Source organism: Carassius auratus, unplaced genomic scaffold, assembly GCF_003368295.1.
Source record: "Carassius auratus strain Wakin unplaced genomic scaffold, ASM336829v1 scaf_tig00217166, whole genome shotgun sequence".
Lineage (NCBI taxonomy): Eukaryota > Metazoa > Chordata > Actinopteri > Cypriniformes > Cyprinidae > Carassius > Carassius auratus.
The window spans coordinates 102-72,190 of NW_020528925.1; the positions used below are offsets into that span (position 1 = coordinate 102).

The window sequence follows — 72,089 nt, forward strand, 5'->3', positions numbered from 1 at the left end:
CTCGATGTAACCGGATCTTCTTGAACCAGTTCACCAAATCGAACTGAATCGTTTGAAACGGTTCGCGTCTCCAATAACAATTAATCACGAGTCAGTCGAGTCAATCTTTCATTCATTATCTGGCTCGGCTCCGTGTTCATCTTCAGTTCTCTCTTCACAGCAGTTTAGTCAGTGTAATGTTTGAGTAAATGAATAACTCCGGGATATTGGTTTGTTTGAACTCAGAGGGAGTGTCAGACACATTAAAAAATGTAACAGCTTAAGTAATGTGTGGATTAATGCTTATTGGACATGGAAACCATTCCAAATGATTCAGTTCGATTTGGTGAACTGTTTCAAGAAGATTCGGTTACATCGAGTGATTCGTTTGAGAAACAGATCACTGCTCACAACAGACCCGGAAGAGAAGACAATGCTGAATAAAGTCATATTTTGCTTTATTTGGACCAAAATGCATTTTCGATGCTTCAACAAATTCTAACTGACCCTCTGATGTCACATGGACTACTTTGATGATGTTCATTTTCAATGGAGGGACAGAAAGCTCTCGGACTAAATCTAAAATATCTTAAACTGTGTTCCGAGGTCTTACAGGTTTTTTTTTTTTTTACCATTTAAAGTACGGTAGATAAATGATTTCTTGAAAAGATGAACATGCCATCTGTGTTTAATTTCACCCAATTTGACCCTAAATCTTAAAATAGAGGTTGACGTAGAAAATACAAATTCCTTAACAAATGCTCAGACATATAACAGCTTAATTATGACTCGGTCCAGACCCAGACAGACTTGCTCACCTTGGTATAATAGCCAGAGAAGACCTTGAGAGTGACAGGGGAGATGAATTCTCTGATAAAGTGCAGCCATTCCTTATCGAAATCGATCTGTTTCATATGAATGTCATCTGTCGGGACACTCTCATAGCCTCCAGTGATACGCTTGTCCTGCAAAGGACAACACAATGACTGGGCAAAGTCAATGGTAAAAACCTTAAATTATTATCAGCAATTGTGCTATTGTGTAATGTCTACTAAAAGGTAATTTTCACTGAGAAAAATAAGGATTACATATGTAATTGACAAAATATTTATACATTTTTGTCTATTAAGAATAAAAATCTGTTTCCTTTTTGTATTTACACATTTTTTAATTCATGGCTGATCCCTGTACAAAGTGTGCAGACTGTTTAAGGTCGGCGGGTTTATCTGACCTCGTGTCTTCCACCAGACCATGAACCAAGATTTTCCATCTCCTCCACCAGCCTCATCACAGGCTTTCTCCGAGAGCACAGGGAACCAGAAAACATCTGGGCAAGGCTGTAGAAACATAAACAGGTGCTTAGTATCAGGTCAAATTTCAGCCTTAACACCTAGCACAAATGTGGCTATTCCAGCATAACAAATTTTCACTCTAAAACATTCTAACTTATACAAACATCGATGGGAGTGTCATGCAAAGAACAAATGTTTTTCTTTTCAAAGGTGACATCTTGGAAAACTGTACATTTTATTACTTTTACATATTTCTCTGACAATCATAACAGAAGTAATTTACATATAGAAGTCTAAAGGCAAGCAAAAACAGCTAATATAGGGATCAGAGAGAAGATAAAGAATGCTCCACATTCCGATATAAAACTAAGTTGCAGTTCTTTTTGGTGCATGTGACTTGATTCAAATTCTAAGTGGACTTATACTTAATGATAGTTAATGATGTCCTAATTCAGTTGGACTAGTTTGCATTTTTGTCCATCCACATATCTTCCAATCACCCTCCTCAACAACTCAACATCTTGGAAACTACTGGTTTCAACCCTGCCTCCCATGTAGATTCTATAGGACAGGGATCTCCAACCCCTGTCCTCATCCAACCCCCATCTACTGCCTTGGTTGACTGAAGGATCGGCGGGTTTATAGTCTCAAAAGATGCAAACAAGACAAACAGAAGGGAATCTCCAACCCTGCTCTAGGGAGCTATAGCGCCCTGCAGATTTCAGTTCCAACCTTGTTCCAACATGCCTCTCTGTAATTATCAAGTAACCATGAACCTCTTGATTAGCTGGTTCTGGTGTCTTTAAGGAGCTTAAATCTGCAGGATGGTAGCTCTCCAGGAGCAGGGTTGGAGACCCCTGCTTATGGTATCATGGAAGGGAACTGTATCCAAGTTACAAGTTACAAGGAACTGCATTGGTGACTCAAGGATAAGCACTCATCTTTTTCTCAATGTTCACAACATTGCTTGGTCCCATCATAGACCCATGGATTTCTTGGCCTGGTTAAAGGCCTTAAGTCAACTCTTAACTAAACTTCTCAACTCAGCCTAGCAAAATCAGAGCTCCTTGTCTTCTAGCGAGCCCACATTCAGCAAGGCCTGTCAGAGAACACCACATCCAGATCAAACAAGAAGATGCAGGTAGTATTTGGTGACCAGTTCAGTTTCACAGACCATTGCAAAGGCTGCCCAGTCATGTAGATTTGCACGGTACTTTATCAAGAAGATCAGGTTTCCCTGGGCAATCTGCATAGTTCCTTGTTCAGTCAACTCTAGATTCTGGAATAATGCAGTGCCTTAAACTTCTGCCAATTTTTCAAATGTATTGTTGTTCTGTCTTCAATCAGACCAAGAGTAAATGTTTCCTTATACAACAAGTCTGGTTGGTAAGTGAGTGAAACTTTCTGGAATATTAATTTCCTTATCCGGAATATTAACTTTGCTAAACCTCCATGGTGGAATGATCTTTCCTACTCTATAAAAACATAACCTGCTAAATTAATAAACAAAAATGTTTGCTAACCTGCTCCAAGATGTTGTCAGTGAAAATTCGGGTATAGTTGGGATGGATGTATTTCTCTCTCCAGTCCTGTGAAAAAGAAAGAGGATTAGAACTTTAGCCCAATGAGTGACCTGCATTGCAAACAGTGATTATCTCCCCTATATTCATCCGGATGGCAGACTAAAACCTAGATGGAGGTCAACACAGACGTATGTTTACCCTGTCAGCACTCTGCTTCATTATTGATGACAAATGTAGCACTAAATTGACCACTTCTGGATCCCGATGTTTTTGAATTATTACAGACACTTTGTATACAGAAAACATTCACTCACCAGTGGGTTTTCAAATATTTGCCAAAGGTCATTGTTATGATGAGATGTGTTATAGTTGGCAGTCGAAATAAGCCTTCCAAACTCATGACGATTTGTAACATACATGAAAACTCCCTGTGGTGGGCAAAGAAAAGGTAGTTAGATACAAAAAATTCGTTCTGAAATCTAAAAAGTCCAATGTTAACAAAAAATAAACAATGTAAAATGAGTAATAAAAAAACACATCGTGCAAATAATTTCGAGTCGATGATCAAAACAAATCACAAATAAACAGCATGATAATGTGTAATAATGTGATAATCAATAACAATGGGAGGACAGATGTTGGGAAGGGCTGTTAGAGGGGTTGGAACGGGAACACAGGGAAGTGCTGGGGAAAGTGCAACTCCAGGAATCAACATTCCTGCTTATTTTACTAGAAGCAGGGACAAGGTTTCTTGTATCTAAGTCTAGGAGGGTCAAGACTTGCTCTCAGTCTAGGCTTTATTGAAACATGTCCTGCGCCAATCTCAAACATATTAGCCTAATTGCTCAAAGCAATGCAAACATACAAAGGTAGCAAATGCTACATACATACCTAGACTGAGATAAGTAATGGAGGTAGTGATGGTAAGTTTCATGTTACTGGTACTAGTGTGCTTGGAAGAGGGTTTCTCTTGGATTTTTATGTTACTGCAGGGAAAACTATAATGCAGTAAATCTATTAGATACTTAATTGGCCTTGGCACCACTGTGGAGAACAGTGTGGAGAATGCATGGTTCAGTGTATATACAGTATATAATATCTGGTGCTTTGTCCAGGTTTACCCCATCAGAAAAAAAGCAGATCAAACTCAATAGCATCACTTTTCCAAAGGGTTCCGCTTGTTAGCTAAACACATCTGTCTGTGCAAGATGCATTTTAAATGGATATGATTTTAAAACAAATGTGTGAATGCATATCAGCACATGCACATTCATTTATGGAATAGAAAAACCACAAAACAACCACATTGAGCTTGAAATGGAGGTTTATGGTTTTTCCACATGCATAGTAATTCATCTCAATGATTCGCCAAATCTTCTGGGATTATATGTTCTGACAGCACTGCTTGTGATTTTAAGTTTGTACATACTGTAATGATCCCAAAGCAAACAAATATTAAATGTTAGTAGACCTTTCTCTTGAAAAATGTGCATTTATTACTACATTTATTAATGCATGGTTGTAATATCACTTTATAACCATTTGAAAAAGTGATGCCTTGCTTTAAAAAAATCTGAATCTTAAATTATGCATGATAGAATAATCAAAACAAGAGGAACCTGTGGGGGTCTGAGCATATGGAATGATTCCGGAGAAGGAGATTCTCTTTCTCTCTGTACTGTCTAAAATGAAGGAAAAGCACCATGTAAATTATATAACAAGACATTACACAGAGTAGGATACAAAGAGAGAGAGAGAGGGAGATATTAAGAAATTAGAATATTAGAAAAGATAGGGACACAGCACATGTTCAATAATAAACTCTACCAGAATGGTTAGAGATGCCTTTGGACTTGTAACAAGGTTTTTTTTGTTGTTGATTTTCTGCTCAGAAAAGGGCTAGAGTATAAGCTGCCTTTAGGTGTCATAAGAAGTTAGCTGCAGACAGTTCGAAGAACCTCATAGTTAGTTATTAGTGGTGTTTATATTAAGGAGGAAGAAAAATCGCCCAGCCAGACATTCCCATTGGATCAAGGTCACATGATGGATGTGAAAGAGAGGTAAAGGATGATGGGCAGAGAACAATTTGAATGCATCACAGAGGCTGCCATAAATGAATGGAGATGCCATGCCTTCACGATAGCAGACTGATTAACTTTGAATACTTGCCAGTTACATCTTGTTCACAGAGATGCAGCGGATGTTTCAAACCATTGAGAAATCAGGCTAAATTGTCATATGCAAACTAATAAAGAACAGTTTCTGCTTTTAGAAGTGAATTGCTTGATGATCTACTTAGGGAAGCCCATTTCCTCAACTGAATAAAAAAAAGTTAACTATGACTTTATATCATATATATATATAGAGAGCTTTTTTTTTTTTTTTTTGCAATTTCCTTTTCTCTCATTGGCTGTGAATGGGTTGATCTCCTTCAGCCTGAGTGAGGAGGAAGTTGTCGCTGATGATGCTTAAGAAGCTGAAGAGAGGGCGTGCTCTGGCGAGGACCCCGCAACCCCGAAGCAACCAACAAATCCCAGCTTATACAGCGAGCTGATCTGTGTTCTCTTTAAGGCTGTAGAGGATCTCAACTTTAACTGTTCCCACCAACATGGCAACTTAGACGAGTGGTTCCTGCAATTGCCCGCCCTGGTCTTCACAGGGGTTCACGGCGAACTAACCAGGATGTGGCATACCCCCTACTCAGAATGTTCATTCCTCCTCTCACCACTGTTGACGGCGTTGAAGAAAAATGCCGCTCCACATCTCTGCCCTCAATCTGCCCAGCGTGCCCATCTAAGCCCGGCTGGACTACCTCCACTCTGGCAGGCAGGGCTTATTCTATGGCTGGCCAGGCTGGCTCAGCACTTCACATAAAGTCAGTGTTTTTCAGGCAAGTTTTTCCAAATTTCAGTCCAGCCAGACCTCCAATGCCTTCAAGGAGCTGTGCACAGTGACTGACCTGGCTCTGCACACTATAAAAGGCCACTGCACAGGCCACAGGCAACTGAAAAGTCCATGGCAGACCTGGTGGTGGAAGATCACCTTCTTCGACTTCCCTCTCAAGGGACTGTTCGGCCCTGCCGTGGATGGATTTGCTGAGTGGTTTATGGCAGCACACAAGTCATCGCAGGCCATGCGTCACTCTTTTCAGAAACACTCCAGTTTGGTGGCTGGTACAGGTCTTCAGAAGGCTTCATCCTGCCAGCAGTCTGCGAAGCCTGTGCCGCCTCCGGCCCAGCAAATCAAGCTTCAGTATTCAGAAAAAAATAGCAGTTTCCCCTATAGTATACATTGCATCTTTTGTTCACTTATGTCAGGGAACTGAGGTTGTTAGTTACCACAGCAATTAAAGTTTTGCCTCAGAATTGGACTTTATAACTCACAATTGCAAGTTTAAATCTCACAAAATTCAGAGAAAAAGAATTGCAAGTTTATATCATGCAATTCTGGGAAAATAAAAAGTCAGAATTGCGAGATGTAAACTCGTAAAAAAGTGTGTGTTTTTTTTCAGTGGCGGAAACAGGCTTCCATATCTACTGTACTCTCCTACATTCCTCCCTTATTACAAATTCAGCTTTATCATCAGAATCCATGACATTTTGTGACGATACATTTTAAACATTAAGTATATGCTGTATTTTAACAGTTTTCTGGTATCTCACATTGTAATAATTTTTAATTAATAAACAATTCAATTAAATAAATTACACATTTACATCAATTACACAACAACAAATTACATTCAATTACATTGTACACCTAACTAATTAAAACTCTAGACTATTATAAAAAAATGCTATGATCGTTGCTGATCTAGATTAAATATATAATTACTATAACTGTACAGCTTTGTGTTTCAGTGGTCATACCAAGTCTCTGGCATTCCTGCATATGGCCATGTCGGGGTCCAATCTCTCCAAGACAAAGACATTCTTATCTTTGAGCTCATTCCGCAGAGTCTGGCCCTTTATGAGGTAGATGTGGGCCATGAAGGGGATGTTCCACACACCACTATTTACACAAGGAAAGACAAAAGAATATGCAAAAACAGTAATGATGCTTGGCATTATAGAGTCATATTTGCATACAATGTTAAAATATACTTTGTTAGAGACATGTCCTGGTGAGCAATCGGCATGCTACAAAGTAATCTGAGTTTGAATAGAGAAGATTACTTTTTAGCAATTTACATTGAGTTTGAACAGAGTACTCTTTTTGATTCAGAGGAGGATAAATGCAATTCCGTAATGTTCCAGTAAGTTTATATACAGTGAAATATCAGATCTCAGTAACTTCTGGATCACATCCTCCAAGATACTCACACACGCTTTCCTTGCACAATGTCAATGTAGTCCTCAGATCTCGCATAATAACCATCCAAGCTCAGGGCTCCCCAAAAGTTGGACCACAGTTTTCCATGACGGGTGACAAGAGGGCCAATTATTTTTCTGTGGTCGAAAAAAAAAAAAAAAAAATCAGCACAGAAACCAGCAACAGTCAATAAATGTACTATGATAGGCCTACTATGCAAGATACAAAGCTACTTTTTTTTGCCACCACCACATTTGCTGTAGTACTGAATTAAGTTTTTAGGATGACACTATTGGGCAGCATAAATCAACCTCTCAGGAAAATGTTAAGGGGTTTCAAATCAAAATATGACTTTCTGTTATGAAACAGGATATCAGGACATACTGTATGAGGGCACAAGGACTGAAAGCATGTTTATTACGCATTTTGGGAGACATAACAAATGGACAGGGAAATAAATTATATTTCAATATTCTATGAAATATTAATATAATTATGAAAATCTTGTAAATTATTACTCCCATTATTGAAATGTTTACAAGTTGCCACAAAAACACATTAATATGCAAATTTGATTTCGTTTATAGGTGCGTTGTATATAATGAGAACCTGATTATAGCCATTTTACATACATTTTGCAGAAAGAAAGATGCTATACTGAATAATTATGTTATAACATAGCTGAGAATCATCTTTATACAAAGTTTTGTAAAAAAAAAAAATAATAATAATAATATTCAAAGCAAAAAATGTATTGGTGATTAAACGAATCAGTTGTTGCATGTTCATTCATTCTTTTTATATTTTTAAAGAAATAGAGTCACGATGTCTTCTACCGAGGACACAGCATAACTTATGAATTAAATATATATATATATATATATATATATATATATATATATATATATATATATATATTTTTTTTTTTATTATTATTTTTTTTACATAATTTTTAATGCTCTAAGCAATGTAAAGACATGAAAAAAAAAAAAAAAAAAAAAAAAAAAAAAACGTCCTAAATTCCTAAAACTTATTTTCTCGCGTCCTGAGAGGATAGAACAGAAAAATAATAGATAATGCTTGTGTTAGGAGGTTATTATTTCTAATAAATAAAAAGAAAATAAGTAGAAAGAAGTAGCAAGCAGTTAGAATATAAATAGAATAGACAGTGCTGGAGTTAGAGGGTCATATGAAGATGAAAGAGATGTATTTTCAGACGTTTCTTTAAAATGGTTAATACTCAGCATACTGAGAGCGGATCCCTGATTCGACAAATAACATTTTGGGCAATTAAGAAATCCCAAACCAACGCATTTTAGATTTTTTTTTTTTAAGTCCAAAAAGAGGACATGTCCGGGGAAAAGATGACATATGGTCACCCTAATATACTGTACTATATACATTTTCCTCAAATCGTCCAGGTGAACCAAACCAAGGGACGCGACCCAGGGTTTGAAAACCACTCTGGTTTCACGCACAATCCAAAAGACATACAGTAGAGGTGATTTAGACAAAATAAATTGCCTGAAGATGAGAATGTGTGTGTGTGTGTGTGTGTGTGTGTTAGCCTTTTGATACATTCAGGATGTACCCTGAATGCAGCCCGAGATGCTGGAAAAAGGCTCCAGCATCTCTGTGAAGCTAGAGAGGTAAGTGGCTTGGTAAAAAGTTGGGATGAATAGATTGGTTTAATGAAAGTTTATACCACATAAGTGGTTACCATGACCCATGTGAAAACTTATACTTGTCAGATTGTGAAGAAGGCATCTTTTTATCCGGGCACATGAGAGCAGCTTTATATGGTAGTGTTCCTATAATCGTAAGAGTGACCCTGGAGTAACATAGTCAAGTCTTTCACCTCTCTTGTGAACTTAAACTCAACAATCCATGAATATCACTAGGTAAACATGCCATTCAAAACACTTTAGTGGAAATTATAGTGTTGGTCAACAATGTGGAAACATGTAAAATTCCACATTTATACGGTTACTGGTTAGAATTTCACTCCACAAGCCAGAAGCCAGCAGAGAGAGTTCCCAAGCCTTCTTAAAATATCTGAAAAGGGCTTCCTCCATAGTCATGCGAAAGAGTGCTTAAGGTTCTCATATTAAATGTGACTGAGTTCAGACTTGTTTCTTATTTAAAGTCAAGTGGCATTATAAGAGTGCATGCAATGAAGAGCAGACTGTTTCTATGCACCATGGGAAAACAGGAAGCCACCCGTGCTTATTTTTAAACCTTGAGGGATTAGCATTCAGTCAGCTATAATGTTCCTGTGGTTTTAGCACATGAGAGATTCAAGTTCATTCCCTCAGACAAAATGGTTACTGTGGAAGATTCCAGATTTTTTTAAATGTTTGACTTTGATTAAAGGGAAACTACCTGTTTTGCTCGATGAGGAGTTTTAGGGTCTGGGGGTTGGTGAGCATCACATCTGCATCGATGCTGAAGTAATAATCACAAGAAGGATCCTTCCGGCACAAATCACTGTTAGAAAATAGTAAGGGTGTCATTATTAATTCTAGCAAAATCCAGGGCAATGTTAAATGTTCATGCTAATGCTAAACGTTTTGTTTTCTGAAAGGTGACAAACTGCACATAGCAAAGTGTGTAATCAAACGCCAGAGATCCAATTATTAACACAAACATTTCTTATCCTATTCGCCCGAGAACAAACATAACAGTGTCCTTGGCTATGAAAGAGTATATATATATATATATATATATATATATATATATATATATATATATATATATATATATATATATATATATATATATATATATATATATATATAATGTTCCTGTGATTCTGAGTGATTCTGAGCATCATTCTCCTAATATTTATTAAATATTCTTAGAATGCTCTGTTAAGAAGCAAAATGAAAACCGTCTGAAACCAACACCTTATAACGTCTGCTCTGACGTCTTATGCAAACCAGAATTTCTTGGACCTAGTAATTAAGATAAACAACTTGAGTGATATCACCATGGCAACAGCTACTGATGCCAAACACAGACATGCAGCAGGAAAACAGCACCAGGACCAGAGAACCAACATGTCTACTGCACATCCTGTATACGCCTAAATAAATGTGATCGTATAACTTCAGACATCCACTAAAAGCTTATGGATCCAACAAGTCACACACTGAAGTTTAGGGGTTTATTTAAATTACTAACCCTAAGTATAAAAGATAGTAATAGTGACACTTAAATAAGCAGCAATAATGACTATTTGAACCAGCTAGTTAAAAGTAATTGTAAAAATAGCTCAGAGAAATCAAGTGAGCATGTCTAGCAGCATTTGTTTGCAGATGCCACTTGGTTTGATATTGTGATAGCTTTTGTGGAAAATGTTTGAAAGCAGACATCGTTCTGAAGATGGAATGGGAATCTTGACGACAGCAGTGTTTTGATGAGTGCTAAACTAAGAGCAAATAAAAGCTTCTTCTGTTTTTATTTGGTACATTTCTAAAGGATAGGAAGATGTACCGCTTTGTGGCGAGTCGGCTGTTGTTTCTGGAGTTTTTTTTTTTTTTGTAAGGAGTTGAAAAGTTTGCTGACATGTGGCAAAGGTTTGCGTTTATCTTTGATAAGGAGTTTGAGCTTGCTCAGATTTGCATAGTAATTTACTTCATTATTTGCATATTTTCGAGAGTGACTCTGAAATTAAAGGGATGTTTACATTCCCATGTTCCTTGCTTCTCCTTGAGTTAAGTTCTCCTCGGGGCCAACGACTTTAAAACTGCGGAAAACATTCTTGTTCTCTTCCCAAAACTTCTGTATGTGCTTCTCATGGTAAACCACCTGGAGAACAAGACATGGAACAAGCACGGTCAAAGACAGACGCCAAAATCCAAATGGTCAAATGCTTCTCATTGCTTTGTCATTCAGACACTCACACTGTTATGGACAAAGACATTCAGTTTATCTTTGGGATAATCTAGACTCAGGAGCCTCCCCAGGAACTCTGGCAGGAATGGACTCGGCTGCTCGATGTATATACCAACTGTCACTTTTGGAAACTCCTGTTTAGATAAAGAAAAAAAGTCTGGTCAAACATTAATACTTTCTCACGCAGTTAAATTATTCACAATATTTTCACTTAGTGTAGGGGATATAACCCCACAAAATTATTACTGTAGGAGTCTTTTTATTGCACAGTAAGTGTGTATCACAATATGCATATATTGATGGGAGCCCAACTAAATATTATTTAGATGTTAGTGACCAGGTTCATCCATGCATTCTCAAAAGAGTTTGTTCTCTGTAGGGCCGTGGGGATGACAGATCCCATCCCAATGATTGGCTTGTATTTTCGCTAGTTTGCATATGGGATAATGAATATATCTAGCATGGTTAAAAATGGTATAGAAAACAACACATGCCATCCAGTCTTATTTTTTCACTGCTGGAGGTCTGAGAAAAAGTACAAGCTTCTTTCCCATGACATTGAGCTTAAGGTTACACAGTTCTGTCACCACTACTTTTGTGGTTCTTGACCAGTCTGCACAGCTCACTAGATGAAATGGGACCTGAGTGGCACCATCTAATTTCCTAGTTCCGACCTTGGCTCTGGGTTCCTGAAGGGAGTGTTCTAGAATTGAGCCAGAGGTCTTTAAATTGTTACCGACAGAAGAGCAGGGACTAAACAGGAGACACAGGGGATTCTGCGGAGTCTAAACCGGGACAGTTTCCTTTAACGGGGCCTTTTCATCCTCAGCACAAGCAGTGTGAGAATGTAAACGTGTGTTCCTTTTTCAAGAACAACCCAAAACCACTGAGCAGATGAGATTGGTACGACCTAGCCACTACATTGTCCTGACAAACAACAGACTCTGGGTTTTGTCTCATCATCCTTTCCAATGCTTCCTAGAAATGAATGGGTTAAAAAATAGGCTTTTTTGTTTCACATGACCAGTCATCTGAGGTTTTACAGTGACCAAAATGAAAGATTCTTCCATTTGTGCGTTAGTGTAAGATATAGCCCAAAAATACCTTTTTTTTTTTCAACTAGCAAATGCCACCAATCAGCCAGCCTGAACCATCCAGTTAATTTATTCTTGATATGAAAGAAATTGTCGCTTCTTTCGTTTCATCACAACTTTAATAAGATTCTAGAAACCACTCAGAAAACGTTAGCAGAGATAAACATGTCTATGTTCATTATAAAAAAAATAAATAAAAAAAAAATGGTCAGCTCAACATTGTGGTGAATTTTGCCCTGACAATACTACAAGCAGAAATTTGCTATTTCCACATCAGTAACTCCATCTTATTGGAAATAACTCAAAGCAATTTTTGCCAACCTTAGTTGAACCCCACAACTAATTTTTAGGACAACCACTTTGAGTTACCCAGTGGATATAACCCCACATTGAGCGGCTCGCTAAAGAGAGGTCTGGTTGACAGCAACACCCCAGTAAGTGAAACCGTCCTAAAACCAAAAGCCATTTCCTACACCACAGCAGTGCACAACTTCCTCTTCCTCAAGCGGCTCCTTATGGGCATTTATAATTTAGGGAATGTGAAAAGTAACATAGGTCGCATACAGAACATAACTTCCAAGCTCCACTTTCTCTTGGCTTATCTTTAAATGAAAACTCAAAATAATATTGATGATCAATGATTTTAGCATATAACTTTCAAGTGCTAAGAGGAAAATGAACAAAATCAGCTAATGTGGCTTTTATTGGATGACTCACTTTAACCTGAGACAAATCCACCATGTCTTGGTCACAGATGGTACAGCCTTGCTCATAGTTCCACACATTTGGGATGTAGTTGGCCAAGTAATTGAAGTATATCTGTGGAAGAAAATACAATTACATTTTAGGTATTAAGTTATTTATTTTTATAATATTTATAAATAAATAAAATGACATTGTAAAAATAACCTTTAAAAAATATATTCTTCATATGATTTATGGTCTAGAACAGGGCATGTACACCTATATCCCATCCCAGCTTGTAGTAGTTAAATCCAGTTTTACGCAGGACAACAAATGGAAAATGAATCCTGCTGTCAAATTTTCATGACCTACATAAACTAGAACTGTAATTATTGCTGGACTGTTACTTTATATTAGATAACATAACATACATCAAGAATGAGTTTTGTATCTCATTTGGGAATTTAAAGGACAACGTTGCAGCAAGGGAAATGTTGCATCTGATGTTAATTGTGTGTTTAAATAGTGTGACAGATCAAGCAGATTAACTGTTCCGCAGGGAATAATGTTCTTTTTCTTTAAAAAGCATATAAGCTTATCTTAGATCAGGACACTAAAACAAAATTACTTGTTACCATAAACAGGTTGCCTCAAGTGGTAGACCATTGTGTTAGCAAGCGCAAGGTTGGGGGTTTGAATCCCAGGGAACACATGTTAGTTGAAAATTGTTAGCTTGAATGCAGTGTAAGTTGCATTGGATAAAAGCATCTGCTAAATGCATACATTTATTTATTTATTTTAATGATGCGATAAAGGTGTGCGTTTTCCAGGGACTCCCCCTCTGTCCCCATGGGACACCACACCAAATATTATTTACACCAACAGACATTTGCTATAGTTACCCCTGCAGTACATTTGGCACACACAAACAGAATAATACTGTCTTGAATATTAGAAATAGGATAATGTGTTTATTTATTTATTTTTACTACAGAACTGTCCATTGCCTGTATTTGGAAACCAGCTTTGAGTTTTTGTTTCCTGGAAGACAAGTCTGTGTTCCCTGTTATTTTGTTTACTGGCTGTTAGATCCAGGTTTTGTAAGTACAGCTGTGCACACTCTCACGCTGTTTTTGATTACAGGAAGTGAGAAAGTAATAGAAAGGAGGAGATCTTCAATTCAATCGCATCCACGTGGTATCCAGATGCTATCTTTCTTATCCCTCCCAATGTCCAGCCATGTTAGATAGTTTTAGAGAATTTAACATTTATAGTTGCCTGCTAAGACTGACAATCTCTTGGAGATGCAGGTCGTGACCTCAAGTGCTGTTAAGTCAATTGGTTAAACATTACTGACAGAAAATAGAAGTTGCTCACTGATTCAAAATAAAAAGAAGCCATAAACTAAGCCACTGGCTTCACATTCTGGTCATAAGCTACTACTGTGTATCATTAAGCCTTGTTACTTTTATTGGATCTTGTTTGAGTGTTTACGAGAACATCTGTATTCTCTAGAGCACATTAAAGATGCTGGAGATCCTGCGGGATGGACACGGGGCAGCTTGAATGAATCATAGAGCATAAGGGTAAGCTCTGGATGGATGATTATTCATTAGAAACAGCACAGATGGTTGAGTATTAGGAGAAGATGACTCCACACTGTGCTGTGTTTGTTTAATCCGTCACTGAAGTGCAGAAGGAAAAACTCTACTGGTCTGAGATGACATTATCACCCAGACATCCTGCTAAAATGTCAAACTCTACAGCTAGGCAACAACAACTGGGCAATGACTGCAACCTTTTTGGCCAAAGGGCTGTCTAGTATTTTACAAATAAAGTCAGTGATGTATAGTGATAGTAATTCTGTAGTTTGCCATTAGAATTGTGTTCTAGCGAATGATAGAACGCAGAAAATCAGTTTTGATCAACAAGAGTTAAGGTAGATTCATTTTTTTTTTTTTTGGTTTGAATTGAACTGAATGAGCCACAGAAGGTGCGATTGAACGTATACACAATTTTAGACATGCAAATATGTGAGTTTTACTTACAGTATTAGTCACAATTGTTGTTCAGAATTTACAAATCTGAGTGCCACCATTTAAATGACACTTTTACCTACCACATGAACCCCATTGAATCTATATTTAGAAGACTTCCAGGACCTCAGTATCAGTTATATTGTGTCCTAATAGATAAATCCTATAAATCTGTGCTTGTCTTTGCCCAAAATTATAACATTAAGCGCATAGAAATTGGAAGTTAGTTTGAGTCAGGTTTGCTTTTAAAACTGTTTAATCCGTCTGTTTAAGACGGATTAAACTGTTTAAAAGAAAAAGTAAAAATAAGACCAAAATTGTTACGATGAAAAATATAAATCACTTTGGCATCCCTTTATTCATCAGCTATGATGCAATATATGAAAAAAAGGAAGGGTTGTTAACTAGCGAGATTTATACACCATTTTGGATTGACTCACCCACGGCTCCGTTCAAATTCTGGAAGATCTCACACTTGTGGTCCAAGGTCATATGAAGTTTTTCCTAAAATAAAGAACAGAACACACTCAAGTTTGTGTAAAAGTGACCGTGTGACCTTTGCCCTCATGTAAACTGTTTATAGTTGTGTATTTTTAAACAGTTTGTTTGCTTTTGAGCGGTATGATACATTTGCAGGCGTTTTATAAGTGCACGCGGTCAAGTTACAAGCACGTTTATGTTCTCACAGAGTGCAAAGGCTTTCTCCACTCACCCTCTGAAGTGGATCCACGTAGACCTTTGTGTAGAATAGCTGATCATCATCATTATCATGAAGGTCCCACTGGTTCACAATCTTCTGAATGTATTGAGCGTAGCCAATAAAGCCTGTGAAAGACATTGCAATGTTTTTACAGACTGCGTGTTGTAAAATAAAGTATAGGATGTGATGGAATGTGAGAAGCATTGGCACTACGGGATGCCTGGACACAACAGTTCCAATTTCAATGACATCTCCTTTGAGAGGTTTAAATCTCACTTCCAATTTTGGTGTGGTTCCTCAAACCCTCAGAACAGTTGGATGTCTGGCAGAAGCATCTGACCAACCAGCAACAAGTGTTGCGTGTGGCCACATCTGGCCACGTCTAACCTCAAATGACATAGACTTTCTACATCTACTCAAGACGAAGGACTGTAATCAGTATAGGATCTCAGCTATGTGCTGGCTCTCTGTGTTTCTGTAGCAACCTGCTTACGGATTTCTCATAATTTTCCTGAAGCTCTAACCGCAGTTTAAAACTTTAGGGCTTGGATACTTAGGATACCTTCATTTTACAGGAAACAGGAACTTTGTTAGATTACCGCCCTAGACTATTATTTTAACTCCTAATAACCTTATTCTATAGCCTACATTCATAAGCTGATCTAAAAAACATCTTCAACACAGTTTCCAATGACTTTAGTAGGAATTCTTGACATTACAAATCTGTTCAGAAGCACCATCACATCTCTAATGACTTTACTGGAAATCTAGACTTCTAGGTCTTTCAGTCCCCCAAAAGCCAGAAGAAGATAAACAAGGCAATTCTTCAGGCGAGTATGATTTAAATGTCAGTTCACTCACTAAATTAGCGGATGGTCTTTTTCTGAAGGCGGTCACTTCAGATGTGGTGACATGAATCTTGTTTTATTACAGTGCAATAAAGTAAAACCCTTGACATAATGCCCAGGTTAGAAAGCAATAGTTGAAGCCAGATGTAAAGCATTATGACATGTGGTTTTAAACTAGAATCCAGAATGTTATTTTATTTATTTATTTATTTATTTTTTCCACTGTTCGAAAAAAACGCTACTTTCAACAAAACTGAATTTGGGCAAAGTAAGGGATGATTGGAAAGAGACTGGCCGTGCCGTGCAGTCTTTCTTATTTCCATAAGCACACTGGTCCACATGACATATCTGGTCCAACTGAAACAAAACAGTAGCCACCACAATTTACGGAGCAGCCGAAGGGATAAAATTAACCTTCAATTTTGTATTAATTAGAGGTTGAACCTTCAATTTTGTACAGACCATAGAACAGTAAGTCACACACAAACAAACTTGTCCTTTAAATGACACAGACTCAGTGTCCTGACAGGACACTAGACAAGACAAAATGACCAACACGGAAAAAGCAGTAACTGACCAGATCAAAATAGACGGGATCAGTACTACAGAGTTTAGACGAGCAATGACTAAAGAGGGTACTAAATGAGTGAAGAGGGGCTAATATTACTGTTCTTCGATGGAGAGACTGCGTAAGATGGATGCACACATACACACTCGAGTGAAAGCACCATTCATGAAGACCCCTGAATGAATAGTGCACTATGCCTGGTGGCCCTCAGGAAATTCCACTGGATGTGTGACTCCTGCTTGCTAGTGTACACAGAAACCATTTTCTCTATCATTTGGAACTGATCATTTTTTAACTGTTCTTTGCTCTCTCCTAAATCACCCTGCTTGCATTGTTCTAAATCCTACCAGATAAAACAAACACACTCAGAAGTGTCTGGTGCAAACTGTGCTACGATGATAAGGCTAATATGGCAGCTGGCCATGACCAATCCCAGTGATACGCTGCCTGAGCCGAATTTGTAAAGCCTGAACTCCCAAATGCACGAAGAAACGTGAATGTGTATACATAACACGCAATGCTAAAAGATTATAAACAATTAGTTATTATAAGCTGTGAATAACCAAACATGTGCGCAAATTAATTGTGCTCATTCTTAACATACCAGTGCCTTTAAACCAGATTCAGGCAGCCTGTTATACACACGCTAGCCATTTAACTAACTTGCTCAGCAAAATTGTCTTTAACTGTTGCTCCAACGTGCCAAGATAATGATGCATAAAAGCTAGAAACATTTGTGTTCATATACATCACAGGTTTGTTTCAGATGTTACATTTACAAAATGCATTTACAATTGAAAAACATGCCAATGGTAAATAAAAGTCTAATAACAGGGACTAGTTTTAAAGTCAAAATGAACCGAAGTGAACTGAATGAGTTGAAATTTAAATAACACAATGGCTTATTTGGGCCAAAACCTTGATGAGTATTAAGTATGAAGTAACTTTCACATCAAAACAGAACATGCTATATAGTTGGTATTTCCCATTTTTACACACCTCCAGAGTTAAGAAAGCGTTTCCCATTGCGGACAGAAGGATACTTCTCTGCCAGTCGAGAATCTGGCCAGATGATTCCCTCAGCAGCAAACACCAGCTTATGATTGGTCTGCTGGAACTTTCTGAGAATCTCCTCAGGTCCACCAGCAAAGATGAGGTCATAACTGAAGAAGGAAAAGGAGGAGTATATTAGTTAACCTTTTCACTGCACTTTCCAGCTGATCAGCAATTTTCACATATTTCAGATTAACCCTGAACTCTGATTTGCTAGCTCCTTACCTAATAAGGTAAGTTTAGGTTATACATAAGAATACCTATTCTGCCCAACAAAGGCAAAAGACCTTAACTCACCAGAGTGTGAAAAAAATAAAATAAAAAAATACTTTAAAGTTTTTTTCTTGTCCAGCCAAATTAATTATTAGTAGGACACTGGAAATTTAACAGTTAGATATTTTAGTAATGAAAATTTTCTACATAAAAAAAAATTGAGAGCTCAAACTTTATTTTACCCCTATTTTGAAGTTAATGTACTCTGCCTTCGATTGTCAGCAAAACGTGAGAATTCACACCAAGGTAAAAGGCAGTAACTTTCACAATATCAATATTTGGTTGCTGATCACCATTTACAAATCATTATAGTAACACTTATATAAAATCAATTCATAATGGGCTGTCTCATTTTGCCTATTGCATGTAGTAATGTGACTGTATTAAGGTATACTTTTTTTTTGACCGTAACAAGCAGACCAAAAGTTTAACATGAATGGATACCATGGATACTGATTTATTTGCTATGCTCAGTAACGTAAAAAAAAAAAAAAAAAGCTAGACATAGCATAATTGCTTTTATATTGACACTTGTGGATAGATGTGAATGCCAACAAGTGGGAATAATGCTCAGAATGCTTAAGGATCAAACATCTCCGATGATGTTCATCACCCTGGATTGATTTTATCGGGTTACAAGAAAAGGAAAGATATTGATTTAATTGTGAACTGTTAGTAGGCTACGGATTTTATGATTGATCATGCTAGCTATGGCATTCGAGTCTACACACGTCCAACTAGTAGTGACAGCCAGGTGAATAATCTTCATTACAAATAAATAAAAATAAAATACTTACAGGTTATTCACGATTATGTATTGCTGTGAAGGTATCTTGTCTTTACAGTGCTTTGTTATTTGCAGCTGTTTTGTAGATCACAATCTATCAAATTAGTTTGTCTACACCATAATTAAAATGCGGCAGACTTTAATGGAAAGTAAAACAAAGGCAGGACACCCTATAACTACAAACTGTGGCTAAACAAAGTCTAAATGCCATAACTCGATTTGAGCGTTCCAAACAAAGTGAAAGAGCGGTAAGTGGTGTTCTGCATTGGCTTCTCTGGGCCTTTTCGTAGTTGCGGTTGAGACGACCTATTAACTTCTCAGAAAAACCATGAAACTGACTCAAGATACTTATACACCTGATAAAGGATGTCCTGAATATCCCAAAAATATCAATAACTCATTTTCAACAAAAATCTAAGTCTTTAGCCTTTGCACAGCTGTATTCTCTCCCGTGCAGCCCTAAATGTTGTTATTCTTAACTTTCTGAACTTTACACTCTTTATGAGACCTAGGGTGGTGTTGGCGCAGTGGATAAGACACATGCCTTTGGTGTGAGAGACCCGGGTTCAAATCCCCACTGTGAGACACCAATGTGTCCCTGAGCAAGACACTTAACCCCTAGTTGCTCCAGAGGTGTGTGACCTCTGACATATACAGCAATTGGAAGTCGCTTTGGATAAAAGCGTCAGCTAAATGAATAAATGTAATGTAGAAATATCTGTATGTATAAATAGCTGATATAAAGCTCAAAGTGTTCAGTGATGATGAGTTGATTAGATTTGAAGTGTTTTATAGAAATGACCCCTTGATAAAACAGCACTGGTATGTACGTGGTATGTACGTGTGAAGTTAACTTGAAGTAACTACTAATCTTTAATAATAATAATCGCTCATTTGTGAAGAACACACCCAGACCTGCACCATACGTACAAAAAATTACTTTCATTATTAACTCAAATGTCGTTATTCCCCTTGAATTATGAAGCTAAATAACAGGCCATTTATTATGGTTGATTATCATAAATTGAGTGAATAGCCACTATTTCAGCAAAATCATTGGTTATAAAGGTAAAATTGTTTAAAAAAAAAAACAAGTTTGCCTTCACACTGATTCCTGTTGTTTCCCATTGAGTTTGCAGTAAATTCTCCAACTGAGGCTGTTGAAAATGTACAGTATAAGCATGGCACATTTGCTATAGCTGATGAAAAGATACTTTTTTACATTGTACAAAGCAATGTATTTAGCCAGTCATTTTCCCTATTTCTAGACTAGATATTTTCCTGGCATCATTTACTTTCAATTACAGGAAATTACTAAAATGTTTTTTTTTAGGCAAATTAGAGTCTATTCACAGCTAGTCTCCACATAGAGAAATGAATACTGGATCGTTTTCAGTCTCTTGTGTATAGACCAGTATTTTTAATGTCGAGTACAAATCTAAATCCAATCCAAATTAGGGGCTTTTCACACATGAGATTGATAAGAAAGGTTTTTAATCCTGGGCTATCCTGGCCATCATAATCCTGCATGTTTCAGACTGTTCATTCGTAAAACACAAAACAATATGTTAACCCAAGATTTAGTGTGGTGAGACGTCTGTTAAAAGTACACCAGCTGTATATCTTGGCTGAGCATCCTGAAAAAATAAATAAAATAAAATAAAATAAAAAAGAAGAAAATAAAAATAGCTAGCTAGTTAAATTTACTAAGGGTTAAATCAAGTAGAAAAGGCCATATTTGAAGATTACAATTTTTATTATTTTTTTTTTAAATGTGGTCTTAGCTGGTTTAAATTTGGTTTAGCTGTCCATCTGAAAAGTTCTCAAACCTCTATAAAACAATCAATCTATTAAAAGAAACGTCTCGGTTACGTACGTAACCCTCGTTCCCTGATGGAGGGAACGGAGACGTTATGTCGACCGACAAATGGGGTCTCACTTGGGAGGCCAATCATCTCTGATTTTAAGAGAAAACGCCAATGAAATTGGCAAGTGGATTAACACACCTGAGCCACTCCCCGTGCCAGCGGGTATAAATAGGGCGACAGGTGCATCCACTCATTAGGTTTTACGCTGAGGAGCCGAGAACGTGTCCCGGCAACAGCGAATGGTTCAAGGTTGTGGCATGGGGACATAACGTCTCCGTTCCCTCCATCAGGGAACGAGGGTTACGTACGTAACCGAGACGTTCCCTATCTGTCGGTCACTACGAGTTATGTCGACCGACAAATGGGGTCCTATGGAAAACGCCATAACCTGAACCTCGTCACAACCCTGAGGCGCTGCAATTGTTGACAAGCCTTGGCGTGCCACAAAAGCTACGCTTAAGGTCGTAACCTTCCCAAAGCCCCAGCGCAAATTCACTGACCTTGGTACCGAAGGGGCCAAAGGGTGAGTACATCGCTGCTGGAGAAGGCCATGCTGCTGTTCCGCCCACATAAAGTAAATGGAAGGGATTTCAACCTTCAGTGAAAGATTGCTTCAAATCTTCCCTATTTGTCCTTTCAGCTGGCAAGACAATGGGGAAGCGAGCCTTTAGGAAAGGTCGCTACGGAGACCACATCCTACCCGTAGGGAGGTGACATGTGGATATACCGATATGGACTGACCCAGGGGGCAGTACTACATATGGAAAGGGTCTCTGAGGCAGGTCCTACCTTGGAGTAGGGATGGAACGGCTGCCAGAAGAGACTGACAGAGCGATCTGTCAAGGGAAGACACGGGTTTGCCAAGAGGGAAACCTTACCGTGGAAGAATACACATATGGGATTACCCGTAGGGAACCCAGCCATATGGACACCTAGCCTAGTACAGGGGCTGACCGGCTCCGGGCATGCTAACGCCAGTACTGGGCCTGGCGACAGACTGCTCCGCCAAGTCTGACGCCGAGGGTGCTGGAGGATGCTCGACCAGGGTACGCCAACCGGGGAACTCTACTAGGAGAAGAAGGCGCTCACATCCCCGTGTTAGGGGGAATGGCGCAGCAAGCGAGACACCCAGCCAGCCCTTCCCGCCAATTACCTGTTACCCAACACACGGGAGGAAACTGGCTCTACACGGAGATTGTAAAACCTCGCAAAGGTGTTAGGTGTCGCCCAGCCCGCAGCTCGACAAATGTCTGCCAGAGAGGCGCCGTGCGCCAACGCATAGGAGGAGGCCACACTCTGTGTGGAGTGGGCCCTCGCCCCCAGGGGGCACGGCTCGCCTTGGGAATGGTAAGCCAAGGCGATGGCGACCACTATCCAGTGGGCCAACCTCTGCTTAGAGACAGCCTTCCCCTTCTGCTGACCTCCAAAGCAGACCAGGAGCTGCTCAGAGCTTCTGAAGCTCTGGGTGCGGTCCACGTATATGCGAAGCGCTCTTACGGGACACAGCAACGACAAGGCTGGATCTGCCTCCTCATGGGGCAGCGCTTGCAGGTTCACCACCTGGTCTCGGAAGGGAGTGGTGGGAACCTTGGGCACGTATCCAGGCCGGGGTCTCAGGACAACGTGAGAGTAGGCCGGCCCGAACACAAGGCACTCTTCACTTACCGAAAATGCTTGGAGGTCCCCGACCCTCTTGATGGAAGTGAGCGCGATCAGGAGCGCTGTCTTGAGAGACAGGAACTTCAGCTCAACCGAATCCAGCGGCTCAAAGGGACCCCTCTGAAGTCCCGCCAGGGCAATAGAGAGGTCCCAGGAGGGAATCAGGGGTGTCCTAGGAGGATGTAACCTTCTGGCACCCCTCAGGAACCTAACGATCAGGTCATGCCTCCCCAGGGACCGGCCGTCCACTGCATCGTGATGTGCTGCAATGGCAGCCACATACACCTTCAGGGTGGAGGGTGACAGCCCACGCTCCAGCCTACCTTGCAGGAAAGAAAGCACGACTCTGACCGGGCATCTCCGGGGGTCTTCCCGGTGAGAAGAACACCAATTCGTGAACAGACTCCACTTCAGAGCATAGGCCTGCCTCGTAGAAGGGGCTCTAGCCTGAGTGATAGTGTCTACCACCACTGGGGGCAGATCACTTAGGTCTGCCGCGTCCCGTCTAGAAGCCACACATGGAGGTTCCAGAGATCTGGGCGCGGGTGCCAAATGGTGCCAGGCCCCTGAGAGAGAAGGTCTCTCCTCCGGGGGATGCGCCAGGGAGGGGCTGTCACGAGGAGCATGAGTTCCGAAAACCAGGTCCGGGTGGGCCAGTAAGGCGCAACCAACAGGACCTGTTCCTCGTCCTCCCTGACCTTGCACAGTGTCTGTGCGAGCAGGCTCACTGGGGGAACGCATACTTGCGTAAAGCCAGAGGCCAGCTGTGTGCCAGTGCATCTGTGCCCAGGGGGGCCTGGGACAGGGAATAGTACAGCTGGCAGTGGGAGGACTCGTGGGAAGCAAACAGGTCTACCTGGGCTTCCCCGAATCGACTCCAGATCAGCTGGGCCGTCTGGGGATGGAGTCGCCATTCCCCGGGGAAAGTGAGCTGTCGTGAGAGCACGCTGGCTGCACGATTGAGCTCCCCCGGGATGTGGACAGCACGCAGCGACTTGAGCCACGTCTGACTCCAGAGGAGGAGATGACGGGCGAGTTGAGACATGCGACGTGATCGTAACCCGCCCTGTCGGTTGATGTACGAAACAGCCGCAGTGTTGTCCGTGCGGACCAACACGTGCTTGTCCAGCACTAGCGGACGAAACCGTCGCAAAGCTAGATGCACTGCCAGCAACTCCAGGCAGTTGATGTGCCACAGCAGTCGATGTCCTGTCCAGGACCCTGAAGCATACAGACCAGGCTGAACCTGAAACGGCACTACTGGACCACCAGAGTGGACATCGCTTACCCGAGGGACTGCGTTGTGACTTCCGTCACCCAGAAGGGGGAGGTCAGTCGCCATGCGCAGCTCCTGCATCAACCTCGGGTTGGTCCTACCCTCGTGCATTTGTCAAAGCCTTGGCTTGTTGGGTTTTGCAGGATAGCCATGGCATGCAAAGCAGAGACAGCTTGGCCCGCAGCACTGTAAGCCTTGGTAGCGAGCGCGGCCGACAGCTTACAGGCCTTGGGTGAGGGGCGCGGACTATCCCTCCCAGTGGCGGCGTTTTGCGGACACAAGTGCACCGCAATCGCACTCTCCTGCTGGGGAATGTCAACACACCCCTAGCTGCCTTGCCATCGAGGGTAGTGAGGACGGAGGAACGAAATGAGCTGCTTCCGGCCGTAAAAGGGGCCATCCACGACTACATCACTTCCCCATGCACATCCGGGAAGAAAGGAACCAGAGTAAAACGCGGTTGTGAGTCGCGCTCCACACCGAGAACCAATCAAACAGCCATGAGCACTCAGGGCTGGCGGTGCATTCACCTCCATCCTGATGCTCACAGCTGCCCGGGCAAGCACGGCTGTCGACTCTGGGTCCAATTCGGCAGTGGCGACAACACCCGAGGGGGGCAGCCCCACCGAATCTTCATCCACAGAGGTCGATAACCCATCCCCCGATGCTGCAATCGACATCTGATCTCCGGCGGCAAACTGAATGACCCGCTGGGACTGCCATAAGACAGCCCAGCAAAATCACCCAGCAGCTGCACAGGACAAACACTGCGGAAGGGGTAAGAGGTCCGTGGGGCGTGGCCCGGCGGAGAAGCTCTCACGGTCACCTTCAAATCTCCCAGAGCACTAGCCGACGGTCCTCTGCTCGAGACAGAGAAACCAGAACGGGTAGTGACAGAGGGGTCTGCTCCCTTCCCTTTAAGAAAGGGGAGACGCGATCACAGCGTTGCCATGGTCACACACGCAGTGCGTGCATGAACCATCCACGAACGCGCCTTCAGCGTGCTGAATGCCCAGACACGGAAGAGAGCGAACGTGGCCGTTGTCAGAGAACAGGAAACGACCGCATCCAGAAGGACGCGGACGAAACGGCATCTTGAAAAAGACGCGAATCGTCCGCGATTTGCTCTTTTAGGAAATCTGCTCTCTTAGTTGAAGCGCCCAGGGGAATCGCTGAAAGGGACACCGCTGTTTGCGCCGTACCGCCAACCAGAACAGCTTCCCGACACAGCAGATGAATGGCTTTGTGGAGTATAACGGCTTTCATACAACCACTCGGCTCCGAAGCAAAAATCTAATGAGTGGATGCACCTGTCGCCCTATTTATACCCGCTGGCACGGGGAGTGGCTCAGGTGTGTTAATCCACTTGCCAATTTCATTGGCGTTTTCTCTTAAAATCAGAGATGATTGGCCTCCCAAGTGAGACCCCATTTGTCGGTCGACATAACTCGTAGTGACCGACAGATAGGGAACCAGGTTCATGGCCATTTAATATCTTCCAGAGATTTTTTTTAACCCTTCAAATGACAAGCACGTTACCTGTCCACAAATAAGACCACCAAGTCCTCTTGGTCAGCCAGAGACTCCATGGCTTCCTTTAACAGTCGAACCTTCTGGCCTCCACCGATGGATCGACCCACATCACCTCCCTTCCACTTCTCTCCCATCCCCAGGACCTGCGTTCAGAATGAACCAGTTCAAACTCAATCTCAATCAACATACTACTATCATCTTGACGAAATGAAGCATCCGTCAGGCGAGAAGCAGTGGTCTTGCACAATGGGATGAAAGCATGTGCGACCTAGCATTGTGTGATTGGTTAAACTGAGAAATTAACCTTACCTTCACATTGAATTTGAAGTAGTTTGCTGACTGCATGAAGCGGTGGAAGCCATCCGTCTGCTGTGTTGCAACAGTAAGTACAAGTAGTTTTTCTGGTGACAAGAAAATTGAGAAATAAAAAATGTTAGAAAAAACATTTTTTAAACGTAGAATGTTTAAGTGTAGAAACGTAACTATTCCTGGATTGTATTCCTCAAAAAACATTCAAACCTCAGGTCTGGCAGGGATTGTAGGTGGGAGTGAATGTCCAGCACCCTCTTCTACCCTTAATACTACAACTGAGGTGAGACCCTTGAACAAGTCACCAAACCCCGACTGCTCCCCGGACTCCGCAGCATTGGCTGCCCACTGCTCCGGGTGTGTGTTTGTTCACTTCCCATATTCCAAATTCCAAGTAGGGTCACACATCCTGTCCTTTTATTTCCTTTACAGTATAAACCAAACTTCAAACCTATGTCAACACTCGCAAATCTGATTCCCAAAGTTCATCCCTTCCTCTTGTGAGAATAAACGCACAGTAAAGTTAATATCGCCATGATTTGAAATGGTTTTGGCAGGATATGTTATATAATGAGAAGTAATGTTGCATATGATGCCGGTAACAGTGGTGCTGACGGCTAGTTAGCAGAAATGGCAAACACCCGCTACATTTCCGTTGGACGTGCCATTGAGCAGGTACATACACTCTAGTAGAGCAGTGTGGGAAAATAAATTCCAGACTGGGGTGTGAAGGGCTGGTTAACTTCAATCGTTCGTCATCTCTTGGGCTTGGAAAACAGCCCCAAAGAAATCTTAAACAAACTTAAGAGAGAGAAACAGGATGTGTGTTCGTCATCTGTACACAGTGCAGGTTTTTTACAGATTAAAAAACAATTGATAAGAATGTATAATAAAACCTCAATTGCTCTTGCATGTGATGGTGTGGCCTCCAGAAAAAAAAAAAAAAATAATAATAAAATGCTTCAGTGTTTTGATTTACATTTTTGGATTCAGGTTACTTAAAGTGGTATACAAAATGAAGAGCCTGAGTCCAAAGGTGTCTAAATGTGAGCTGTCTTTGCACACTAAACTGGGTTAGCAGAAAATATTTTACCACTGAAAAAATAAACACTGCTCCTTGAAATGTTTTCTCTATGGTGGGGACAACATGGGTAATTTTCTAAATAACTCTGGTTGGACTCGGATTGAACGGGAAGTCACAACAGGTCAGCGTCTTTCCCTCATTCACGTCTGAATGGAAAACCTTATTAAACATTTAGCAATAAAATGGGGATTTATGGCAGGAGCTACAGGATTTCTCACCTCATAAACTGGCTCAACTGAACCATTTCATTATAGAGTGTGAATACTCAGTATGTGCCGAGCCAAGCATGGGAATGTAATGTTAACAAATAATTGAAAAACAGCCTAATTACGATTTGATTTCTTGGACAGAACATCCTTAAACTTTGTTTCCAACCAGCAGCTGTGTAGAGATGGTGAGGAAATGTGAAACGAATCAAGCCCCAGCTTTCTTTTTCAACATTCTGTTTTACATCAGAACACTGAAGTAAAGTCTAGAGAGTTTCTCCTAGTCCCTGTTGCTTTTAGCTTGCATTCTGTGGCTCAGCATGAAATATTAATATTTTTGTACTCTATAAAACAACGATTCAGGGACCTGTTATTGCAGGTTAAAAATTCTAACTTAATAATTTCTTCAGTTGACATAATAATGTTGATCATTACATTAACTTAATATTGTGTGTAATTCAAACACAAAATTATATAAACACTACATTGACTCTATATTAACAATGACTGTGCTAATGCCAATGAATAAAAACAACTTGTACATTAATTGTACATGCTAAATAAGCTAATATTTTCAAGTGAACACAAAAAAAAAAAAAAAAAAATAGGTAGTGCTTTAAAATAATTAACTAACACGTTAATACAGTTTAATACATTATCTAACTAATCTAACCATATTATAATGTATTACAGTTAATTGTTATTAAAGTATGTATACGTTCACAAAAACACTGTTAAATTAAACCGAAAAGCAAGCAGGTGTGCATGATTTGGTGTGGAAGCTAATAGTTTTGGCCCAATACAAATAATACAGTATCAGTTTCATATATTTTCAGAAAGTCTTGCACCATACTACTAAAGAATTGCCTCCATAATCTGCACTCAAAATGCACAGCTTCCATGGAAGTCAAGGTTTAGGAAAAGAGCCAACATGTTCTGACTAACATGAACTCTTAACACTGGGTTTTATACTTCTCAAGAAAAGCCTCAAAACCTTGGAGACTTCATGTATTTATTTATTTTTTTTTTAACTAGAGCATGATCCATCTGATTCCTGTCTACGCTCCAGATAGAAAGGCTCGGTTTTGCTATGCTGTTCTATAACATGCTGGAAGTGTTTCATCTGCTCATCTGGATGATTAGACAGCAATGTTAAGCCGCATTTCCACCGCTGGAACTTTACCCAGGAACTAGGGACTTTGGGCTGGTACTTGGTGTGTTTTCACCACAGGAACCAGGATCTAGATAAAGTTCTGGGTAAAAAAAAAAATCTTTAAAAAAAACAGTTCCTGGTACAATTGTTCTGGGTAATTTAGATGGAAACGCGGGATTATATCCAACTGAAGGCTGCTAGAGAGCCATGCTGGTCACGCCATGCGATCACAACATCCTATAAATGTCCAGGTCTCATTGAGCCTTGTTGTCTGAGAAAGCCCCTTTCTGTGAGCAGAATGGGTTTAAAATAACAGCTGGGAAAATCCATATAGTGAAAATGTCTGGACTGCTAGTCTTGATGAAATGTGATATCTGCCAGGCTTAATATAGTTCTTGTTCAGTGGTTACGTCAGCCTTAAACATGGGTCATGGTAAAGAAAATCTGAAGAGTCTTTAATCATTGTGAAATCCCATAGGCAAGAACAAATCTCATTATTTATTTTACAGTGAGATAAAATAGTAACCACATAGTGACTTGCTCAAGACCCCAGTAAACTCAAATGCATATTTAGGAGTTTCAGAAAAGATGTATTTCAAGTGTTTTATCAAAAGATCTGAATATGAACATGAAATTATTGAGTCACATCTATGATTCTATGATAGTCACATACATTTTAGCTCAATTTTCTTACTGTCTCCCAAAAAGTATACAATGTGTATCTATTTTATTTATCTTATGAGATTTTAGTCTAAATATTTCATGCGATATTTGCACTTCAATGAAACATAAGGTCTCAATTAAATCTTTAAAGCTTTGAAAAGCAAGCTTTTTCATTTTCCTCTAAGATCTGTAATTCACAGACATATCAGTGATTGATGAGCTATGCAATGAACTATGTTCCTTGGTTAGAATCAACATCCAAATGTCATTATTTTCTTGACACGCTAATGTTTAATTTGTATATACACCATTCTTTGCCAATTTCTAATTCATTACACCATTGGGACGGGTGTTTCTTAAGGTGTTCATGCGTCTTTCAATACTTTCTCCTTGTACTTATAATAAGTTTCACACTAATCCATTTCAGTGTAAAATCAATCACAACACAATATCCATCTGACTCTATTCCATTGTGGCTGAAGAGATCTAAAAAGCAACACCAAAGATTAACCCAATCTATTTTGTTATTTTGCCAAATTTGGAAGCTATTTCCCAGCATGTCTTGAAACTTTTGCATAATGGATGAGTGTGGGCGATTGGTGGTGTCTCTCTAGTCTTCCCCTAATGCCAACAAATAAACACAAACTGCTTTGACCTGCAAGTGTCCTGACCTTCACTTGATCCCTTAAGACAACAGCAAAAAACAAACAACTGCGGGTGCCGGCAAAATGTGCCCTAGCCAATGTCTTCCTTTGTGCTCGAAAGAATTGAGGGCTGGATCCAGCCTACCAAACTTTGCTATGGCAACAAATATACACACAAGCATGTGATGACACACAACTCCTGCTGTGATGGTCGAACGTCACCGTCTGCAATCATGTGAAGATAACCAGGTGACTTAGACATTCTGCTTACGAGCATGACTTAGACTAGAAGATTTGTCTTATGGCATGTGCATTGTAGTAGTAGTTGCATTGATGTGCGATTGCAAAGATGCAAACATTTTTGAAATTTGAGTCAGGGGTATGAGCAACAGTCATAGTGATGCTTGATAAAATAACTCAAACTTATGTGATGATAATATGTGCTGTTTCTCGTATTTCTTTCTTAAAAGCTACTTTAGAAATGGTAAATGGTAATGAATAATACCTATTGCTGTGTCTTGAATCTTGACATGTCTGCCATATGGAGAAAGTCGTCTTCACAGTAACTAAGCAGAAAACCTCATGATTAGTAGTTCTAAAGTATCTTCTCAAAGACAGAAACCAAGCCACGCACAATGTGTAATCACTTTCAGCAGCTGTGATTAAAAATGTATAAAATAAATGCTCTCTATCAAGATGCATTTTATTTGATTCGTGTAGCCAATATGCAAAACTGAAATAATTACAAAACCAGAGGAATCATATTATGGGAGTGTGCACCCTGTTGGGCAATAATGTCTGTTAATGGAGTCTACAGATAGGTCTAAATGTAGTGCAAGCAGACATTCAGTGCAGACAGAGAGGTCACTGTCCAACACTCTGAAGAATTTCATTTTCCGCCCCTTGATGTAGGAACACTGTTTTTAGAACTGAAAAATTGTGGAAAAAGCAGTTTGGATTTTTATTTAATGTAGTACACAGTCTGGGCCGACCTAAGGAGACAGTGTTTGACAGATCGGTGTGATCTGCTGAGGTCCACAGCAATGCTGCTTCAGACAGGCAGGCTGTTTCTTTTCTCAGAGAGGAGCTTTAAATTGTTCCTGGGCACACAGTCAGGGCCGTCTATGTAAACTCTCACACTGCCCTGGAATGCCACCGTTGTACACTCAGAACTTCTACCAGAAAGAACACTCAAGTGTGGGAGAGTCAAAGAAAAAGTGAAAGACTGGAAACTCGAGAACACACTTTGGTTTCTCCGTGGCCTTCTCGGGTTATCTTCCTAGTAATTCTTGGGACTCTGGAGACAAAGTCTGTTTAAGAAAGATCTCAGCCTACAATAACATGAGGGCATTCACACTCATTTTTTTGATCAGCTCTGGTGGGTTGACACACATCAGGTGGGTAAATCATACTGGGTGAATGAACAAAGGATCAATTGTGCTCGCTAATAGCATCCTATTAAACATAGTCTGGATGGTGAGACAGTTTTTGTTTTAGTAAACTGATTCTGATGGCTTAAATGTGGAGGGGATTGCAGGCTACTCATTTATCTTGGAGTGTGCAACTAAAGGTTGGGTTAAAGATACACCTTATTTCTTGAAATGTTATGTTGAGGATTGTGATTTAGCACATGCTCTATGCTTTTGAGTTCATGAATACATTTGCTTGGTTTTAGATTGGAATATTTCACTATGTCCTTTACTGTTTATAGGGTGGACAAACTACGAAATTAAAGAACTGAAAAAAAAAGAACTGATAAAATACTTGGTTCAAACCAGTTTATTGATTGGCAGATAAATAATTATCCGAAGTTGGAAGTCAGAGAATGCATGTTTCTTTCAGGAATAGGTAGCAGAACTGGCTAGAATGGCTGCATTTGAAAAAAAAAAAAAAAAAAACTAAACCTATACTATATATATATATATATCTGGAAATGGGACAGTAATAACTGTGTGGGAATAACTGATTGTGAAAGTGTAAATGTGATATGCCAATAAAATGTATTCATTTTATTTCAGGGTATTTTATTCATCTAGTTTTCTCATCATCGTATATTGAAGGATGTGCTATAATGGTGGGCTCATAAGTTGAGGATTTGTAATTCTTGAACAAAAGTCAATGATTCTTTTCAAAGTAAGACACTGTAGGATAGGAGAATGACAATCTTAATAAGATCACAATCGTTGTGCTTTTTTAAGAGATGTTAAACCCCAGATTGCTGCAGGGGTATTGTTCTTACAATAATTGCATTTGCTTTTGTAAAAGTAGGTGAACACTGGCTCTTTCACAATCAATCACTCAATCATTTTATCAACCCATCAACTGCAGAAATACTGCAGCCTAAAAGTCTGCTCACACAATATGAACATTTTAATTTTAATGTGTCTATTCAAAGTGATACAAATCTGCATGCCATCAATAGCCGCGTTTGCACTGTAAGGGCCGATGCTAGGGTGTGCCAGGACCAGTCATGTTTCCACTGTCACTTCCGGGGCTTCTTCATGGCCAAAGAGTACCTTGGGCCAAAGCGGACCAGCTGGGGCTAGAGGAGTGGTTATGAACAAAGGCAGAGTTTCTCCGCGTCTGGAGAGTGTTTTGAGAGTTTAGCTCCACGTAGCCTATGTCATAAAAATATAACAATGTTTTTGTGTTCTGGAGCTTTTATAAAAATATATAAATGATCATTCTTTCTAAATGTGATGCACAGTATATAGACTACTGTGACTACAAATGATCTTAGACTCGATTGAACAAGCTGGCTAAGGTCATGACACTTTATTTCTGTGTAACTAAATTCCAATCCTGAAAAATGTATTCATTATGATCAATGTATCACTTATTATAGTAAAACATTGATGCTTTTGGATTTAAATATTTAGCATGCAAACAAATGGCTGCTTTTATCATGTTTGTTTTGTGATCGCGTTAGTTCCAGTGACTTATTTCTAATAAGTTTTGTGCCAACTTCTCTTTGTTGGTGAAATTATGGCGTTGCATGACGTTGTTCCTAAGAGGGGTGTAAAGGGTGGGTTTTAGTGAAGTGCAGCAAGAGTTTCTAGCCGGACGCTGGAAACATATCGCTATTTTGACCTCTGTGCTACAGGTTTGAGGCTGTTAGCCCCACCTGGACCGTTTAAAGCACTGGCTCGCACAGTGGAAAAGCAGCTAATGTAAGATATTTTTTTTTTACAAAGAGATGTTTATGTTGCGATTACAATTATGGATGCCACAATTATGCAATTTATCAAAGCGGAATTTAATCGTTCAAAGTCCACTTATGTTATTCTGAGTGCTGAAGATGTTTGCTTAAGGATTTTTCCATTGTTTTAATTTTTAGTGTTAGCGTAACATTATAATGGCATGGATATTTTTACTTTTATATTATTATTTAAAGAAGAAACCAATCCATTGAATAGTTATAGGCTTGAATAGGCTTAATGCTATAAAAAATATAGCCAAGTAAATGTGTCTGTTTTTTTGTTTTTTGTTTTTTGTTTCCTGCCATAACATCAGCTATAACATCAACTAAATAAAATATTTCAAGCAAAGATAATTTCTATATAGTGCACCGAGTACCAGGAGTAAAAACGTCAGATACTATCAGAAGTGATCTCACTTCAGTTCAGTTTTGGGAAATATGAAAACACTGCTGAGTCACATAACTGACCTCATTAGGTGGTCTGTTCCCTCAACAGCCAGACTCTACCACAGCACCCATTCATTCCTACCGTAAGTATGTCACTGTGTTTCTCCATTAGACCAGCACTTCCGAATTGGTGAAAGGTGTAGCCTGTACAGCCCGCTTAACACGAGCATGTTAACACAATCTCAACCAAACTCACCAGAATCAACTGCCAGAACATATATACACACAGATATCTAGAACTCATACTTATGCCTCATTACACTGCAAAAACAAAGGCCAACGTCACATCGGAAGAATTTGAATGTAATAACAGGTAGCTGTGACTCGACAATGAGGTACTTGAATATAAACACAGACATGCAGATATTCCATAACACTTTCTAAATCTCTGTGGCTTTAGCCACTTTGGGACCAGAAACAAAATTTTAAGTCTGGCCACAGAACAAACTAGCGGGAAAATGGTGGTGGGGTTATTAAAGACACGTTATTTCAGCTGTCCACAACTAAAATAGAGAAGCTTTCTCTTTGGGGGCTTGGACATTTCCTTGATTGTTTAAACATGCCCTTGTGTCTATAACCCCAGAATCTAGTAGTACAATGGCAATGGTGCTCTTGTGTTTGTGACATATCAGGACACAACTCTGTATAATGACATGGTTATGACACAGGTATTACAATGAGAGGGTGACTTACGAGGACATAACCCTATAGGGTTAGGTGTATGGTTGGTGTAGGGTGATAGAATATACAGTTTGTAGAGTATAAAATCCATTACGCCTATGGGATGTCCCCATTTTTCACAAAAAACAAATGTGTGTGTGTGTGTCGATTGCACCCCTCCAGTGCATATTAAAAAGCCTCTAGAATGGAACATTGCATGATGTCATCAGCATCTGGTTTAACATGGGCTTAGCCACAATAGTTCAGTTGAGTATTTAACTTACCAGTAACTCTTATGTATTTTTCTATGACTGGAAAAACAATCACAAGCATGAAGAACAGTGAAAAAGAAGGGGGTCATTTGATTGACATCACCAAAATTGTGCCTGCCATCGTCTAATGCTCGCAATTACTTTGGTCACTTCCTGCGCAGAGCTGAGCTGAGCGTTGCCTTTGAGATGGAATGCTGTACTGGCCTGAGCAATTAAACAAGACAACCGGGAGCAGCTTCTGTTTGATTCTCTAATGCAGTTCATTTGAATACGTGTGAAAACTGTCATCTGAACCTTGGTGGAAACCTAACAAGTGGCCCAAACCCCCCTGGTCATGATCAACTGAAATATAAACACAACACAGACCTGAAGAATTCTACATAAAGCAAAAACAGTACATGATATAATGAGATGCGGGCGTAAAAAGGGCAGAATGCTCAAGCATAGCTGGTTCTTCTCATCATAGAAGCTGTTGCCCATTACAGGTCCAGTACAGGTGTAGGAACTGTCGCCTGCTTACAGCAGATCTCCATGTGTGCAATGGATGAATTCCATTGGTGCTGGTTTGACTCCTTTACATATTTTGTAAGCTCTTTGTGTGTTAGCAGCTGTTAAAATACTGCCATATTAAGTACACACATGCAGCAAGCACATTTAGCACAGCATACAGCGAGTCCGCAAAATATAATTCATAAAGGATGTCCAATCAGGTTGGAACTGTGTCTTTATGCCTATTGTTTTTTTCTTTAGTTTTGGTTTAAAAATGACCAGGACTAGATATACAATTTACTTTTGGGTCCAGACCACAAAAAATCAGGAGAGCCAAACTACAAGTGGAAACACACCCTTAGAGCTTGGACTCATGCATACACTAATCAATAATGTCAAAACTAATGCATATTTTGGGATTTATGGTGCATGTCAGCATGTCATTAGTGCTACTCAAAATATAGTTAATCAATTTAATACACTTTTGTTATCCCAACCAGTCTATTCACAATGAAAGAATCCAAACTACATCTGAAAAATGCATTTAATATACTAATAAGCAGGGCGGCCATATATATACGGGACACTTCCTGGCCAGGATCTTAATATTGCCTAAAACATCCAAAGCAGTTTGACCAATAACATGCAGGTGTTGTACATAATCGACCAATCGTAGGGCTGCACGTGAGAAGGTGAGATCTACAGGGAACGATCAAAGCGATGCAAATATGTACATGTTTTTGTTTCGTTCAACTGACTAGAAGTGCCGCTGCGCACTGATCAAAAAAGACACCAAAGTAGGTGTGAGAGAGATTCAAAAGCACAAGGAGCCGTCTGCTCTGTTCTCTATAGCTCTCATGAATGTCACACAATGATCAGCCAAACCTGGATATTTTAGGCAATATTACAATCTTGGCCAGGACGTGTCCCATATGAACAGTGCATATGGTCACCCCACTAATAAGTATAGTAATAGCATGACAGATGTTACTACCTACAACAGTCCAGCTTCTCATTTGCATAAAGTTGAGCTTTTCTCAACTTTGAGATGCTCTCCATCACTCTCAACACTTTCTCTGTTCCACTATCAATCTCTTATTATCCCACATGAGCATATTGCACAGCTCTCATTGGAATTAACTGAAGATTCCCACAAGTGAACACTCAAATTTGGACAAGCAACTCGTTCCAGACCACATGGTACGGGCATGCACGATACATCAAACTGTATGGCTAGTTAAGATGCACATGAATTTTCTGATTTGATGGATAAAACAGGTGTTAAATCCTACAGACTTCCATTTAAGGAACAAACAAGCCTGCTCTAGTGACCAGAATATCATAAACCCCACCAAAGAACATTTTTTTGTATTTTCACCAAAAAAAAAGAACTAGCCAGATAAATCTGCTCCATGTCAGTCCTTAAACCAGGCCTCTTTACTGCATAAAATAATGCATATTAAAAAAATTACTTTGGACATTAAAACTTTCCCGGACATGCTTCTCTGTCTATGGGGAAAGACACGCTGAAGTACCCCCTTTAGATTTCATAGTTAATCAAAAAAAAGGCCACTGACAAATCTGGGCAGCTGCCTGCAAAACCTGTGAATAAGTAAAACCAGGGACTAGAGAACAAAAGGTTGGGGATGTGACTATACAACTGTACTTCTGTTTGTGTGTTTTGGCATTTAACGGTTTGAAAAAATAGAGCTGCCATCTGTCTAAACTGCTTACATAAACCAGACTTCTTTAATCAAGTGTGTGGTTGAATGACACCATGTTGCAAAAGACCGATTACAGGCTAGTGCTGCCAGGTCCAGCAGTCAACACTATAGACAAACGTATATGCTTTCTTTTACTGGGACTCGGAAGTCGTAATTCTTACACTGCCATTCAACTCATAGGCCAATGTTTCATTGTGAAGTGTTCACAGAGGTCTAAACGTGGAAAGACATTGAAAACTCACAGGAGTTGATAGTTCTCCCACAGACATTTAATAGAGATGACCTCAAGAGTCAAGAGGCAGATTTATTTCTATATCCAGTGTTCAGGACAGCATGCGTCATCTAGAGGTGCACAAAACCTCAAATCGGGCAATTAAGAGACCCATTTAGACTTTAATCTGCTCAGTGACTTAACGGCACTGACATATGAAGGGAAGGAAATTAACACAGCTTGATTGTATTCTTAATTATGATTCAAAGCACACAGGATTGTTTAGAAAATAGTAATTTTAGAAAATAGTAAAGCATCACTTTGTCCTAGAGCTGGATTGATAGATGGGCTAGGTTTATTCCTTGTATATTCAATGTAAATGCAATTCTAGAACTGTTGAGATTAAAGATTACTGCAGTCATGTTGTATGGGAATGATGAATGCAAAAATGAATGAGAACGGTGTAGGTTATATTTTCCCCCTCTTACTAGGCTTGTTGACACTCAACAGTCTTTATATTCCTTGCAGTAACAAGCACAAGCAACTGTTCACTAACCATGGAGGTGTTTTATTATTTAAACATGCTTTTAGGCTGTATTACCATCGCAAATAAATTAATGTACAACCTAATTGTAATCCAGAAAGCAATAAAAAAAAATATATATAATAATGTTTATGCTTCAAAGAAATGCTTAACTCAGGGTGTGCATTAACTTTGTGCAATCAAATTTTCATAACATTTAAGTTATTACACTGCATAGCTATACACTTTGTAGACTGAACAGTATTGTATCTCACAGGCACATATTCCCTCACAGCATGACTGTGTGATATAAAAAATAAGTCTTCCCGACATCCCTCACATCTCAAAAAGAGAGGAAACCTGGCTAGTGTCACACTTTTTTACTTGAGTGAATATGTCTCAGAGAAGTTGCAGAAGGAAAGATAACATTTTAATTTTCAAATATTAAAGATCATTAATATTCATTCAAAATGGCATGGATTTTCCTTTAAGTTTTCAGTTTATGAATATGTGAACGCACATTTATTGATCGGTTGGTTAATAACTTTAAAACAACTTATTAATGTTAATTAAGTGTTATCATCACACTAGTTAACTGTTCAGATCATTATTATGTTATATAACCGAACGAGCGCGTTGTAGACTAGTTGCGTCCCGTCGCGCTCAGTGGGAATGACGCAGCAGAGTTCAGTGCGCGCGGTCCCAATGTAACGGGCTCTTACCTGTTGGAATATCCTTATTTCTCTCCATGCACAGGGAATAATGAACACAGGACGTCAGCGTTAAAATAAGCGCGTACAAGCACAGATGATGCTCCATCGCCGCTTCGGTGAAGTCCTCAGAGACGATGTGAACGAACAAGTTTGCGAAGTTGCTGCTGGTCAGCGCGCGGTGAGTCCGAGAAGCCACGGGGTCAGCAATAAAACCTCTCTCGTAGATCACCTAAGTAAAGTCATTTCTAGTGAATATCAGTAGTATAACTGTGCTGATTAGTCCCGCAAGAACGAGCTGACTGTGATGGTGCCCTCGATGTTCCCAGACAAGGTGACAGTAGTGAGTGTGAATGAACAAGCACAGCCGTGTTTGACCACCCCTCCTCCTGCAGTCCTCAAATAATGCCCCCTGGCACCGCCCTCGTTCACATGCATATGACAAGTTACATGAAAAAATAAATAAGTGAAATAACACCTTGATGTTACAATAAACACTGTAGCCTATATGTGACATACGTTGAATGGATATTATCACAATGACTGTTTATTTCTTAAATCAAAATAAGTCAAAGCTCGTCTGATAACGCTATAGTAGACTATATTCAAATGGCAATATTTAAGGATAATCTGCCAGTAGAATGGGAGACTGGCACCATTTTATAAAAAAAAAAATAATAATAATGTATGTGTGGTGGGTGGGTCGGGTTTTCCATTGTGTAACAAATATCCCCACAAGGACTGCAAAACCTGAAATCACCTGTGAGGAGCAGCCAACAGCCCATGTGAGAAAAAAAAAAAATAATTAAAAAAGATTCATAAACATACTAAATATTGCTTTAATGGAAATACAAGGCTTATGAAAAAAAATGGGTTATGGTAGTATTTAGGGCAGAAAATATAATTGTCTCAGTATAAAAAAGGGAAGGTAAATATTAAAGTACCCACTGTGGTAGACAAAAAAGAAATAAATAATAATAATATGTGTGTGACTTACTAGCAAAACGTATTAAAACATATATTTTTTAAGACATAGTGCATTATGTCCAAAATAGGCAATTCGCCCTTTATAGTCTGACATATGAAATAATTATATTTATATAATTATATAATTATTATTTTTTTTAATATATATATATATATATATATATATATATATATATATATATATATAGAGAGAGAGAGAGAGAGAGAGAGAGAGAGAGAGAGAGAGAGAGAGAGAGAGAGTAGCACTGCATCCTACATATATCCAAAAAGTCTTCAGTTTTATCATATTGATAAAAGAAAAATACTGCTCTCCGATTCTTTCCGGAAAATGGCGAGCTCCTGGAGGTGTGCCGTGAGCGGAGCTATAATATTGATGTTTCGTGTTGTTTCCAATAACATATATTCACTTATGTGCTGATTTTCAACAAGATACAGAAATCTGATGCAATTGTATTTACATGAATGGGGTCTTTTATCACAGGGACGACTCCATGTTTTAATAGCAAACAATGTGCAAATCAAGTGTTGACTTGGGCCTTGTTTATAAAACATTCGTAGCTCAAATTGACCAGAACACACAAACACACTCCGTTGCTGCCCCAGAAATACAAACTGAATCCACTGTTCATGTAACGCTGGGTTCTTGGAGAAGCTGAACACGGTAAACTTTACCTCACATCCAAAAATTCACTTATTTGGAGGCATTCTCGAACAAATCCTACCCAGCGCTGCCGAGTCAGACGAATTTGAAGCGTGTTGGTTTGCGCGGTCTCACTCTTCTCTGGTCAATGTGTGTGCACGGGCATGCTTTTCCGGGAGAAATGCTCATATAAGGACTTCCGTTCTCGTCTACGTCATTAGAGGCCACGATCGAAAAAAAAAACCAGCCGAAATTTTTACTAACTTAGTAATAAGATTTTCAGAACATAAATTCTCAGTCATTCTCCTAAATTATCTTTTTAAAACTTTGGCCATGTTAAGCATGAGAATCCATCTGTTTAACAAATCTTAATACACAAAACACCATTGCACCCCCCCCCCCCCCTTTAATGAGCCATTTGTTGTTTATATGTTTAGACAAAAAAAAATAAACAAAATAAAAATAAAACCTTTTTATACAGTGGGTGTAGAAAATAATCACCTCACTTTAAAATAATCACATTGTGTTGCTTTGCAGCCTGGAAAGAAGACGGACACAGTTTTTGTTTTATCCAGCTGTATTTGCTCAATGCAGCTCATAATAGCCAGGTGACAGATATAACACCAACATGATCATTTTGATTAGTTCAACATAAAACAAGCTTTCCTGTGTAATGTGGTACAAATGTTAATATTTTCTTAGCCAAAAAATAAGATTGAATTCTGATAGCTTGTAATGTAAATCAATGAGATCTTTATAACAGTATAGCAGGACTACTGAAATAAAATGCATACGCAGTACATAACGATTGTCACACTATATCTCCCAATAATATGTCTTAGTGAGATGATATTTAAACGTTTCATTTTATGAGTGCATTCATTGTGGAAATCAACAGCCCTCATAGGGGAGTAAGGTAAACTTAATAAACACACTAAATTATCATACAATACAATAGTAACTCAGTATTAAAACAACAGAAGTAAGACAATCCCCAACTTGGAAAAACAAACATGTTGAAACAGCCCACATACATCCACTGACCGCTTGATTACTGCTGTACTTATTTTTTTATTTTATTTTCTAAGTATCATTGTACTTGAAGGCCATTTACTACACCACAATGACACTGCAGTACATTGAAAAGAAAGATCCTCTGTGCCAAACAAAAGCTATATGGCTTGAGTTGGATCCTGACCATGCAATTTATGCATTTATTGTGGTCTCAGGCTTTCAGACATATGGTGTTTTCGCACACAGTGTTATAATGAGGTAATCTGGTTCACGTCCAAGTAGTACAAATACTTAAAATATCAGTTCACCAGAGGTTCCCGCTTCTCTGTGGGCCATTAAAATGTCTTGCCGCAGTCTTTGTCACTGCAGATAGAAGATGTTTCAAAGCACAGGAGTGGAGATAAATAAAGGCAGATATACTCAATGCATCCCTTGGCATTTTACGGCTTTGTGAGACAGAGGGGATTGTTTGGACATGTTTGGGGGATGGAAGCGGGGGCTACTAACATGAAGAGCTGAAATCACTTCTGTATTATACAGTGAGAAACACATGGCTATGCATTCATCTGCCACATCTGGTCTTGGTTATTAACTGAGCAACAGTAAAGAAAATGTCAGTGCAAATGATGTGTTTTGTGTGGGCAGTCAAGTGTACAGTATGATATTGCTTTTACATTGTTATAAACTTTAAAGTGCAGTGAAGCTAATGGATATGCTGATGAATAGAGGCAGAAGACTGACAATGATTCAGAAAAGTCTGAAAAATGAAATAAAAGCTTTGTTTACTTTTGTGGTAAAAGGGTGAATCTCACAAAACCATATTTCAACCCAACATAACAGCCTAATAATCAAACAAAATGGTGATTAGTAATTTAAGATTATTATTTATTTTAAGGAAATTAAACATATTTCCAAGATTTTTCTGCATTGTGAAAATTACATATTCATAACTCCCACCAGTATAACAAGTTTATAACAATAAAAAAAAAAAAAAAAAAAAACAATATATATATATAACAATATATATATATATATATATATATATATATATATATATATATATAGTGTTTTTTTTTTGGCAGGGTGAGGAAGGACACGACTGGAGAATGAAGGTAAGTTCCCTGAAGGGTGGATTTTATTGAAAGGAAGTGGCGTTGCTGTGAGGCGGCTTGGTGCTCGGTGCTCAGCGTCCTTGTAGTGGTGCACTTGACAGTGCGTCGAAGTCGGCGTTGGCCGTCCCGCTCAGTGTTGCATGGTGAAGTTGAAGTCCTGGACCGCGTACAGTTGTTCCACAGGGGTGAGCTTTCGGCTTATAAAAATCAGGACGGTGTCGGATGCGTTCATCTGCAGCAAGAAGGGGCAGTTGAAGGCAGGGGCTCGGAGGACTGTCTCCATCGTGAGGGCTGCCTTTATCCGGTGGAATGCCGCTTCCGTCTCGGGGGTCCACGGGACCTTCTACGGCTGCCCATTCCTAGTCGGGTCTGTCATGGGAGAAGCTAAGGAGGAGAAGTTAGGGATAAAGCAGCAGCAGTACCCCGCCAACCACAAAAAGGCCCATAACTGCGTCTTGGAGGTGGGCCACGGCGCGAAGAGGAAAGCTGCCACCTTCTTCTCTTGCGGTTTAATGAGGCCGCGACCTACCTGTTACCCCAAGTACTTTCCCTTCGGCAAGGGCCAGATGACACTTCCGAGGGTTGGCGGTCAGGCCAGCCCGGCGTAGTTCCGTCAGCACCCTCCGCAGCTGCTCCAGATGGTCCCCCAAGTCTCCGAATGGATGACGACGCCGAGGTAGGCCACCGCATACGTTTGATGGGGTAGAGAAGGCCGTCTTCGGTTTGGCCTGTTCCGTTAAGGGGACCTGCCAGTAGCCTTTGTTGAGGTCGAGATGAACTGGGCCCTTCCCAAATGGTCCAACAACTCATAGACACACACGCTGGGTAATTCGGAGACTTCGTTCAGGCGGCGGAAGTTGTTGCAGTAGCGGAGGGTACCGTCGGGCTTTGGAACCATGATGATGGGGTTGGACCATGGGCTGCGTGATGGTTCAATTACCCCCTTACTCTGGTGTTGCAGCCCAGACTTCTGGGCGGCGGAGAGTTGGGGATCCATATCAACAACCACGGGAGGCAAGCTGGTGTAGGCCGAGAGCTGGGGCCCTGTCCCTGAACCCAGCGCTTCAGAAGATTGACGTGGTAAAGCTGATCCTCCTTCCTTCTGCCTGGTTGCCGCACACGGTACGTAATGGGACCGACCTTTTCCGTGACTGTGTAGGGCCCCTGACAGGTGGCTAAGAATTTGCAGGCGGCTGTGGGCACCAGCACCAGGACGTGGTCTCCTCGCTGGAACTCCCGTGGTTGGGCCGCCCGGTTGTAATGCCGTTCCTGCGCCTTGATGAGTTGCTCCCGGACGATGGGCATAACTCAGTCGATCCACTCTCGCATCTTGCGCACGTGTTTGATGGTGGTCCGGTGTACCACCGGCTGTTGTTCCCAGGCCTCTCGGGCAACGTCAAGCAGACCGTGGGGTTGTCGGCCGAAGAGCAGATCGAACGGTGTAAAGCTGGTGGAGGCCTGAGGGATCTCTCGAATACCGAAGAGCACATAGGGGAGCATCTGGCAACACTGATGAGAGCTTGGGACATGTGTCATAATATATGTATTTTGTATGATGTATTTTGGATAATTGTATGACATGTATCATGTATTTTATGCTAAATAAAATAATTTACATTAAAATATTATAATGAGTCAAAAACACACAAAAAAAAGATAACATCTGGATGCAATACTGTAACAATAATTTGGGGAGAAATATGCATAATTGTCATGGAGATAAATCTGAATGCAAGGCACCATGGTGTTGACATAAATTATGGTTTCTGTTACAGGTAGCATCTTTTTTATAATATTTTATGATGTTACCCCAAAAGGGAGAACACACACACAATTGTAAGTGTAAGTTTGTCACAGTTTCCTTAAAACACAAAGGCATTAGTTTGAAGAGATGTCAAAGTCTGCAGGCAATAAAGCTGATCATGATATTCCATCTATATTTCCATTCATCGAAAATGTCAAGTATAGTGGATGAGTCAGGCAGTAGTACAACCAATAAATGAATCAAGACTAAACATTTTTACAGACCTTGGGTCTTGAATCACAGAGTATGACGATCTAAAAGTTTTTGGCCAGCTAGTTTTTTTTTTTTTTTTTTCTTCCCATGGAGCAAACTGAAAATACATACACGTCTATTTGTGGTACTGGCAATGCCTGGCAAATGGTTTCTCGATTACGATGATGAGTCACCCATCCACGACGACATGATCTCATGGACCTGATGAATCCTTTGCTATAATTACTTCCAATAATAGCTTTTTTTGTTTCAAATGCGTGCCTTTGAACCTGCCACTTCGTGTTAATTATAAACTGGCAACTATATAAGACCAGTGCCTCTTGATAGACCAACCGCCGTCAGTCTGACCACCTCATTTCCACATCTGTGCACTGGTTTCAGTGAAGTTAAGATGGGAAATCCCACACTTCAGCCAAAATCACAAAGAGAACTTGACCTCCAGGAAAACACATTTGTCATCTAGCTCTATAAGCATCCTCAAGAACCCATCATTCATATGGGTGGAAAGGAGGCAATCTGTGCATCCGCAATGGCGCCATTTCACAACACTGAAAACAGGCAGATAGCATGTTGGTCATGGACATATCGGAAAGAAAGAATATAGGGAGGAATATACAGTATGGAGTCTATTGGCCAAGCATGCGGGAAACCTAATTTGCATTAAAGGACTATCCTTGTGTAAAAGAAGTGTGCATAACTGTATTGAATGTGTACTTGTTGTGTCCTTAAAATCTCTATATTTTTTTTTGTTTATAAAAACTTCAATTACAGTTAACATTATATCAGTGACATAAAAAGCCACTTAGTGTACACTTTCATGGCTGATTCAAAACATACCACACATCAAAAGAAAAATTTTACATTAAAGTAGACTTTAAATCATTATGTGTTGATAATCTTTTGACATGCTTTAAAGAAGTGCACTTATTGTGTCGACTAACAGACTAAAGCACATGTAAATAAGTAATTGATTACAATTGTATTAGTGTTATTGCAATATTAAGTTAATAATATGTTTTGATATATTTAGTTAATATATTTTAAATACACTTAAAATAATATATTATACACAAAGTTGTAATTAATACATGATATACACGTTTTAATAGAAATGACAAATAAAGTATATTTTAGCTCATCATAAATGCTTGTATAAATCGTATAAGTCTTACTTCAATCTAAAACTATAATACATTTTTGTGTTCAAAAAGTATTCCATTTAGTTTGCACTTGTCTATCGACGGATATTATATCCTCAAAAGGTACTCTTTTTTTTTTAAAGTGTGTAGGCCTACCTTCAATATATATATATATATATATATATATATATATATATATATATATATATATATATATATACATATATATATATATATATACATACAGTGGGGATCGAAAGTTTGGGCACCCCTTGCAGAATCTGTGAAAATATGAGTAATTTTCAAAAAATAAGAGAGATCATACTAAATGCATGTTATTTTTTATTTAGTACTGTTCTGAGTAAGATATTGTACATAAACTATTTTAACATTTATTCCACAAGACAAAAAAATGCTGAAATTATTAAAATAATCCCACTCAAAAGTTTGGGAACCCTTGGTTCTTAATACTGTGTTCTGTTACCTGATGATCCTCGACTGTCTTTCTGTTTTGTGATGGTTGAGCATGAGTCCCTTGTTTGTTCTGAACAGTTAAACTGAGCAGCGTTCTTCAGAAAAATCTTTAAGATCCTGCAGATTCTTCAGTTTTCCAGCATCTTTGCATATTTGAACCCTTTCCAGCAGTGACTTTATGATTTTGAAATGCATCTTATCACACTGAGGACATTTGAGGGACTAAACACAACTATTTAAAAAGGTTCAATCATTCACTGATGCTCCAGAAGGAAACAAGATGCATTAAGAGCTGAGGGGGTGAAAAACTTTTGGAATTTGAAGATCAAGGTAAATTGTACTTGTACTTAATTTGTGTACCGGGAAACATACAAGTATCTTCTGTTGCTTACGAAGGGCAGAACTAAATGGAAAAAATTATATTTAAACAAAATAAGACAAATTTGGCTATCTTCATTGTGTTCAAAAGTTTTCACCCCCCAGCATTTTAAGTAGTATTTGTATGGTCAATTCCAAAAATATTTGAGAAATTCTCACAGGAGCACATCACATGTGGACCAGACATAAGAACAGATTTCCGCATTTGTTAACTTTGCTGGAGTAGATGACTGAGCATCATTGTTTTCATGCTTTCATTCATCTAGTGCCCAGTGTCCCATTCCACTGGAGACTATCTTCAAGCTTTGTTTGCACAGATGTGTTTAGGACCAGATGTTTGAATGTGTGGTCTTCACACACTGATACAGGAAATTCAATACAGTATGATGTTTCTAAGGCTCCTTGAAGTTTGTATATGTAAGGAATGACATAGTTAATTTCTTTGCAAGTATGCCAGCACATCCCTAAACATTCTTTACATACAGCCTCAGTTAACTGGAGGTTGGAAACACATTACATTCAAGTAAGAAAACTCACACTGCTGTCATTTCTGAAATGTGTGCTTCAGCTAAACCTTATAAATCAAGATAAAGTGCACAGTTTATGTGGAGCTGAGGTCATGTGAACCTCTCGCTCATGTGTAGGGGTGTTCTGGTATTTTAGTATCAGCTAGGAGTGTTGTCTATCGCAGAATTAATTTAATAAGAAAAGTGATGGATGTGTTTGGTTATATTAATTTTGTGAGGGATGATACTATAATTCACTGTATCAGAGACATGGACCTAGTCACTTAAGTATATTGATTTGGGTGGCTTATTGTGATTTTGCCAAGTGAGACATGTTGCTGGATCAGCATCTTTGTTGGTTTTGGAAAAGCATTCCTATAAACCAGATGTTTCAAGGATTAGGGACTTAACAACATTCATATCGAACTATCCCCCACTGATTTCAAGGACAGTGTTGGGACTGGTGTTGTGGGATAAAGGTTGTTCTAGAACCAATACAGCATTTTCTCCAGGAAGTTTTGGATTAGAGTACATGGATATATAATCTGACCAAGCCAATCTGCAAATGGTTACAAATGCTCATGATGGTGTTTTGGCTTTGAGACTTCCAGGGAATGTTCTCTTTCACTGCGGAGGTTATTACGGTGCCCGTAAGGTGATTTGGTCGGTTCGCTTAGATTTGTCGTGGCCACGACATAATAATTCGTGGGAACGTGATATTATTTCGTGGCCACAAGATATTAACTCGTGGGAACATGATATTATGTCGTGGTCTCGAGATGTTGTGTTGACGGAACGACATATTTTTATCATGGCCACGCGTTTTGTTTTAAAGGATCCAACCTTTACATGTGTTTTGTATTGCATTCGATGGGCTCTTTGTTTCATAATAACTCACTGTATTTCAAAAATTTCTTTATCTGCTTTTTGCACAAGTTATATTGGAACATCGTTGAAGGTTTACGTGACTTCCATTTTAAAACATTTTTTTGACATTTTAAAAGGGAACGCAACATCGAAGAGGCAAACATTTGAATTGAACAAGACAAGGTAAATAGTTGTATGATTTTTTTTTTTTTTATATATATTTATATAAACATGTGCAGGTCTTGACAGCCACTGTCATTTGTCAAATCAAAGTCCTTAAATTATATTCGAAATTTCAGTCGTAATAAGAGAATGAAAGTGACGAAAGTGAAAGTGACGTGACAGTCAGCCAAGTATGGTGACCCATACTCAGAATTTGTGTTCTGCATTTAACCCATCCAAAGTGCAAACACACAGAGCAGTGAACACACACACACTGTGAACACACAGTGCATGCTTTGCTCAAGGGCACCTAAGTCGTGATAAAATAAAATAAAATAGCCTTTATCAGTCACATTAAATCAGTAGGCTTATCAATAAAATACATATTTCCACTGCAGAGGAAATTGAAATGAATCGATTGCCTGTCTTAGTTTATGAAAAGGTCATTGAATCAATGACTCAACTGATTCGTTTAAAGCACTGAATCATTCGGTAAAAAGCTCGGTAATGCGAAACTGATCTTTGAGTGGGGGGTGTTAATAATATGTAAATTTGTTCAGTCATGCTGAGTCTCCTATGAACTTTTTTATGATTTCCGATGGGCAACCGTACATTGCATAGATTCTTTGCATAACTTAAACACTCTTTAAACTGAAAAGATGTTCAGAAGATGTGTTTTCAAGTTGCTTTTGTGTGAATTGCATTTTAAATGTAAATAATGATATACTGATTTGAATGATATACAGAAATTAGCTAAATCAAATCAATATTTTAAAAGAATCTGAACAAAACCACATTAAATTAAATTGGATTAGGCCTACTTTTGAGTTGTTTGTTTGCATCAAGCTGACATGCAAGCATGGAGAAGAGAAAATATGTATTATACAGGGTATATTTTAGAACATCAAGGTTTTGATAGGTTTTTGTGAGAAAAACCTAGGTTTTTGTGAGATTCGATATTTCTCCCACAGAATGATTGAATCGGAATGTACCATTGGAGATTTCTATGAAACAAGTCAGGTTAAAATTCTGAGATTTTATCTTTTTACAAAGTGCATCAGTACACAGAAGAATACAGAAAACTCTGTCACAAATCCTTAAACAGATGTCAAGTTGAATGAAAGTGCCCAAGATGACAACCAAGAATCTAGCAGCTTTAGCACCATTGTAAGTGAAAGAATTGACCTTTTTAAGAGTCTGAAGAGACCAATTTCATGTTACATGATCCACTTTATAGTATGGCCCAGCAAATATCAGGGAAACAAATCATGGTGAATTTCATTGAAACAAGTGACTTCCAGTGTCGCCCACAATCTCACACATGTGGTTGCTCTCTAATGTCGCCTTTAAACTATCAGAACTACCCAGACATCCGCAGTGACTTCAGTGCTGTTCTTAACAGTTCAGTCTGGGTGATGGATGTTATATCAATTTATTAGTGAGTAACTGAAATAAATAACAGTACATATTTCCATTGACAAGTGTATCACATTTCAACACTGTTATACAAAGTTGATGAACTTATAAATACATTTAGTTACATGATGTCCACGAATTAATGTGTTTCTATTTGTTCAGTAATTCATATAAACAAAACAAAAAATCACATATTTCTTTGTACATTTGTACAAAAGAAATATGTGTACAAAAAAAAATGTGATTACTGAAAGTTTTGAAGTTGCACAGCCAATAGGTAACATTTGAAAAAAAAAAGTTCATTAACTGTAATGTAGCCTACTCTTAGGATTGGTAGCCAACACATTATTTCAGTTAAAACAGACAGGTGTGCTAGTGCCTCTACTAAAATGTCCTGTGGGAAAGAAAATGCTTTTTAGGACCAAATTATATTGCTCTTAGGTGACTGCTTATAGGAGTTGCAAAAAAATGTTTAGTGCTAATGTCATACAGGACAAATAGAATTTAATTGTGCCATTTCATTTAAGCAGAATGTAATGTAAAAAGAATACCTTTAACATCATCTTTATATAAATTCCTTAAGTTATTGTGAAATTAAATTTCTAAAAGTCCTTTCTTTGTTTGTTTTTACCCCAGGGAGCTTTGATTCAAGTTTGCTACTGACTGCTGCTAAGATAGCATAACCTTGCCTTTGTACAATGAAACAAAAATATCTCAGGATAAGTAGAAAGGCGTTAACTATGGGTAAGAAATGTTTATATTGTTTATGTATGCATTCAGAGTTTGTTAAATCTTTCCTCAGAACAACTAGAAAGTGATGTTCATTCAGAAATGTTTACAGTGGTTATGTATATATTCAGAGTTACTTTAAACTGTTTTTATCAGAGGACAACTAGAAATTGATGTTCATTACATTAAGAAATGTTTAAAATATTTGTTTATGCATTCAGAATTGGCTACAACTTACTTCAGAACAACTAGAAAGTGTTGCTCACAAAGAAATATTTACAGTGTTTACATTCAAAGTTTATGACAAAAGATCATGTTTCTAAAGTATAAATCATTCAGACATTATCTTATTGACTCCTTTATTTGATTGTCACCATCAACTTCAAAGAAAATAAATGAGAACGCATAGAATAACATGCATGAAGAAATAAACATTAAAGGGATAGTTCACCCAAAAATGTAAATTCTGTCATAATTTTACTCTCCCTATACTTGTTCTAAAACTGAGATTTTTTTGTTGTCCCCATTATTCTTCAACATGTCTAATTTTGTGCTCAACAGAAGAAAAGAAAAGATAGCACTGATGCATTGAATAGTTGAAGGGTGAGTAAATGATGACTGAATTTTCAGGTGAACTATCTCTTTAAATATATTCAGGGTGCTCACAGTCAGTCTTGTTCTGCTTAGGAAAACCTTGGCAGTTAGTCCATCATGTCTACCAAGTTAAAACTGTTTACATGTATAACTACATGAGCAATTGGTTAAGCGTTTACATTTGTTTTGTGATAAAGCCACAGAGGAAAGTGTAAGATAATGGATAATTTCAAAACTGTTAGACACTTGCAAATTTCAATACCATGATTGTCCAACCAATTTAAGGCTGCTATTCTGTTATTATTATTCTTTTTATTATTATTATTATTTTTGTGAGGATCACAATCTAGGTTAAACCAAAGCACACACAAATGCATGCATACAATCTGTGTTTCTCAATGTCAAGGAAGGATCCTCGGAAGCCAGTATTTCGAGGATGCTACGTCATCGACATCCTTCGAAGGACTGTTCCAATGTCGAGGATCCTCGGAATTTCAACCAAGGACTGAGTCCTTCATTCGAAGAATATCCCATACACAGGAAAGGATGCATATGTGTATCCTTCGCGCTCTTAAATCACCCACAATCCTATGCGCGCAGCTTTGCTATCTAACGTTGGCTCAAAAAATAAAAAATGTTGAACGTTAACGTAGTCGGAGCGTTAACGGTTTTTATTTACGTTACCAAACATTTGTTATAACTGTAGTAAATATAAGGTCAAGTTTGACGTTTAAATGCCAGTATAAATTACTACCGTATATTGTAAATTATACAAATACAAATGGTTAACTGAACCGGACCTGTCATTTAACAATTGGTTGCGTCAATGGCATTTCTTTTATAAATAACTAGTTAAGTTGTCCAAGTAGCGTTATTCAAACGGACCTCTTCACTGACGTAATGACGCAATTACGTGCACTTGTTAGCCTGTTCCATTTACGTGTTCTCCGTATGCTAAAGAGGAGTCTCACCTAGCCTCTGAAGGAAGTGACTTGCAAGGATCAATCCTACCGAGGAAGCATCCTTGACATTGAGAAACGCCTAATATCTTTGTGTCTGTGCGCCAAGCAGGCCCGGATTGGCTAATCGGGAGCACCGGGCCGGTATGTTTTTTTGGCTGCGAGGGCCGTTGTTGTCATGGAATTGGTTTGAAATATATTATTATTATTATTATTATTATTATTATTATTTTACCGCAGCCCCACTCTTTTTATTTATTATTTTACCACCGTCCCACTTTTTTTTATTTAATATTTTCTCGCAAAGTGCAGCCATAGACAGTAAAAGAAATGGACACAGCGACCCCATTGGAACTCAATTGAGACAAGTGAAGCCCATTTTTAGCGTTTTTTAGCACTTCCGTTTCTGACGCGCAGACTCAAACGAAGCTTGACGATGTCAGCAACCTGTCTGACAGATGTAAATCTTCTAAGTGGCTGTGCGTGCAAACTGCCATTGTTAATCTTGCAGAGACGGCGAGCTTGAGCGGGGAGTTCTTTGTCGTGAGTGAGCAGGAGTAAGTATTCTGATTAATTACTTATTATCGTGTATCTTTAGAAATAAATAATGGACCAACAGAGTCTTTAAATGCCTCAGATGTAAAGTTATTTGCTGTCAAAGTGACGCCAAAATGAATGGGAGTCAATGGGAATGCTAACGCAAGTGAAGTTCTGCTAAAAGATGGCAGCCCCCAACCGACTTCGTGCAGCCTGCAAGATAATGATGACGTGATTATCTGTTGACTCCTTGGCCCCGCCCCCAACACGTCACCTTGCAAGTTGCTCAAAATAAAAAAAAGTAAGATAAAAACGGATAAGAAAAAGCGCAAATGCGGCGCTGAAAAGTCCAGAATAAATAAGAAAGCTTTGGAAACTGACGCGGCCAAATGTTCTTAACTGAGCACATTCTTCCTCAAACAAAACAAACGGAGACTACGAGGCCAGTAAGTAAGCTAACGTTAAGGTAGTTAGGAGCAGTTCAAGATGCTAGTGACATTGCAAAAACAACGTTGTTTGCAAACCACCGCTCATATATCTTTTTCTTGTAGCTGTTCAGCAGCAGCCGCCTCTAGTCCAGTTTGCTGCTAACAGTGAAGAGCAAGGCCCAGTAACGTTACCAAGCTCCAGTCATGAGCCCAACACACCAGAATCGGCAGGTAGGATTGTCATTCAGAAGAACTAATAGTAATGAAAAATGCTCAATGAAAAATGCCCCGAGATAATCAATGATACCTGATGATTCAGCAATACATTAATGAAACTGAGATGATACTGTCGTGAACTAAAGTGAGCCGGTCTAAGGCATGCAATTCCAGGGCTGAAAAGGAGTCCCAATCCGGCGCTGGCGATAAGTGACCTTATTGATGTCCCTTGCTTTACTGTAGTTAGGCCTATGCAATATAGACTTGTCATGAATAAATGACTCTAAAGCCGCCAGTATTGCGGAAAGTATCAGTTTTAATGAATGATTCATTGAATACTTAATTCAAATGAAACTTTCAAATGGCTAATCAATCAGATTATCTATTCCATTCTTCAAAAACAGATTAATTCAAGAAAAGAAACATTGTAGTGTTGCTCTGAAATACACAACAACTCTGCTGCTTTGTTAGCTATTTCATTTACAAAACAAGAAAAAAGACAAAATGTATAACTTTGTGTCTGTTGAAGTGCTGTATAAAATTAAACATTTGCGATCACGCACACGTGCTGATTCTTTTGTGTTATTATAGCCTATCATATAAATAATAATAATAATAATAATAATAATAAAAACTCACATAGGGATATTTTTTATTTATTTCATTATTTAAATTATATAGGAATTCCTGCATTGTAATAGGCTTCAATATTTGTTTTTGCTAAGTCACTGACACACTTGATATTGTCATCTACTAGTGTAAATTACAACAGTGTGATAATAGTTGATGAGTTGACGAGTCCCACTGCGGAGAATTAAAAGGCATTTTGCCACATCAAAATAAAGAGTCGTATTAATAAAAGTGATTAAATGCAAAATAATTAATGTTTGGGGACTGAAAATTTTAAATACAGGATCAATTAACCCAACGAGTTAATGGGTCATTTAAAATACATTTTGCTTACCTGAATAATATTTCGAAAACACAGCTGCAACAAAACTTCATCCTGAAAATCTCCAGAAAACAGTCCCTGATCTCTCAGCTCTCCAAAAAAACTGTATCCAGAATTTAATCCCTTCTTTGCGCATCAGTCCCCACCAACTTTCAAATTCTTTGGTTTGCTGAACTGACACCAGTGATGCAGCTGCGGGGCCCTGCCCGCTCATCACCATCATTTCGTCTGAAGAACATCTGTATGTCACGCATGATCACATTCTCTGTTCCCAGGTCGCATCTCACAATTTGTGGACATCCTCCAGTTTGCTGTTTACACTCCACGAAGTATCAGTTGTTGTGCCCAATTTCGACCCCCTGACAAATTATTACCCCCCCCCCGTATTGGTAGTTTTAGGAGTAGGTGTGAGGGAGGGGATAGGATTAGGGGTGGGGTTAGGATTAGGCAGGTCAAAATTGGGCACAACAACAGCAATGACTTGAGGGTTGCTGTTTGTGTGTGCTGCCTTTAGCCAGATGATTCGAAAAGAAAATCCATCTATGCAACCGTTGATACAGATTCCATATGGTGATAGTTTATCATACGAATCTACATGCCAGATAAATTGGGACCTTAAGAAAAATACTGCCAACGACGAAGTCGGTATCGACGACGAAGTAATACATTTTCTGGATCCAGCTCTTTCAAAATTATTCGAACATCTTCTTTCCGTACATATATGCCATTTTCGAGGCATTTTTTTTGCATCCAGCGGTACCCATGGAGGCGTCCGGGACCGTTCTGTCGGGTCTCTGGTCTAATCACCTGCCTTTTTGGTGTGTGTGTGTTTGTATCACTTGTCAGCTCACCGCGTCTACCTGTTTGAGTTTTCCCCGCCCTCCTTGTTTCTGTGTTGTGACCCTTAATTGCTCGCCACCTGTTTTCTATGTTCTTCTAATTTTTTCCCTTTATCATTCCCTGTGTTTCTCTGTCTATTGTCAGACTGTTGTTACTCGTTTCAATAGCTCGGATCTTCTAGCTGTTCTTGGCACTCACCTTTGTCGTGTCATGTCCTCAGGCTCCAGTGTGTTTAGCTGATTTATCTGCCCCCTGTTCTTACAAAGCGCAGAGCTCTTGGAAGCTTCCTGTCCTCATCACTCCGGTCTCAGAGGTCATACGAATTACCGTGGAGCGTTACTCATCGGCTGTGATTCATATGCTTCGACTATTCATCCAGTCACTACGAGTAATCCAGTGAACGTGACTCATCTGCTTTGACTCCTCTGCTTTAAATAAAGCCTTGTGTAAACCCGCATTTGAATCCTGCCCATTTCTCCTGACATAACAGTCTGACCAGATTATGGATTCAGCGGGATCTGATCCACTCCGCTCGGCTCTTGATCAGCAGGGAGTCTTGTTAGGACAGCATGCCACCCAGCTCGGCACCACCGCGTGGAATGTGGACACTCTCACTGCCCGGGTCTCCGAGCTCCTCGCACGGGTGGACGGTCTTCAGCGAGAGGCAACGAGCGGATCCGTTCTTCACACCGGTATGTCCCACGAGCCCGAACCTCATGCCAACAATCCGCCGGTCTATGATGGCGATCCTAACGCCTGTCAAGCGTTCCTCTCCCAATGCTCGCTGGTGTTCGCTCTGCAGCCCCGGCGTTACGCTAATGAAGAGGCCAAAGTTGCGTACGTCCTTACACTACTTTCGGGCCGTGCCCGCGAATGGGGGATAGCCGTATGGAGATCGCGGGCTTCCTGTTGTGCAACCTTCACGGATTTCAGTCAAGAAATGGCAAAGTTATTTGATCGCTCAGTGCAGGGAGACGAGGCGGCGGCCCAGTTATCGCGTCTGACTCAGGGGAGGAGCTCTGTCACTGATTACGCCATCCAGTTCCAGACTTTAGCGGCAGCGTGTGGCTGGAATGAGAGCGCGCTGCGCGCCCGTTTTCTTGAGGGGTTGGATTTCGCCATTTCAGATGAACTCGCGGCCAGAGAGCTCCCGCGGGAATTGGATAACCTCATTAGTCTCGCGCTCCGTGTTGAGGGCCGTCTCAGCCGCCGCCGCAAACAACGGCAAACTCCCGCCCCGTGGCGCCACCTAGAGTCCTCTTCAGCCAGTTCAGCCGGCCGACAGCCCTCGGAGAAGGAGCCCATGCAGTTGGATCGTTTACGGCTTACACCACAACAGAAGCAGGAGCGCCTGTCGTCGGGGGCGTGTCTATACTGCGGCGGGGGAGGTCACTTCGCTCTTCACTGTTCGTTAAAGGGCCAGGGTCCACCAGTGAGGCGGAGCGTCCTGGTGGGCACGGTTCTTAGTTCAAGCTCTCCTGCTGCATGGACTCAGCTGCCGTTCCAACTCTCCGTCCAGAGTCAATCTCACGCTGGACTCCCCTTGTGGATTCAGGGGCTGAGGGGAACTTCCTCGATGCTGCTTTTGCTCAACGTTGGAGAATACCGCTTATTCCTTTGGTTAGTCCCGTATCAGCATGGTCATTAGCTGGCCGTCCCCTTACCACCATCACTCACATCACCCCCAAGTTAAACCTTCATATTGCTGATAACCATAGCGAGCTGCTTGAGCTGTTTATTATTGATTCCCCTAAGGCCCCTTTAATTCTGGGACACCCATGGCTACAGAAACACAATCCACACATTGACTGGGTCAACAATAGCCTGGAGTCAGTCTTGTCACGTGTCATGTTTGGGTGCTGTTTTTCCTCCTGTCTCTGTGTCTTGTCTTCCTCAGGAGGATCCCTCTGACCTGTCCGGTGTTCCTGCGGAATACCATGATCTTCGAGCGGTCTTCAGTAAGGCCCGGGCCACCTCGCTAACCCAGCATCGCCCCTACGACTGTGCCATTGATCTTCTCCCGGGCTCTTCTCCGCCTAAGGGTCGTTTATATTCCCTTTCGGGTCCTGAAAGAGAGGCCATGGACAAATATATACGTGAGTCACTTCAAGCTGGGCTCATCCGCCATTCCTCCTCTCCCGCTGGTGCAGGTTTTTTCTTTTTTCAGAAGAAGGACGGCTCCCTGTGCCCCTGTATTGATTACAGAGGTTTGAATGACATTACTATTAAGAACAGGTACCCCCTACCTTTAATGTCTTCTGCTTTTGAATTATTACAGGGAGCTCGCGTCTTCACCAAGTTAGACCTGCGCAACGCCTACCACTTGGTGCGCATTCGGGAGGGGGATGAGTGGAAGACGGCGTTTAACACTCCTTCGGGACACTACGAGTACTTGGTTCTTCCGTTTGGTCTTACCAATGCTCCAGCCGTTTTCCAGGGACTCGTCAACAGCGTGTTGGGTGACATGATCAATCAATTTGTCTTCGTGTATTTGGATGATATCTTGATTTTCTCCCCTTCTCTCCAATTACACACCCAGCATGTCAGACGGGTTCTCCAGCGGTTACTAGAAAATCAGTTGTTTGTCAAGGCGGATAAGTGCGAATTCCACGCTGAGTCAGTTACGTTCCTTGGCCACATTATTTCTACGGAGGGGATCAAGCCAGATCCCACTAAGATTGAAGCTGTCGCCCAGTGGCCGGTCCCTGACTCCCGGAAGGCTCTGCAGCGATTCCTGGGTTTTGCCAACTTCTACCGGCGATTCATCAGAAATTTTGGTCAGATCGCTGCACCGCTCACAGCCTTAACCTCCACTAAGGTGTCCTTCAGATGGAACCGGGAGGCGCAGGTAGCCTTTGACATTTTAAAGTCCCGTTTTGTCTCTGCACCTGTTCTGTTGGTTCCAGATCCTGAGGCCCAGTTCGTTGTTGAGGTTGATGCTTCGGACGTCGGGGTTGGCGCAGTTCTATCTCAGCGTTCCCTCCACGATGGGAAGCTCTACCCTTGTGCATTCTTCTCTCGTCGTCTCAGCCCTGCAGAACGTAACTACGACATCGGCAATAGAGAACTGTTGGCGGTACGATTGGCCTTGGGTGAGTGGCGTCACTGGTTGGAGGGTTCAGTGCAGCCCTTCTTGGTCTGGACGGATCACAAAAACCTGGAAAACGTCCGTTCGGCCAAGAGGCTGAGCTCGCGCCAGGCCCGTTGGGCGCTCTTCTTTGCCAGGTTCAACTTCACCCTCTCGTACTGGCCGGGCTCTAAGAACACCAAACCCGATGCCCTCTCTCGTCTGTTCGGTGCTCCAGGGGGGGAGGTTGCGGCCGAGGCCATCCTTCCTGAGGGGGTGGTGGTCGGGGCTCTTTCATGGGGTATCGAGCAGCGAGTTGAGGAGGCCGGTCGAGGGGTGCAGGTGCCAGGAGAGTGCCCGGCGGGCAGGTTGCCCGTGCCGGCTGCGCTGCATTCTGAGGTCCTTGAGTGGGGTCACTCATCCAGGTTAGTCTGCCATCCAGGTATTCGGAGAACATTGTCTGCCATCCGACAGCGTTTCTGGTGGCCTACTATGGCCGCCGATGATGGACAGTTTGTGTTGGCCTGCCCCACATGTGCCCAAAGTAAGCCGGTCAATCGTCCTCCTGATGGTCTGCTAACCCCTTTCCCTGTCCCTTCCCGTCCTTGGTCACACATTGCCCTTGATTTCGTCTCTGGGCTTCCTCCGTTGAAGGGTAACACTGTTGTTCTCACGGTGGTGGATCGCTTTTCCAAAGCTGTTCATTTTATTCCCCTGCCCAAGATGACCTCCGCCCGGGAGACCGCCCAACTGGTGGTGGACCACGTCTTCCGTCTCCATGGGTTTCCGGTGGATGTGGTTTCTGATAGGGGTCCCCAGTTCGTCTCCCGGTTCTGGAGGGAATTTTGTAGACAGATTGGGGCCTCTGCAAGTCTGTCTTCAGGGTTTCATCCCCAGACCAATGGGCAGTGTGAGCGGGCCAGCCAGGATCTAGGAAGAATGCTCCACTGTCTAGCATCCAACAATCCGAGTTCCTGGTGCCAGCAGCTCTCCTGGGCAGAATACGCTCATAACACTCTTCCGGTGGCCGCGTCAGGTATGTCTCCTTTTGAGTGTTCTGTTGGTTATAACCCACCTCTGTTCCCGTCACAGGAACCCGACGCAGCGGTTCCATCCGCCCTGGCTTTCGTCCAGCGCTGCCGTCGCACCTGGGAGAAAGTCAGGAGGATTCTTCTCCAAACCTCTGGCCGAACCAAGACCGCAGCTGATCGTCGCCGGTCCTCTCCTCCTGCCTATGTGTGTGGTCAGCGGGTTTGGCTTTCTACCAAGGACTTGCCTCTCCGGGCGCCTTCTCGTAAGCTGGCACCCAGATTCATTGGGCCATTCCGCATCACCAAGGTGGTTAGTCCGGTGGCGATCAGGCTCAAGCTCCCTCCAACTTTTGGTCGGGTTCACCCGGTGTTTCATGTTTCCAGGGTCAAGCCGGTGTTCTCTTCCCCCCTTAATCCTGCTTGTAGTCGGCCCACCCCCTCGTCTTGTGGATGGATCTCCTACCTATACGGTTAAGAGATTACTTGATGAGCAGCGGCAAAGCCCGTTAAACTTAAGAATGCGCTTTACTTGCCGTGTTTTAAATTTTCAATTGCAGTGGTTATTATAGGGTATTGGTAAAAAGTTGTTACTTCAACACAAAACGAAACGAAAAAAATATGTTCACTCAACATAACATGTCGAGGCAACGACATAAGGATGTCACTTTGACAGCGAATAACTTTACATCTGACGCGTTTAAAGACTCAATTTGTCCATTCATTATTTCTTAAGAAACACGCAAATGTATAAAAGGCCCCATTACCTTGTATCTTACGTTGTGGCACCGTAGAAGCAGTTTTTGTAAAAAATAGGCTAACGATTGCGTCATAACCTGCGACTCTCTGTCGCACAGTAGAGAATTACCATACGGACAGGAAGAGAAGCTCGCAGGCAATCTTTAACTGTCTATGAGGCGTGGAGGCATGAAGTCAATGGAGAGGCCCATAGAGCAACGGGACAAAATTATTCAATAACATCCGCAAGATTCGGTGGGTGATTCAGATTTCTCTTGGCACAACGATTAGAAGACTTACAATTGTCAGACAGGTTGCTCACGTGACATCTACATCATCAAGCTCAGTTTGAGTCTGCGCAGTACGCACTTCCTGGGCAGTTTCCCCAGGAAGTGCTTGCTTCTAATTGACTTCACTTGTTTCTGTTGAATTCAGTGGGGTCACTGTGTCCATTTCTTTTACTGTCTATGACAAAACTAAGTGAACCGACAATGTCCCCTCACAGGCACCGTATAGGTTATAACTGGGATGCAGTTTTTTTTTTTTTTTTCGTATCCTGATTAACATGTATAAATATTAAATGAAGCCAAGATACTAGGTTTGTTAGTCCAGCTGTTAGTCTATTATTTAGTTAATTGATTTAAAAAGAAAAAAATATGGATAAATAATGTTATTTTGTAATAATTTGAAGGATGATACTGTTATAGTTGACTCAGACTGCAATTATGAACTCTGACACACTTGGGTGGATGTGATAATGTCAAGAAAGACATGTTGCTGGATCAGCCTTGTTGGTCTTGGAACAGCATTCCTATAAACCAAATTTTTCGAGAAAGAAAAAAGGGTGAGCATTATAGACCATCAACATTCTCAACCCGTTCACTATTGTTCTTAAGGATAGTGTTAAATGTTTGGGAAAGGGTTGATGCTATTTGTGGTTTTGGCAAAAAGGTTGTTCTAGAAGCAACACAACATGGTTCTCCAGGAGGTTTTGGATTAGATTCCATGGATATATAAACTCTGACCAACCCAAACTTTTGTGAAAGTGAAAATATTTTATAAATCATTGATTTTGAAGATTTTTTTTACAATTGGTTACATACATATTGGGTCAGTTATTAACTGTCAGGACATGTCTTGCTCTACTAACTTTGCAATGTCTGCCCACTCTTCTTTGCAGAACTGCTCAAGTTCAGTATAATTTTGAGTGTTTGTGGACTGCAGTCATGAAGTCATTCCACAGATTTCCAATGAGGTTTAAGTCTGGGCTCTGACAAAGCCATGCAAGGACATTCACCTCTTTCTCCTTCAACTTCAACTGTGTGCTCAGTTTCGCTGTGTGCACACGATGACCACTCTGTCCTGCAACTGCTGTGTTGCTGTAGTCCTCTTGGTCGTCTCTCTGATTAGTTTCCTCCGGCTCTTTCATCCAGTTTGGAGTGATTTCCTGATCCAGGGAGGGTCTGGGGTGTTCCAAATACATTCCACTTCGTAATAACACACTTCACGGTGCTTCTAGGCATTGATAAAGCCTACATATACAGTATGTAAACCTAATATCATGAGAAAATGTAAATATTTTATGACACTGTGATATCAAAGGTAGTTGTATAAAAAATAAAAATAAAAAAAGGTCAGATTTATATAAAAAAGTAAGCATGAAGCTCCAACCCTCCTAACCCTAGCTCTCTGTGAGAGGTGAGCAGATCCTATGAAAAAGATCATAGAAATGTATATGACTTCACCAACACTTTGACAAAATGTAAAATATTATGTATGTCATGACGTCGTGTGGAATTTGATTTGACACTTTCAGGGAATCTTCTTTCACTGAGGAGGTTTCAACAGACATAAAACAACATGTAATCAAGTGTTTAAAGTCTGCCTTTCAGAACATGCTCACAACGGCGAGGTCAATCGTAGCCCGATTTATAGGTATACATGCTGGATGAAGCCAATTTGTTACAATTTCAAATTATAATTGAGTACAATCACTCCTCTGACAGTTAGAATCACGATCGCTTCTGTAAATATATCATCTCGGGTGTCTTACCAAGATTCAGCTAGTAAGACATTTTCCTAGATCAACATCCTTTTTGGTCCTAACAGAGCATTCCTAGCCACCAGATTTGGAAGACAAAGACTTTTCAACATGCAAACAACATTCTTATCAACCAATTAACTTTAATTTAGGGGCTGGTACGGTGGCTAGGGTTTAGCCAGAATTGTTCCAGAAGCAACAGAAACTGTTTCACCCGGTTTTAGTTTTGATTCCAACCCCGCAATTAAGGTTTGACAAGTTCAGTGATGAACACATTATTTAGACAATTCTCCCATCAGAGGAGAGTCTAGTAGGCCTACAGCTTCAGGTGTACATAAGACCTTGTCCAAAAATCTCAAAATCTCAAATATTTTTTCTGGAAAACTCCTTCAGCCAGAAGTAAATACTGTTTACAGAAAAAAGGGCGGGCGGGTTGTTTCAATCAGCCATCCGATAGTTTTTGTTACTCATAGCGGTTTGTGGTAAAGCATCGCAACACTGGCCTGTAATGCTACCTGAGCAATTATAATCCATTTTAAAGACTTTGTAACTGAATATAGTGCATACAAACCAAGCTTCAACCATATTTCACAGGAGCATCCGAGAGGAAACCTTCACGCCAACATCCTGCTTGGCAGACCGGTTTGGATCTGTCCAATCTTGTTATTTGAGGAAACCTTGAACGCAAGTTTGTCAATCTGACTGACTTAAAAATTCTTCCTTTTAATAACAAGACTGCTACAACTGTGACATCTGAGCCTCCAAAAATATCCCCCAAAAAGACAATAATATTCCATCAAGTTGAAAATCTATTTTGCTCTCTGAAACAGTTCCTGCAGATGAATATAACTCCCAGTGACCAATAGATATGGGTGATTAAATATACATGGAAGTGTAATGGACTATAACATAGCATTTGGTACATACAAACAGTACAGATAACATTATAATAAAACATTACATTAAAACTACCTGTCCGAAGTCCTGTAGAAATTCCCTTTGTTTACTCTCAGTCGTCATATGACTTCCTTTCTACTATAGAACACAAAAGGAGATATTTACAGCAAGATACCTAAGCTGCTCTTCTCCATTCAGTGAAAGCCAGCTGTTGAGCGAGCAATATGTCCACTTTTATGATATTTTTATGGTGCTTTATCTATCTTTATCTTATTTATCCATCTTTCATTGAGATCAGCTCAATCTGTTTGTGTTGCAAAAGGTTTAGAAAACCACGAGTGTGAGAAAATGATGATAGATGTTTATTTAATTTTTGGGGGCTGAACTGTTCAGTCTTATAGTTTCCAGAAACAGTGGATGCTGTTAGAGACTTTCTAGTTTGTAACAATATACAATTCTATTATAAAACAAGCAGTAAAACATAGTGAATGGAATATACACAGTGTTTGCTTTGATGTGTTTGGCATTATGCGGCAGAACGCAGGGTGAGAACTGAATCCACAGCTAAATAATTCTCTTTATTGCATTCCAGATCAGACTTCAGAGCCTCATGTGTTTCCATTACGCTAATACCATTTTAAAATGTTCAATTCTTCACAAGCCGAGGTCAGATCAAAGCCTGGGCTGTTGATGCCAAGCTTGACCGAACACACTCTGCTAAATGGTAAAATAAATATATTTTCTTCTCAAACCTATACATTTTTTTAATGATGCACTGCCATGTTCTCTTTCATTAGCACCCAAATTTCACATCTCATCTGGAGGAATTATTGCCAACTTGTTGACTGTAGCTTTAAGAGAAAAGTTCAGTTTCCACCTAATATCCCACTTTCTTTCTTTTTTTTTTTTCCAACAAATACGATTTTGGTAGGGTTTATGCAAGACTCAAATTAGTCGCTTCTGTTTCATTTGTTTTTCTTTAAAGACAAATTCAATCAAAACAGGCTGAATTATAACTAAAAGTGACACAAATAATGGTACATTTGCTACACAATGATTGGACAAATGTGTGTAGTTTATAAAACTGTTTTGTACTACATAGTATTACTATTTAAATAAAATGCTGAAGTTAGTAATCTGCCAAAATATTAAAAAAGAACAGTGCCCTGCTAGAAATACATTGTGTTAGTCAGACATCCACTATAACAGGCATTCATGAAGCGTCACATACAGTATACAGTATATGTTAAACTGCAAACCTGTCATAAAATGCAATACAATAAAACAATTTAATATGTGACTTTAATACTTAATATCCTAAATACTTAGCCCTGCACATGGCATGCAGGGAAAAAAAAAAAGAATTGGGCTAAATCGTGTGCATAATTTACTAATTCGTACCCCCGATTTGAAAAATCGTACACACAATTTATAAATTGAGAGAACAAATTATTAAATTGTGTGCAAAATTTATAAACTGAGACAATGAATTAGTAAATTGTGTGCACAATTTAGCAAATTGATAGAACGAATAAGTAAATTGTGTGTAAGTTTTAGTACATCGAAGGAACTAATTAGTAAATCGCGCGCACAATTTATAATTTTTTTTCTTGCATATCATGTGTAGGGCTCCATTCCTTAAGAACCTAAAACACTGAAAATGTTGTAATTAAATATCAAAGTACTACAAAACTTTTTAAATAAAAGTTCATAAATACTAATTCTTATTTATAAGCTTACTGTTAACACTACAAATTAAACAAACAATAGATAAGCTAAGTAAATCACATAATAAATAAATGACTACATTAAAACAAATTACTTCTTTTTTTTTTTTTTTACTGTTTTGGACCACTTTTAGCTCTTTATCGGTTTGCATGCAAAATATATATTTGGGGAATTAATCAATACAATTAAAAGTGTTGGAAATACTATTTGCACAATAAAATATAACTTTGTGTTGTAAAGGTGTATATTAATCATTCAGTGTAGGTATTAATGCAAAATGGAATATGCATAGTTGTACTTACAGCTCTTAAAGGAAGAGTTCACAATTTAAATTCTGTCATATGGCTTATTCTATGGAGTTTATGGGGGTAAAAAAAATAATAAAACAGTGGCCTGGACATGCTTTTAAATTGCTCCTTTCATGTTAGAAATTGGGAGACCATGAAGGAAAGAACGTAATATGAGCTTGGAGTAAATAGTGGCAGATTTATTTATTTATTTAATTATTTTGTTGTGAGCTATTCCTTTTAATGCCATATATGTTAGTCTGTTATGTATAGATGAGAAAAAAAAGTTAAAAATTGAAATAAAACAATACACTTTAAATGGTACAACCAGCTATATCACACAGCTCAAGCTAGTTCACAGTCTCTAAAATCACCGTTCTTCTACACCGCTGGCTTCATATTCACATGCATTCCACTGGATTTCACAGATGTATGATGTGCAAGGGTAAACATATTCTCTTTCACCCGTTTCCAGAAAGCCGCACGTTAAAACGCCGTCTGCGTAGCAACTAGTTATTCGTCTCAAAAAACATGAAGTCCTGGAAAATGAAAATAAACCAAATATGTAATTCACAAGCCACGCTATCACCCATATTCTCTGTTCGCTCATACTCACAATGAGAAAGCAGGCTCCGATCATCACCGCCTTCATTCTCACATCCAGATCCATGGGGAACTGGATCCCAAAGTTGTCTGAATCTGTGAACGCCTCCCGGAGAAGTCCGCTCCACTGTTTGCTGATCTTTCCAATACTGACTTCATCCATGGTCAGAATCTTCAAGGGGACATGAGAAGTAATAAATTACATTCCAAATTGTGGGATACAAATATGCGGCTGCAAATCCATGCTTATTTCCTTGAAATATTGCATCCGCTAAACAACAGTTCCGCCTAGTGGGCAAGAACAGAATCGCAGACATCAACAGAAAAAGTACAAATCTGAAGTTCTCCAGTCAAATGCTAATGTTTTAATATAGCTGAATTATTAATCACATATTTACATATTGACATATCCTCAATGAAGATGCTTCAGTAGTGCAACACAAAGAGTAACAGCTGTCTATGGATGAATCGTATAACCAACGGCCGCCGTGATTTTGCCAAGTAAGACAGACATGTTCCTGGATCAACATGTTTTGACGATCCTGGATCAACATTGTTGTCCAAAAATTCTGACTTAACCCAATCGCCACCACTAAACCTAACCTTACCCATAATTTATTATAAAATCAGAAGGAAATGATAGCTTATTAACAAGGGTGTAGAAGCACCTAATCCTGATTTTAAGCCTAAAACAGATATTTCCTGAAAAGTTATATCTCAATTGTGATTGGTTGATTGGAATGTTGTTCCAGGATCAACAAGGATGTCATGACTTACTTGGCAAAATCACGGCGACCTAAAACCAACTGTTATTATTATTATTAATCTGTTTAATATTTCTATTAATATTCTATCTAAATTTTGCTACAAGTGTGATCGCGTCGTAATAATTGCTGTTAATAGTGATCACCATCTGTTTAACTATGTCTTTAATAAAAAAAAATGCTGACAGTCACCACTACTAAGCTACTACTAAAAATTGAAGTAACGTAATTTTCTGTAACGTAATTTTCTGTAAAGTTGCTTTGCAATGATTTGTATAGTAAAAAGCAATATACAAAAAAACTTGATTTGAATTGAATATTGTTTTCCTGACAATCAAGAACATTCTCCTATACAAATTATGACTGTATTGCAAAAATAAAATACAATTGAAATAAAATACAATTGAATATAATTTTTAATTTCACAATAAATAAATAAAAATCTTTGGAACAGAATTATTTGGGAATTTTCATCTCACAATTCAGACTATTTTTTTGCAATTCTGAGTTTATATTTGATCTTTTTTGTTTTTATTTTTTGACAGAATTATGGGATATATAAAAAAAAGAATGATAATAACAAAAAATAATTACCTTGTCATTTTTAATATATAAAAAAAAAAAAAAAAAACAGATTCAGAATTCAGAGAAAAAAAGTCAGAATTGTGATATATAAACGAAATTCTAAGGAAATACCAGGCAAAATTTTCAAACTTAGTATTGTGATTAAAAATGTGAGGTATTTTTTTATTATTATCATTTAATTTTTTTGTTATTATTATTGTGAGTTTATATCTTGCAATTCTGAGTTTAGGAGTTTGTGGGGTGGGCGGATTGTGAGAAAAAAAGTCTGATTTGTGAGATAAAAGTCTTCCATAAAAACTTTAGCACACACCATATAATATAATGATGCATAAATGCATTGGACAATATTATGTTTTTTTTTTTTTTTTTTTACTTTTTAAGTAAAATGAATTTGAGAGCACCTATTTGCCTAATTATGCTAAAAATAGACTTTTTGGTCTTTAGTTTTGTTTTTGGAAAAACATCAGTTTACCAGCCTAAACAAAGCTTTCAAGTGATACAGCAACGAGAGTTTGATCACAAGAGCTGTTATACTAGACCTCGAAGTCCACGTCTGGCAGGCAGCTCCAGCCACAGAACGGCCCCTGGAGCTTGAGAACCGGCTCCCGGCGCTCATTCTCTATGGTGAACTTGGGGAGGAAAGGGTGCCACTGCTGAAGAACATATCCCACCGTGTTCCCTGGAGGAGCCTGGATCTCCAGCTGAAACAGGAGAAATAAAGAGAGAGGACAGGGTGAACAGAAGGAATCAACAAAATTGCTCCATTAATAATAAACATTCTAATATGTTATCTCTGGTCTATATTAAAGTGAGTGGCCTCTGCAAGCAAAGAATGCAATTCTCGGATCCAAATTTGCATTTCAGAACCATTTTTGCCATCCAGGAAGATCACCTCTTGCAGACAACAAGGGAAGAAGCAGGACATGCATTTGAGAGGACGGCTGACTGTGATGATCTCCTGTCCGAAGTTATCGAGGATGCGGATGGTGAAGGATCGCAGCGGGCCGCAGCACTGACGGGTGAGACAGTCGTTCTCCTCCACCGCGTAAAACACGTTCTGACCCATGGAGTTACGGATCTCATACTTATTATTGCTCTCAAAGCCTGCCAAAGCTGCATGAAACCATACAGAGGACTTTTCAATTACTCACTGCATGTGTAGCATTAGAATAACAGGTCTAAGAAGAAACGGCTGTACGTACCTTCAATAAGCTCAACTTTCTGTTTGATAAGAAGTTGATCCACCTAAAGACAGTTGAGAAAACACACACACACACACACACACACAAAGATGTTTTCATACAACAACTATATCATAACACACTTATCCTACACACGTGTTTTTAGTAATTCATTTGTTTAAGAACAAAAGGTTAAATTATTTAAAGAAGCCATCTTACCCACTAATGTAAGATTCTAAATCAGATATTGTATTTAAAATTGTATTTTGACAATTTAGTTAAATAATCGGACAACCAATAACAGACAATGCAGAATTTCATCTGAAAGGTATGTTTATTCTATGACTTAAGTAAGACATATAATAAATAGTATCCACAAATCCCTAATTAAGAGACACTAAAACCGTTAATATTCAACATTATATAATGCCGGAGATCACTATTTTTCAGAGATACAAAATTAGATCAGTTAACCAAAACTGTTTCCACGGACTGAATCTCACAAATGTTGAAATTCAGATGGAATTGCATTAGCCTATATCAGAATATTAATTACACAGCCGTGTGTTATTAACATAGCCATATCAAATAGCATTTTAACTTACCTGTGTCAGGTATTCTAATCCTGGTGGAAAGCCTGGTATTCCTTGATTGGGAACCATATACATATTCATAGGCTGCATGCTGCCTTATCTTTACAGTGGAGACATAAACAAACAAATAAATAATTAAAATTATATATATATATATATATATATATATATATATATATATATATATATATATATATATATATATATATATATATTCAGTCGAGTAACATTTATACATTTGTCCACTGAGAGAAAATACCATAACACAACACAGAAGTCGTCTAAACCTGATCCAGGGGGAACATGCGATTTAAATGCCAAATATACTGTATGGCTTTATGAATAGCCTGGAAATAAATTTAAATTAAATGTAATTCATCTAATTTAATTTAAAAATGTTGATAATATAGGACCGCGACCTGAAGAAACACAACAGTTTATGACAAGCAGCAAGTGCGTTCAGGTCTGATCTGCCTGTAGTGACTGACCAGATTTATTCCTCAAGCAAATCCAAATCAAACGCGTGGTTTACAAGCAGCGTGACGCTCGCAGACGCGTTAAATCTGCTGCACAAATCTATTTACCAGACCAAAACTCACCTGCGTCTTCTTATGATAGGGACTATAACGGCTGACTTTAACGGCTCGGCCCCATTGGTTGGCATGCTGCTCACGTGCTCCAAAACGCTTTTTACACGTCATTACGCTTCGGTCGAGATTTCCCGGAAGCGAATTAACAAATCCTACTATGGTAAGCCCATAGACAGTAAAAGGGTAAGCCCTTTGCTCATGAATCTTAACTACGCAACGTACGTTGGCTCGTGATACTATCTGATTTGCTGAAAGACAGACGTTTGTAAGTGAGCTTTTAACTCATGAATATTAATTCGGTGTTTACCTCAGCACGTCCTAATTAATATTCATGTGTAATCGTTTTCGGCATAGTATGATCCCAATGAAAAAAATAAAAATCCCTTGCAGGAGGCACGACGCAGAGATTACTTCCACCTCCGCAAATTATAATGAGATTTTTTTCATGAGTTACATGGATATGCCACAGTATTGAATGTTTACCAAGTCATCCTGTACCATGTTTATACAAATGGCTGTAAATGTATTATGTATTATATATAATAGAACAAATTAAAAGAATAACGACCTGTAAACTATCAAAATAAATAAATAAGTAAATAATAAAATAAAAACACTGTTACACTTTAATAGCCTATTTAACAGTGTAACGAACTGGTTTTGTACAGCTAAAATAAATGGAAACAACTTACACAGAAAGCCTTGCGCTTTCAAGGTGAAAATGGCTTAGGTTAAAAATAAAGCGGATAGGAGCAAAGAAAAAAAAAATCCTTCAAGTGCTTCCTACAACCTCTATTTCCCCCCAAAATAGGTCCCTAGATTAAAGTCAATGCAGCGCATCAGGTAGCCTCCTGGTGAAGGCAGTGGATGGAATGATACAGTTTCAGGTGAAACCCCTGCTGTTATCATTTATAACGGCAAGAGTCAAACACTTTTACACTAGGACACACTGAAAGGCTGATGAACCAATCAATCTGTGTGCAAGAGTGCTATCAGAGAGGTCAGATCCCGGGGTGGAGGTGGATGGCAAAAACTGCTGTGAAGTCCAGACCATCACTTTACACTATCCCATGTGATAAACAGACCTTATCATGGCTGCAAAATGACTGTAACCCAATCTGAAAAGGTCAACCACACAACCAGTTCAGTCAAAATCAGGAAGTCGGTATAGTACAGAAGTCATATAGTGCCAGCACTCATCATTTGTACAGTAAAATTTACAGTACTTGACAGTATACTCAGCTCTTTACCTTCATGTATTCATCAATCATACCTTTTGATACTTTCCTTTGATATATATTTTTTTACACAAAGGCCTCCTGACAACAGGACATCAATGTTTTTTTTTTTTTTTGCATTTTGCATTTTAATTAGAATAATTTAGATTATTACTTTTATTATCATTACCATAGTTTAATTTAGATTAATTATTTGAGTTTATTTAATGTAATTAGTTTAGCCCAGTCCCATAAGAACCACTGACCTACTGTAGAAATATCAGAAAACATCTCCATTCCATTCTAAATGTACCCCACAGTCTGTCCTTTTACACGTTTAGATGGCTGGCTTAATAATAATCTAAAGTGAGATATTATAATCTCACTCAATATAATGTGAGTGCCACATTTCACACTATGAGTCAGTTTTATTTATGTATTTATTTATTTATTTGGTATGTGATGATACTAATAAAAGTGTCAATGTAATGGTAATGCTATTTCACACTATTTTATTTAGATTCTGTTTTCAGTCACTGATTAATTGATTGATTGATGTGTGTGATACAAGATATAGGTGGTTTTGTCTTTCAAATCTGCTACTTTCTTCTGTGATCCTTCTTAATCCAAAGAGAAATGATATAACAGCTGAAGTGGTGCTGATGATGAGATATCTATGTTTCTGGCCAAAATTCATATTTCACTTTTTTTTCCAGAGTCATACTGTTACATTTGTTTACATGGTATCTATGCAAGATAACTCTGCAGTGGCCACAGGAGTGCAGTATTGAGCTGACACACATCCATGGCCACAATCAGAAGAAACTGTTCAATAATTGTCTGGATGTGGAACTACCTTGGTCTGAGTCTAGATGAAAGTGGCCCGTATACCCTTACATAGTGCACTATTTGAGGCGACAGGCATCTGTAGTTGTGACCATAGTGCACAGTATTGAGTGCACTCATTCAATCTCACAGTGCCCCTGAAAAGTGAGTGTGCAACTGATGAACAGTAAACTGCTAACAAGAGACATACACATGCACTGTGAGTGTCACAACAAATGAATGCCTGCATCATCTCTGAACCACTTCCGACCTCTGAATTCGCTCATTCACTCCTTCCAGTGGTATATTAGTGGAGTTTAGTGAATGAGGATATATGGTGTTATATATATAAATAAATAAACAGCTGATACATTAACACTCATGTTGTGTTCCAGTCTTTTTTACCCAAAATGGTAAAAATATTGCTAATTATTATTATTGCATTGACCTGAAGTTTATCTTTGCTCACACAGGGTATAACAACTTCCCATAAACATTAAATATATATTTTTTTGCACTTTCTGGGGGATTTTTTTCCCCTCATCTCATCATAGGCATCATTGATCTGAGCTTACACACCTCAGTTTTAAGTGAGCGTTGCCAAATGTATTATTATTATTATTGTTAATTAATTAAAAAAACTAAGGTTCATGAGCTCAGATCAATGAGGCCTTTGATCAACCAGTTTCATAATATATATATATATATATATATATATATATATATATATATATATATATATATATATATATATATGATTGAATCCCAGGTAAAGTGTTAATATGACAGAATGAGAGTTTTACACAGATTTTTACGAGCAAAGGCCAGTCATTTTAGACCAGAAATACCAAGTTAGGTAAATGTTATTCTGTTTTAGGTCTAGATTCATGTTGGTTTAAACTACTAGTTCTCGACTGGTGAATCACGGCCAAAAATGCATTACAAGTCTGTTCTGACAAAAGAGAACATGCTGAAATCCAACCCAGACTATTCACTTACAACATGATTTGTGCAGTCCGCAATACTGTCCAGCTACCCTGAATATTTAACCATGCTTAGACTATTACCATCTTACAGGAATAGGCTGCATTTAACTATGACTCATGTTCGGAGCGTGCAATGCTTGCCTGTCCTACATAATACTTGGTAGGGCATGATAACTTTTCAAAAATATGAGGTCAGAGAGCATTCTGTTACAGAACAGGGAGAGTGTGGACTCATGATTAAAACGGTCTGGCTAAAAACTGTTCAGTAAAGTAGGCTAAAAATCTTCTTAGTTCTTAGTTCTCCCCTATAAGTATAAATGTAAAATAAACTTCCAAGCTCATGTAAGTGAGTTATATTATTGTGCGCTGGAATGCAAATATTGATCCTCTCCACATCGCTAATGAGAACATACGAGCACATTATACAATAACCATACGTACACTTGCATGCAAAGTGCCACTAAATATTTTAGCATTTTGCATTTTTTATTCACAGGTGCATAGATAAATAAATGAATAAACCATAAATTATTAATTAAGCTGTCAAGGTATCCGCTGTATGGCGGCATCACTAGAAGTAAGATTCTCTCCCCTTTGTGACGCGTAATGATCAAACACATTTATGCAGTGCACATGAGATGAACCCAAAAACCAACTGAACAAACAGAGTCTTCGGGCTCCTTTAAAAGCATGAGAGGTTGTGTGAGCACACGTCGCAGCACTTGTCCCACAGTGAGTGTGTGTGTGTGTTTATTGTGTGCATGTGAGGGTTCTGTGCTTTATTCACTTGGGTAATCTGGAGACCGGTCCTAACGAGGTTGTCACAAACCCCCATAATGAGCCTCAAAAAGATGAATGTAAAAACCTATCCATTACTGGGCCTTCATCTTCCTGTTCATTAGCTTAGCATAAGGTTACAATACATTACTCTAGCGCCTAACAACACCTCTCGCCACACTAAGGAAGAAAAACTCCATTGAGTGAGTAAGTCTAGTCTCATGAAACAACAATATGCACTTTGGGGAATTATCATAATGGTGCTACCCAGATATGCTCTCACTTGATTTCTCATCTTTCTATTGAATCTGTTCTTTCTTTGTCTTGGCGCGCGGAGACAGTATGGTTCGTTTTGGCAGGCGGCCTCTGTTTCCACGGCAACTTTATAATTGCTTTGGAAGCGGTCCAGACGCTACTGGATGCCGAGGAATTATGGATGTCAAAAAGAAACATGTATGAGATGAGAAATATGTATGCCGCCATATGGTCCTGCGCACATCCGTGTACAATGAAATCGTAGGGTTGCCTTCGCGATGTTTT

The 72,089-nt window shown here is 39.5% G+C and overlaps 1 protein-coding gene and 1 pseudogene across 2 annotated transcripts; both read right to left on the minus strand.

Annotated features, from left to right (window-relative positions):
* Positions 1 to 650: 650 nt before the first annotated feature.
* On the minus strand, positions 651 to 38,066 carry LOC113100089 (procollagen-lysine,2-oxoglutarate 5-dioxygenase 2-like; annotated as a pseudogene).
* Positions 38,067 to 61,978: 23,912 nt separating this feature from the next.
* Positions 61,979 to 67,827, minus strand: LOC113100090 (phospholipid scramblase 1-like). 2 transcript variants are annotated; one of them, XM_026264963.1, is made up of 7 exons: positions 67,754 to 67,827; positions 67,167 to 67,254; positions 66,583 to 66,625; positions 66,273 to 66,493; positions 65,920 to 66,081; positions 64,045 to 64,203; positions 61,979 to 63,967 (listed from the first exon to the last, which is right to left on the minus strand). In XM_026264963.1, the coding sequence occupies exons 2-7, from the start codon at positions 67,242 to 67,244 to the stop codon at positions 63,938 to 63,940; spliced, it is 693 nt and encodes a 230-aa protein (XP_026120748.1). In that variant the 5' UTR covers positions 67,245 to 67,254; positions 67,754 to 67,827; the 3' UTR covers positions 61,979 to 63,937. The 2 variants fall into 2 exon arrangements, with proteins under 2 accessions (XP_026120748.1, XP_026120749.1); XM_026264964.1 differs by lacking the exon at positions 67,754 to 67,827 and adding an exon at positions 67,643 to 67,744.
* Between the last annotated feature and the right edge of the window lie 4,262 nt (positions 67,828 to 72,089).

Coding starts and splice junctions, on each gene's coding strand:
- LOC113100090 (XM_026264963.1), bottom strand. CDS start 67,244: ATGCAGCCTATGAATATGTATATGGTTCCCAATCAAGGAATACCAGGC. Junction 64,204..65,919: donor TGCCAGACGTGGACTTCGAG/GTCTAGTATAAC, acceptor GTCCCCTTGAAG/ATTCTGACCATGGATGAAGT. Junction 63,968..64,044: donor TCGGAGCCTGCTTTCTCATT/GTGAGTATGAGC, acceptor TTCATTTTCCAG/GACTTCATGTTTTTTGAGAC.